Here is a 72089-nt window from a genome sequence, read left to right as displayed (position 1 = left end):
GAAGGAAAAGAAAAATGGTTTTTTCCTTGTTAATGGCCTTTAATCCTTTGTACAAGTCAACAATTAACATTAAAAACGAAGGATTATACAATTAATAAGTAACAATATTCGTGAGTAAAATGTTTCAAACGAAAAAAAAAACAACACTTTAATTCCTTAATTCTATTGATGAGAACCATTTTTATGGTTTTGAATAACAATTTTCTCTTCAGTTATCGTACCATCTGGCTTTATTGTTAAAACTTCTTCAATTACACTGCTGTCATGATTTGTTTTATTTATATCATCTGCTTTCTTTTCCACGTGTTCTGACTCATGTTCCGGAAGTTCTGCTAGACTCAAGTATTCTCCATAGTAGTGATGGACACCTGAGTCTAATGATTTAATTTGCCTTCTTTTAGACATCCTTTTTTTTGACAACCGCTTGTCCATATTAGGGATGATGAAATCAGGTATGGGTTTTTGCTTGGTACCACTAGGACCTTCTGCTGGTATTCTCTCTAAAGTGTTTATCGTCTCTTTTTTTGAGTCTTCAGCTTCAGAGAAACTAGTCGAAGTTGATGGGTTCATCTCTCCTTCTTCTTCTTTTAGAACACTGTATACCGATGAGCTGGCATCAGCAGTTTTGACGAGACCTACTCCAGATACGGAATGGATATTTTCGGGTAGATGTTTGGGCCATCCTTCATTTATAGGATCATCATGCACGTCTATGTATGCGTAAGATATGTTAGAATGAACCCTCTTCTCTGTTTTAGGTTGATTGAGTAATCCATTTCCAGTTGAATCCTGAGCAGTTGAAGAATTGGCGGTAGCTGCAGATTCTATAGGTCCGCTTATCAGAGGCTTTTCATCAGACAAAACAATGTATAAACCTTCGGCAGTTTTGTTTTCGACCTCAATGAGGCCTGGCTCTGAAGTGTCATCAGGAACATACCATTTTGCAGGATTATGTTGGGGCGATATCTCGTTATTTTGTTCTTGCTGTTCTCCTATATTTTTGGAAACTCCTGAGTTACCTGCTATGAATTCCTGAAATGACACCAAACTATCATCGTTGCCAACTTGGGCAGACAAAATGGTTGGAATACTTCTACCTTCTGAGATGGAAACAGGTGCGGGTGATAACTCTCGATTAGAATTGGAGAAAACGATCAGATCATCTTCGAATATTTGCGGTTGTTTTGGTGGTATACATTCGAATCTTTGATCTACAACGCACCCCTCATCAACTGAGTTATTGCTCTGTACCAATGAGCCTGTTTGATGTGTTTGGTTGTTGATATTGGGAGTAGACTCTGGTTGAATATTGCCATCAGAATTGATTGTTGTTGGGGGTGTTTCTTCTTCATTCTTAGTTATTGCCATGTTTTCCACATGTATTTCTTCTCCAAAAACAGGGCCATATGGTGTTCCAAGTACACTCCCCTGGAAATCAACTTTGACACTTACCGGTTCTTGAATAGTCGGTTGGTTTGGTTCAATGACTTCTGCATTTGAATTTCTGACTATATTCCGGTTATTCGGTTGACATGTTTCAGGTTCTTCTGTTTGGATAATATTCTCCAGAAAATTGCCTGATTTAATGATACTCACAGGTTTATTTTCATCAGCATATTCTTGAATTTGTGCATTATCAGAAAATGTTACTCTAGGTGTAGATCCAGTGGAAGTTTTGGGGTTTCCTAGATCTTGTTGTATCGTTTCAATCGTCACCTGGTCTAGACATGACGTTTTGATGATATTACCTACTATGACCTCTGCTTCTTCCTTTTGAAATTTCTCACTGGCACTTCTTTCAGAATTAATCATGTTCTTAATATGAATTTCCTCTGGTAAATTTCTATTATTGGCAACGTCTGCAGATTTATTTGAGGTTTGACTTCCAGATGGAACCACTTCTTGAGTAACTGGTAATGCCTCATTCACACAACTTGCATTATGTTCGACTTGAGAAGTTGATGGATTTTGTATAGTATCTTCATTAAGTGGATTATCATTCTTCTTTATAGATTCCGCGATGTCTTCTTCTAAAGATCTTCTTCTTCCATCTTCCGATACGATTTCAGTATTGTAGACATCCTGAGCTCTCAAATTTTTCATGTCTACGTTTCCGATTTTTTTTTCCGGTAGAGGTGACATTGGAGGAGAGGTTTTGTTATCAGGGCTTTCATCTGCTGAGTAATACTCACTGCCTGCATCTACTTCGTTCTCAATACTTCTGTACAGAGGCTCGTTTTCTGAATTGCCTGCTTGTACTGGCATCTCATTTTTGGTGGCATGCGTTGAGTCGGTATTTTTTGAGAGATTTTTCGAGGATTGCGCTTCTACTAATTTTCCCAACAGACTTACACCTTCCTCACCCGATTCTCCACTGGACTCGTCATTCGGTTGGTGATCAGTCTCATTTTTGTGCGGTTCTTGGTTTTTCAGTATCCCACCAATGGCTTGACCAACTGTTTTGAGAGAATTCTCGTTCAAGTTAGAAGCAGATGTTTTGTCCGATGTAAATTTTTCCGGGGAGTTGGGTGGTGTTTTAGCTCTTCTAGGTGGTTTTTCCATTGGGGATTTAGTCTCGGAAATCACCTCAACAGAATCTGGAGTTTCTGCTGTGAGCACTGCTTGTCGATCTTCGGTTGGTGCTGATCTCTGAAGATTATTAACGACTGTTTTTGTTATGGGCGCTTCGACAACTTCCTCAACAGGTCTTACCTCTGGTGTTATCTCAACTACTACCTCTTCGGGATCTATTCTGTTCGCTCCACCTGGAGTTGAGATGTATTTATCGGCCTCTTTAACTTCTTGAGGTTGTCCTCCTTCGCTGTTGGTGGATCTTCTCCGATCTGGTGTATCCTTGTGAGAAGAATTTGGGGAATAAGAACCACTGGATCTTTTATTTACACGTTTCCGGTATTGCTTGTAGAGGTATGTTATAAAAGTGATGATCAATACAACTCCAACTCCGATTGAAGTGTATTCCAATGGTGTCAAGTTTTCGGATGGAGGAGCTTGAGGAGCTGGTGTGTTTAGACCTCGGTTGGGAGGCCCAGCCGGGTTTTCAGGTGTAGTGACCATTGATGATGGTAAAATAGGTATGAATGGAGCTTTTTTGCCAGTAGGCTTGTCGAAAACTGTGGGAGGTAGTTCGGGGGTGAAGTCTTCCCCAATGTTGTTTTTGGCGTTTGGAACTTTGTAGTAAGGAGGAAGTATCGCAGGTCCGGACTTGGTTGACGTTGACGTCGGTGAATCCTGTGAAAGGTTGAAATAGGTTAAAATTGGGGGGTTTATTCTGATTTATTATAAATGTGTCCTTGATTAATATCATAAAGAAAAATACAAACTGCTCAACTCGATTTATATCGATAAGAAATTAATAACCACATCACAGCAGATATCTGCTGTAATTTTCGAATTTTTAACCGGAAATAATCTCAAACGGTGGGGCTGGACTTATTGATGACGAATCCTTTCTCCAATTTGATTCTGTTCGTAATCAGTTCAGGTGTAAAACCATTTTATGCCAATTTTCTGAACTTATTTTTTTCTGGATTTTGCTACTTTGACTTTTTTTTACTATAGTACAAACATTTTAGAGAGGAGCAAATTCACACTATTTTTGGAGGTAGACTTGAACTAATCGTTTGGTTGATAATATCCAAAGCAGTTTTTTCCTCAAAAGTTTTCTTAATTTTATTAGAGTGGGTGAAATATTTGCTTCAAAGGAAGATTTAATAATAATAATTCATATCAAGAAAAACCGTTCTTAACATTATATGATAATACAGCAATATTCAAATTTCGAAGATTGATACGATTGCTTTATTTTTAATCAGGAATTGATGATTATGTTCAATATTCTCTTTCCTCAAGATTCATCGTCACTACAAATCTAAATGAAGAGATAAGAAATCCTCTATATTTTCTATATTTCTATATTGAAGATACCCAGATAAATTTGCTATGATGTCTGAATATGCCCCTAACTTCATGTCAGTCCATTTCTAAAATTGTTTGTTAATATTTTTACAGAGATTACTCTATTCATCAGTCTATAATCCCACTTGAATATGGTTTCGTTATCTTTCAATTGCCCATAGAATTTCTGTATTCAGACAGAACTGCATAATGTATCAGGAAAAAAGATATGCCTTAAAAAATGTGTACTCACAAGAAGAACTGCTAAAATTCCTCTGAACTACGCTTTGGCACAAACACTTTATATTCATATCCTATCCGATAATTTTCATGTCTTCAATAATTTGCATTTACTTGTTCCATTTTCCTAAACTTCGAGGTATTAGATTTTGATTGGAGAAAATGTGCTTACATCCTGTGATAAACCTTAGTCGAGCGATATCAAACATTATGTATACCCTTTTCCCTATTTCCTTTCCTATCGCTGTTAAAATTAATTTTAACCATTTCAAGTACCTACATATATCTATAGTGAGAGCAATGTAAGGATCGATAGATTTCGTTGAGAGAATGTTCTGTGAGTATGACGATTGGTCAAATTAGGAGGCAGTAGGAAAAATGTAGTCATTCATTTTTTTGTTAACTATTAGATATGTATAATAACTGTTGTTTCCTATTTCAATCCTTTGCGCAATCTTTTTCTGGAGGAACTTTTTATTCTGTTGCCTGTCAATCTATCTCCAACTACTTTCACACTGTTTGTTATGATAGATCTTAATAAATCTTTATATGTAATCGTTTTGCTTTATACTAATGAGAGTTTACTTTTTATTTTATATTATATAAGTGAGTACAAACTAATTCCATTTTTTTATTTTCCACATTTCAAATAAACTTTTTGGCATGAAGCAGATATTATCATTTTCCAATCAAACTTGGCAGAGATATTTAACTAGTTGAAAGTTGAAAAATTTAAATTTCATTTGAAATAATCTAGTAGCCTTGGAAAATTTTACGTTGATTTCGCTATTGCTTTTTGTGCCAATTCTTTTGTTTTTGTGATCTTCTTTACAAATCTCTTTTTTTTTTAATTATATGAGAAACTTGAGGTGGAAGAGATCTTTATTCGTGTTAAGCGCAGTTTCATCAACGATGTCGTAAGCTTTTGAAGATTGGAAGACTATTGTTGAAATGACCCTGAACACACGTGGACCTAAGCTTTTTCTATTTCAACCTTTTGTTGTACTTTTTTCACATCATTATTTGGATAATGAACTAAAATATTTCCGAAAACGATAAGGGCTACATCAAATATCGTGAATATGAAAAATATCCAAGAATTCACACAAAGATTTCTGAAATACAAGAATATAGTGATGAAAAGGAAAACCTTATAGTCAAGAATATAGAATGGTGGACTCACAGTCACCTTGGTATTTCCTTGAGTTACTATTGCAGCAGATGTGGTTGTTTCTTTACCGCTTCCTTGTAAAATAGACTCAATTTTTCTCAATGCCTCCTCGGATTTTATACTTGTCTTCTCTGGCAGCTCTGAAACATCGTCGGTCGAGATTTCGAAACTAGTTGGATTACTTGTAGTTGGATTTACTCCTACTGTCGACAGTTTTTCTGTAATTCCATTTTGATTGAACGGAGGTTGGCCAGGTGAGGTTTTTCCTAGAACAGTGATTTCAGTCCTGTTGATTATAATACAAACTTCTCTCGAGTGCATTCTGCCAAATTCCAACTTACCTAGAGTTTCTTGCATCTTTTTCGTTACTCCTAAAGCCTTAAGAGGTGTGATGAGACCAGATATGCTGGTAGTGGTTTCAAGGGCAGTAGAAGAGGTTTTAGAGGAGTTAGTGTTCATGCCTGAGGTACTAGTGGTCGCACCAGAGAGATTAGTTGTCGCACCAGAGAGATTAGTGGTCACACCAGAGGTCCTAGTGGTCGCACCAGAGGTACTAGTGCTCGCACCAGAGAGCCTCGTGGTCGCACCAAAGGGACTAGTAGCAGCACCAGAGGTACTAGTGATCGTACCTGAGGAACTAGTTATCCTACCTGAGGTGCTAGTGGTCGTACCAGAGGAGCTAGTGGTGGCTCCATGGGAAGTAGTAGTTACTCGAGAATTAGATAGGGTTGTTCCCAAAAGAGGGGTTACATTAGACGGGGTGTTGATTTTTGTTATTCCCACACCTTTATCCATTTTATTTCCACTCACTGAAATAGACGATTGTGTCGATTTCATTTCGTTTGTGCCACCAGTTGATAATCCTAGTGAAGTAGTATTTCTACCGCTGAAAATTTTATTTAACACCTTTCCACCAGTTTTTTCCAGATTGAAACCTATTTTCCCCAGATTGCTATCTATTTTTCCCAGATGACCACCTATTTTTCCAATATCTCCGTTTACTTTTTTCCCGGTATCTGGAAAATTAGGTGGTTTGACACCTCCAAAACCCGTTATAGAAAGATTTGGTGGTTTGACACCTCCAAAATCCGTTATAGAAAAGTTTGGTATCCGCGTAGATGCTGTAGCATAACCATTTTTCTCTTTTCCGAGAAAATAATCGATTGTCTCTTCACCTTTTTTCTCCAAAACATTACCTGCTTCATTAAGATCACTTCCAATTTTATTAAAATTTTTTCCAAAATTGTTCACCTCCTTTCCTACAGCTGGAATACCAGGAAGATTACCACCTCCAAAAGATAAACTAGGTAGGGAGACCTTTGGTTTTGTTCCAGTAGGAAAACCATTCCTTTCCTTTCCAAGAACATAATCTATCGTCTCGTCTGCATTCTTCTCCAAAACATTTCCTGCCTTATTCAGGTCACCACCAATTCCATTTAAATTTGCGTCTAAACTTAGACCACGCCCGTGTTGTTTACCTTTGTCCAATGATATTCCTCCAAAACCAGGAACACCCTAGAGAGTTGAGTGTCAATATTTTATTTTTTTATATTTTAGACAAAATATCTCCCATTTCAAAGAGTCATTTTGGCTATAAAATAAACGAAGAAAGCACTGACTTTACGTCAGGTGCTCGTCATTCATGTGACAATTACGCTCTTGAAGACCACATACTTGTATATGGTTATATGAGGTTTCCAAGGGCATATCGCGTATCCTGACTTCGCGTCAGTTCTTTTCTATTTTTCCCCGATTTTATGCTTTCTGATGGCACTATCCACATGGAATTTCGCATGAAACATAAAGTGGGTTTGCGTCTATTTGAAGAGGCAGAATTTCATTTTGAGTAAATTTTGGGTATGTATTTTCCAATATTCTTCTTCTTCTTCTTCTTCTTCTTGAATTTTCTATGGTGCTGATAAAGTAATCAGATTGGAATTCTGCACGGAGCTTGAAATTGTTATCTCATATATCTTTCAAATTTTAATTCCGTCGGTTTTGTGGTCACTGAATTATTGCGTAATTTTTTGTCGATAGTCTTCTTGAAAGTTATAGAGTTCCAAATTATTATAAAGATCCAGGTAGTAAGCTGTGAGGAATAAATTATCTAAGTTTTGGAATCGATGTCTGTATTTTTTGCATTTTGATTCGCAGTTGGTCTTAAACGATGAGGTTCGAATCAATTATGCCTGCCCCTGAATCTCTGGAATGGGAAAACTTATAAACTTGAAATATCCAGAGTTGGTTCAGATCTCGAATGACGCGGTTAAATTCTTCGATGAGCAAAATCTGATAAATTTGAAATTTTGTTTGTAGATGTCAGGTTTTCAAGCAAAATATGAAAAGAAATACCAATATTTCCGTGAAAACAGATCAGATTTCGTTGAAATTGAGTTTTTATATGTACCCACTTGAATGTTCATGCCAAATTTCAGGAGGATTGTCATCCGAGCTTCAAAATCAATTTCAAATTAACGAGTGTGCAAAAGTGTTTGTTCAGGACATTTTTAATATGTAGTTCATTCTATATACATACGTACTATAGACAGTCCATTATTTTTATTTTTATTTGAATGTCCAAATATCAAATCTTCTGCTTCTTCTCCTGTATTCTTCAATAGATTGGTTGCACGATTAAAACCTTGATTCAATTCTTTCTTTGATTTTCCTAGTGATAAATCTGGTAGACCAAATCCACCACCAAAACCCTTTTGTGTGATAAAGGATCATGAAAATAGAAAAAATCAACTTATTTCAATTTCAGTATCAGACGAATTTATAGTAAACATATCTTCAAAAAAGGTCATATGTCAATATTAGTACGGAATACCTATGTAGCTACTACGAATTTTAATTAATTTATTTTCCAACTAATTCCATGAATTTTTTCTTCTAATAATGTATATTTTACAGACTTACATCCATCCTGATAATTATATATTATAATCTCGAATAAAAACTACGAAATCCGTTTCATTCCAAAATTGTTTTCATAATTTCAATATTCACTTATAGACAGCCCGCGCAATTTTCAACTAATGATAGCTTTCAAGTTTCAAAAAATCCCTATTTTCTTCATCGAATTTTCCTCAAGATATGGGCCGAAGTGCTATAAATAGAGTTGTACCCACAAAAATTCAAGGAAAAGAAGATGAAAAAAATTTTCGCTTCAGTATCAATTTCCTGGTGGTTTATAAACGAGCAGTTCGATAATGTTTAAATGTCTGGGTCAGTTCAAGAAGGAAAATTATTATAAACACTGTCAAATCACTTCATGCTGGAACAGTGTAAAATAGTACAAATTTTCAACGATTGTAAACATCACCTAATTTTGTGGTGAAATGTTGAATTGGGGTAAAACCTACTACTTTCCCAGAATATTTTATCGATTTTTAACCACCAGATTTAACATATATGTATACGGATACGAGAATTTCAGAATTTTCCTTTGAGATTTCATTGGGTCCAATTTGTACTCTATTTTGTATTTGCGAAATTTTCTTTCTAGGTTGCATTAGATCCAAGTTCTCTAGTTTGTATCTTAAAAGGTATTCTCTCTTGGTTCCATTAGTCACACTTCGTACTCTATTTTATACCTATTTTTTCTAGATTTCATTGGCTCCTATTTGTACGCTATTCTGTTCTTGATAAATATTATTCTAGGCTTCATAACTCTAAATTGTACTCTATTTTTTACATTAAAAATTTTCTTTCTGAGTTGTGTTCTAATTTGTACGCAATTTAATATCTGAGAAATATTATTTTCAGGTTTCATTATTATCAATTCGTTCTGTATTTTATACCTATGCTAATGATGCTTTCTTTTTATAGATTTCATTAGCTGCAGTTGGTACTTTATTTTGTACTTGTGAAATATTCTTTCTAGGTTTTAGTTCCAATTTGTTTTATATTATACTTGAGAACTTTTCTTTCTAGATTCCATTACTCTATTTTATACTTGAGAAGTAATGTAAATATTTCTTTGGACAAAATTAATTTTTCAGTATGAGCTAGACAGAATTTTCCATTTCTGTTTCAATATATTTTTATTTCTGTTAGAAGCGAAGAGTTTCTGGATTTGTGGAGATAGTTGAATCTAAATATTCTGTTTGTAGGATAAATTTTATTTAGTTCACAAGATATCAAAGATACTATGAAATTTTGGACACTGAGCATAAAATTGCTTTATCATATCAACACATAGATGATGTTTGCACCTTGAAATTCGTGGATCATCTGTGCCAACATTTGTGGAGTTTTTCGTGTCACAAGTAGATATAGTATCCTACTGAAGTTATACCCAAACTTTAATACACGAAATCACCGTTAATTATACTAAAAAAGTTTTTTCTGAAGATCGTTATCGAGAAGTTCCTTGAACTATTGTCAGGATTCCTTTGATTATGTTAGGGAAAGTATAATTTCAGTTGTGGAGTAAAGTGAAAATGAACAGTCTCTCCCCTCACCTGTTCTATGGGATTAAAATCCGATAATGTGGTGGCTTCGCCAATTCATCATGAACTAAAATCAAACAGTTAAGCTTCTGAACCCCAATTTGTTTCCTGGTGTACATTTCGGGAATACCAAACTGCTTCATTGAATATAACCTTAATTAGAAATATTGGCATTTGGTTAATTTTATCTTTCGTTCTAGCTCCTGGATTTGGCACAGCCTTCTCCTCCACCCCTGCAACCACGGCGAATACAGGCTTTAGCTTTGGTTCAACACCAGCCTTCGGGGCGTCTCAAACGCCCGCATTTGGCGCGACAGCCCAACCAACGCCCGCCTTTGGTGCCACCGCCCAGAATCTCTCGTTTGGCGCAACCGCCCAAACTCCTGGTTTCGGAGCCGCCCAACCTACAGGCTTTGGAGCTGCAGCCCAAACGTCCGCTTTTGGGGCCACCGGCCAAACACCGGCCTTCGGGGCCTCTGCTCAGACGCCCGCTTTCGGGAGTACGTCTCAAACGCCTGCTTTTGGCGCCACTGCTGCTCCGGCTTTTGGAGCAACTTCTCAAACATCTGGGTTCGGTTCCTCGTTCGGAGCTAGTGCAACGCCCGCTTTTGGAAGTACCTTTGGTGCTCCTGCCACTTCAGCCCCCGCTTTTGGGTCCACGTTTGGCGCCACTGCTACGTCCACTCCTTCTTTTGGATTTGGTACCTCGACAAGCACTGCGTCAGGTGGATTGTTTGCTGCCACTGCTAGTAAGCCTAGTTTGTTTGGAGCGCCCGCCTCGTCTGCCCCTAGTTTGTTTTCCACACCTGGAACAGGTAAGTCGCTGAGTAGTGTTCTAATTCACACATTTATACTAATGCCAGCATATAATTAAATCAACAAAATAATATTTGAAAGGATTGAATAACGCGAATTACCTTTTATTTCTTTTATCGAGTGAAAACCCTTTACATGAAGTGGTTTTTGAGTTTTGGAAAGAAAAAAGTCAGCTGGAGTCATGTCAGGGAAATTCGGTATTTGTTCCATAATATTAGTTGCAAATATCCATGATTTCTGTCCACCAATCCTTAGTTCTCTTTTGCTTTTAACCCTACCTATATATTTATACTAACCCAGGGAGGCTGTCGATACTTTCGAAACCGACATCATTAGGAGCATTGGCTAATATTTCGTAATAATCCAGAACTGACTTTGCCATGTTAGTGGACCATAAGGCCATTTAGCCCCATACATTTGCACTCTACGAGTTCGGCTATTTCTACCACCTTTCCACAGAGCGTGCAGCCTGACTTACCCATGCGGTACAAAATATTTGCAACGATAGTGTCTTGTCAGCAGTCCGACAATTATCCGAAGCTCAACTCGTGGTAGCTTCAAGAGGTTCCTGGTATAGGTTGGTGAAAGCACCACAAATTTTTTTCCTGCGCAAGACCCGGATTGTTCCTCCAGGGGGTTTTTCCATTTTTCCACTCCCATTTTCAGATCACTGCCTTATATTGGTCTTTTAAAAGTCTACAGAAGAGCCCACGACCAACATGTCTCAACCTTGATTCCCTTTTTGCATGTTCATCGGCTTTTTTGTTTCCTTCAATATGACATATACTACAATGCCTCGGAACCCATAGTAATAAACGCGCAACCTTTGAGGTTCCTTTTGAGACCCTCTTGGGCGTCTCGTTTTGCAGACATAAGATGATACTATGAATTACAGATTAAAACAAAATTCATTATCAATATAGGTGGAACAGGGCTTTTTGGAACGACAACAACATCCCAAGCTCCCAGCCTCTTCGCAACTTCAACAACTCCAAGCTTGTTTGGAACAACCACAACACCGTCCCTGTTTGGCACGAATTTCAACACAGGTTCCACTGGAACAGGATTGTTTGGAAATACTACCGCGCCATCGTCCAATCTCTTCAGCGGATTCGGTTCAACAGCAAGTAAGTCATCCAATTATTTTTCCTATGAGCATGCGTAAAGAAGTACGGCTCAGCAATCGTTTGAATGCATGAAGCTACACTTTAACGTGTGGTGGGTACATTCTGGGCTCATGTTAGGAATATAACTATCATAGCATTTGGATTTTGTGCAACTCGAGTTTTTCAGCATCGACTGGTTTCACTGGATTTGGAGGTACTACCGGATTCGGCGCAACAAGCACAGCACCATCTCTGTTTGGACCTTCAGTTGGGGCACCTTTTGGAGCAAAACCTCAGGAGCAGCAAAATCAAGGTACAGCATACCACACCATAATCTTAATCATAGTGAAGCTGTAAAAAAAAAGGAAAAAGCCATTGTCAATTCAGGAGCTTTTGAGTGCTCGTTCATTCATGCACCAATTGCATCCTTGGAGACCACACATAAATACAGTTCTAAAGTCTCCGAGGGCGTGATTGGCGCATGAAGGAAAGAATGCTCAAAAGCTTCTGACTTCATTTTTCTTGAATTAAATATGGTTCTGACGACGCTATTAGCACCAAATTCTGTGCGAAGCTTGCTTCGTGCAAAATGGAAACATACTTGAATTACAGGGTAATTTTGTTAGGTTACAAGAATTCACCGATAAGTTGTATACAATTATTAAATAGTGTTGGAAATATTAAATTTCATTATTTGTTTCAAACATTTCTGCTTTCTTAACAGATACCCATCTTCAACAAGTGTTGGCCTCGTTCTATGCAGTCAACATTTTTAACGATGAAAGAGACGATATCATCAAGAAATGGAACATGCTTCAAGCCAGCTGGGGAAATGGAAAGGGCTACTATGGACAGAACCAGAACGTTCAGTATTCAAACGCAAATCCTCTGTTTCGTTTCAAGGCCGTTGGCTACAACATAATTATTGATGCTGATAACTCTGAAGGGATGGTGAAACTGACCTTCAATAAGAAGGAAGCAGAGATAAGGTATTCAAGTCCTATTATCGATATATTGTGTTATATTTTCTCTAGAAATACTTCAGAGACTTCAGCATACATTATCGTCGCTTCGATAATCTTACATTTAAATTTCCATAAGTGTCACTTATGTATAACATGTACTCAAAATATTGAAACTTTGAGTATTTCTTTTGATTTAACTCTACCTGTAAAATAAAACGAATGTATTGATTTTCAGAGCTCAAAAAGATGCCATTGTTAATGGAATAAGTGGAATCCTGGGAAATAAACCCAACTTGACAGTTGTGATAGACGACACAAGAGGTATGAACGAAAATCAAACGGAGGTGAGGATAGTTGTTTCCGAGAAGGGGGTAACTGGAACAAGCAGAAGAATACCTGCAACAGATTTAGCATCGTTTTTGAACCAACCAGCACAGAAGCAACAATTAACCAATGTGGGTGTTACGCATATTTGTGCTTTTGTCACCCCAAGCAAATCAGATTTGGAGGAGTATTTGAGCAAACCACCCCCAGGTAATGTTTCTTGATAGAAGTTAAATATACCATAATTGGACAATATTTTTTTTTTTTTATAATGTCCACCATAACTTATTTGCTCATAATGATGATACAATCAATTATTTTTTCAGGAATCGATAATCAGATGTGGGAAGCTGCTAAAATCGACAATCCAAACCCTAAAAAGTACATGCCTATTGCAATTAATGGATTCACAGACTTGAAAAATAGAATGCACAATCAAGAGTATGAAACTGGCCTACACAAAGCCTTCTTACAGAAAGTAGACAAAGATATTTCAGAATTAAGAAAGAAACATGCTTCATCTATTGCACAGATCACAGATTTGAAACAGAAATTTTTACAGTTGCAGCACAGGATACTCAGGGTAATTTATTCATTAATTTTTCTTCTTCAGTTGGAAGCAAGATTTATCAGTAACAGTAATTTTTCCTTTAGGTTTTGGTGAAACAAGAATGCACTAGAAAAGTTGGTTTCACTATTCAACCGGAAGAAGAGCTATTGAAAGGAAGATTAGAAACACTTAATGCCCACTTGAATACACCAACACAATTCAAGGTAAATATTATTCCTATACTTTTCATTTTAAACATGTTGCATTAGTTGATTTTCATACTGTAACTAAATTAATACTTTTTAATGTTATAGTGAATTCGAAGGAATTATTTCAGCCTTTCCGAATTTCCAATTGTTATTTCGTGTGACATAAAGTCAATTATAAATTTTTAAGTGAACTCTACCTTGAGCACAAATGACATGAAAAATTCCGGAAAATTGAAAAAAACTCAGTGTTGCTATTGTAATAGTTGTAATAGTGTTTCAAATTGTATCTTTCCTATTGAAAAATCTGTTATAAAAGGGGTTTTGGTATTTTCCAGGGTCAATTGATTGAACTGATGTCATGCATCAAAACTGTTGGTAATATTGGACGTCAATACAATGAACACTACAACATAGATCCTCAGGTACAAGAAGACATTAAACAATTTCTGCAGATGGAACAGACTGGGATTTCACATCTGATAAACATCATCAACACTGATTTGCAAGCTTTGAAGATAATATCTGAGGGAATGAATCAGTGTTTGAAGGCGAAAGCCCCTATTCTATAAAATTTATTAATTTTCTGCAAAAAATGCATGAAAAAACAATAAATTGTCCTAATTTTTTATAAGATAAGAAATATGTAAAATCTGATTATTTATGATGTACTTTTTGAGGTTTGAAACAATAAAATGATGTTTTAATTAAAATATTCCAGTATTTATATTCTTCAGTATTTTCTTTTTGGAACGTAAATAGTTCACAATTACCGTTGTGTTATATCGAAAACAATTCAATCTCAAGACTGATATTCATGTCACAGGTAAACAAACACAATTCTCTTGATCTGCTTCATTGGTAATAGACTGCAGTGTACCCTTGTTTCAACGCATTCTTTTTACTAAGCGAATTGTAAATTTGAAGCTACCTGTAATGAATGAGACACTATCCATCGCGCTAAGATCCTAACCTAACAACCTGAATAACCCTCTGACAGTTATGACAGGGATTTTGGGACGGAATTTAAATTTCAGATATAACAATAATAGAAACTGAAACATATACGTTTATTAACATTCTGAAATGGTACTCCTGAATAAATTTCCCATATATTGAAGAATAAAATAGTAATAATTCCGAAAGCAAACATGGAAATTGAAATATAACAGAAAATTGTCTCTCATCATAACATAACCTTCAAGAAGGACTCACAGAACCTATTGCTGTCAATAAAAGGAGCAACTCGTCCAGCAAAGAATACTAACGTAACCAAACTGATACCTATCAGCTATTAGTAACACAGCTACTAACGCTACCGAACTTTCTTTTGAAAGCCCTCATTGTAATGAAATGATAAAGCGTATTTTCAGGGAACGAATATTCGAAAAAAGAATCACTTGCCTCACTCCTGTATTCATCATTTCGAAAAGAAGATCTGATACTTGAATTTTGTATCATAATAACGAAATACTGATAAAAAACTCAACCAATCTTATTTTCGTCTTGAATCAACTTGAGAAATGCAGCTGTGTAAATAACGAGCGTTCATTTTAATTCGTGGTCAAGAGTGCTGTAGAAAAATTAGAGTGGATTTTCTGTGATTACAAGTGGCGCATAACTCTCGTCCTCGTGAGTCGTGTAGTATATCCAAAGTCACTTGGAGGAAACCAGAATATTTCGATTATACAAGGGTTGTCCAAATTTCCAGAGATTTTTTTGGGGCCAGTGAATTTATTGTTTAACAATACTTTCAAGTAAACCCCGGTATTTAGCGGATCGCGGTATCTCATTCAATGGCAAAGCCATTTTATGTACTAGTTCAAGTGACTTTGGATATACTAGACACTTACATTTGTTTACATTTACTTCGAATCTGGGAAGAATATGATACAAGCTAAGCGCAACTTGTAATCACAGAAAATCCATTCTGATTTCTCCACAGCACTCATCTTGACCACGAATTTAAATGAACGCTCGTTAGAATATATCTATAGCTATTAAAGTATGTTTATTTTTTTTCGTGTTATTCTAATTCAACAATTAGTGTAAATTTGATCTCAGATGATGGATACTATTCAAATAGGACATCCTGCATTTAAATAAAGAACGAACTCTCAGTTATCAATTACCAACAAATCATTCCTTACAGTAAAAAAAAAATCTCTCTTCCTGGTCTGTGACATAAGACATGAAATAACAGTATGAAGGAAAAATTTCAACACAAATATTATTTAACTCCAACAACTTTTCACAAGTTTCTCAGCCAGGCTTTTCTTTACAGAACCAACTTTTTTGAGAAATGGTCAATCTTTATTTTGAATTATTCATCAAGGCTCTAAACTTCAAATAAATGAGAACTACAATACAATTTTCATGTTAGACACTACTAAACAACTAAAACTCAATTTAAAAATAATAAAAACACAAAACCTCATCTACTAATCGTTAAGGATGAATATAGGGAGTCTCTTTTGTGTTCGGAGAATAAAATAACAGATCTTTCTCATTGTGAAATATTGATATAATACAACTAACAATTTTAATGATCGTCAATGACAACATCTTAGTAAACAATGCATAAAGGAGCATTTCAGTAGACCAACTAAATATCATAACTGTGCCATCTGAACTGCTTAGAATTATGTTTAGCCGAAACAATTTATCGAATCACGATTCTTTTCTACATTCTCTACACAAACATTTTAAATCTCTCGAACATTCCGTTCGAGAGGCCGGCCGGATTTTGAACTCGAATTCTTTATCAGTACCTACTTCGACCTAATTATTTATTTGGGAGAAAATGATATAGATCTCTGTTCCACTGAAATAAAAGCGCCAAAATATCGATATTCTATTATGTACTTTACAAGTTAAATAAAAGCAGTTATAATTGTTCTCATTACAAGTGTTTATAACATTAACATTAAGAACATTTTCTGGTTCTTCTTCAATCACCACCGTCCCACCTAGAACATTGCATTCACTTGTTTCTGGGTAACATGATGCCCTCTTTTTCATGTGACTGCGTTACCTTGTTTAGGTAGCCTTCCTACTTCCTACGCTTCGTTTATGTTATCTAGGTCTCTATTGAACAATATTTATAGAATACCTATAGTCCTCTTTTCGGGAAACACGTGCAATCAGAGGCGACGCCAGATTTCAAGAATAGAGGGGAAGGGGGCAAGATTTTCAGGCCCATCTAATTTACGTTAAATTGATGGTTGTGTTTTTTGCTCATGCGATATTTCAGGGGTATAGATAAGGGGAGTTCGGGCCTCTCCTAGCGCCGCCACTGTGTCTGATCCTACTCAAAAACATACAAACTAAAAATTAAATATTCATATTGTGTCAATCTTCCAAGAAAAAGCACAGTGCTCCTCTGGCAGATACTAATTTACTACAATTTACTCACCGTACTCATTAAAAGCACTGCAAATTTTATTCTAGGATGTATTATTTCCTCTTAAAATACAAATATATCAAAACATAACGAAAAACAAATATGAGATTATCAAACTAAAAAAAATTCAATGAATAATATATGTTTTAAATTGAACAATTATCTCCTGCGGATTTTCCGACATATAAATTCTCCTTAATTTATTTTCATGATTTTACTCATCAACAGATCGTGCTCTAGAGCTAGGAGGACCAATGAGGTATATCAACCAAACAACCAAATTTCATGCAATTACCTTTTATAGTTTCCAAGAAAAGCTCTGAAAATCGGATGGATTTTTTCATTCCATTTCGAAAAGTAAAGTGTTAAATTTCCATGAATGGTTGAATTTTTTTTCTTGGGCGGTTTCATTGATTCATTATTGAAAATAATAAACCAAAATTAGGTACTTGTCACCTCAATTGATCTGTATTTTCTTATCTTTTAGAAAATGTTTTTGGACCAATTTGATTCCGAAAGTTATCGGATAAAATAATAGGAATATCATAAATATATGCAGTTCAGTGTGACATAGTTCGAGAGTTTAGTAAATCTTTCAGTTTTCAATTATTTCGCTTTAGTTAATTTATTATTCACATTTCAGTTAACGTTTTGGAAATTTGGGTAGGTACCATAATCATATTTTAGTGTAAGTCGCAACTTTTCTTCAATTTAGGTATAACATCAAAATCCTATAAAATTGGATCACAACGAATATGCAATCAAAAGAGGCACATTGCACCTTTAGTATATAATTTCGTATTTTATTTAATTCCAAAGAATACTCATGAGGCATTCGTAGTATTCTTCATCATTATTCTCAGCGAAGGAAATTTTACTAACTTTATTTTTGATTTGAAAATTTAATTAAGAGATTCACATCAAATGAATGTAGTCTTCTGACAATTCACCTTTCTCGATTTCTTGTTCACTTACTTTGAGCATTATCACATAAAACGCACAAAAAAGAAAAACACCTAGTTTGAACATTTTCGAGTTTTTTTTTGTTTTTTGAAAATTTCATTTATTCTTTTGAAGCCTTGGATTATTCGAAGAGAAATTGGAGGGAAGGTAGTTAAAGTACTGAACTATTTCTCAAATTGTTTTGCAATTTGGCTTGTAACTCCTAAATTGAATTTATAAGAGTTTACAACGCAAAATGAATATAAACTGTAGCCTCCAAGTGTGCGAGGGCCGAAGCTCTCAAAAATTTTTTAGTGACTTAGAATGGCCTATTTCATCCTAATTTATCTCATTTTGTAGAAAACGCCAGTAAATATCCTCTGATGTATGAACATCCTGTTGGTGCAGAACCAGGTAAAGAATCTGCACAGTATAGATAGTTCAGAATACGTTTACCGGCTCAAAATTGGAGAATTACAGACATTGTGACGAAATGGTAGGTTCGGAGAACGAGAGCCGAAATGTTACAATTGAAATACTTCAATATTCTCATGAGAAAATATGAAATTATAGTCCTCCAACAATGTTGCATGATTGGTATATGTGCAGAAAGCGATTGAGTCATAACAAATACCGATAAAAAAACGTTTATTATTGAAATTAATATACCCAAATTGTCAAATCAACGTTCAACAATGTTGATATACCTTTAGACATACAATTAGTTACTAGTTGTTTTGATAATTTCATATAATTTTTTTAATAGAGCTCCTTTGAAATTTTACATCAGTCATAAAATGAATTGCGATAATTTTTCATCTTAACAGTTTTTTAAAATATTCAACTGGATAGTTTGAGATGAACTTAGCTTAAGAGATCTTGTTATTTGAATCTGTAAAGGTATGTATGATTTGAATTTTGTTTTTTACGTTTCAAATTTCTCACACAACATGCAGCAGGCTCTGAAGAATATCCTATTTTTTATTACATATATTTTATAACTTTTTTAGTTCGATTCAACTGAATTTTATTTTTTTTATTTTATTTTTATAACAGTTAGTTTTCATAGGTTTCTGAAACAATTCTTCATTGCTGAGATTTTAATCATAACCAGGATATCCTAATTTTTATTACATATATTTATAACTTTTTTAGTTTGATCCTACTGAATTTTATATTTTTTATTTTATTTTTATAACAATTAGATTTTATAGGTTACTGAAACAATTTTTCATTGCTGAGATTTTAATCATGACCAGGATATCCTAATTTTTATTACATATATTTTATAACTTTTTTAGATCGATCCTACTGAATTTTATATTTTTATTTTATTTTTATAATAGTTAGTTCTCATAGATTTCTAAAATAATTCTTCATTGCTGAGATTTTAGGTTTTCCATTATCCATTTCATCATTGTAAAGGGTGTTTTTTTAGAGCTATAGAACTTTAAATTGCAATGAAACAACGATGGATTATTCGATTGACATGAATTTTATTTATCCGCAAGATAATCTTGTGGCATTTTTTGAATATGATTTCTGGCATATGACCGCCACGGCTGGCTCGGATATAGTCCAATCTGGACGTCCAATTTTCGATGACTTTTTCCAACATTTATGGCCGTAAATCGGCAATAACACGGCGAATGTTGTTCCAAATGGTCAAGGGTTATTGGCTTATCCGCATAGACCAATGACTTTACATAGCCCCACAGAATGTAGTCTAGCGGTGTTAAATCACAAGATCTTGGAGGCCAATTCACAGGTGCAAAACGTGAAATTAGGCGGTCACCAAACGTGTCTTTCAATAAATCGATTGTGGCACGAGCTGTGTGACATGTTGCGCCGTCTTGTTGGAACCACAGCTCCTGGACATCATGCTTGTTCAATTCAGGAATGAAAAAGGTAGTAATCATGGCTCTATACCGATCACCATTGACTGTAACGTTCTGGCCATCATCGTTTTTGAAGAAGTACGGACCAATGATTCCACCAGCCCATAAAGCGCACCAAACAGTCAGTTTTTCTGGACGTAACGGTGTTTCGACATACACTTGAGGATCAGCTTCACTCCAAATGCGGCAGTTTTGTTTGTTGACGTAGCCATTCAACCAGAAGTGTGCTTCATCGCTAATGGACGTAGTGCGCGATATGTATTCCGCACAGAACTATTATTTTCGAAATAAAATTGTACTATTTGCAAGCGTTGTTCAGGCGTGAGTCTATTCATGATGAATTGCCGAACAAAACTGAGAATAAATCACTTGACAGCTGTTAAATCGGTCGCCATCTTGAACAGTAATGCCAACTCAAAGTATATACCTCGAAAAAAAAACACCCTATCCATAATCGAAAGGAATATTTTCCAAAACTTGTGACGAAATGAAAGTGCTCTGTACCTACTTCAAAAAAAGGAGATTTTCCAAAAAAAGAGCTCGGTGGTCCTTGAAGATTTTTCCTCTAAGTCTTATAGTTCTCGAGATGCTCTCAATGAGCATCGAATTTGGGAGACTCTGTACCTATTCACAAATGAGCACTGATTTGGATTAAATAATTTAATTAACAATTTCTAAAATTTTTTGAGGTGTATATCTCTCCATGATTAAACGGCATAAGATTGACATAAGAAATATCAGAAAATAATACGTAGTGTTGCCATTATAACTGTTTTAAATTGTATAATTTCTGTTAAAACCCTTTTTATGATATTTCAATATTTAATTCTGCATATATGAAGTTCTAAAATATTATTTGATGTCTGTAGCAGATTCATAGGGGTAAAAGGGGGTAATTAACGCCCTTCCAACCAAGCTATGTAGAAAAAGTCTTAGTTTTAAAGACGAATCAGCTCTCAACCAAGAGTAATTGCTTTAAGTATGCTGCATCCTTGACAAATAAGTATGAACGAATACCAGTGATCAAAAATGTAAAGAAAACACATTTTGCTCCTAGTTTATTCATACTAATCGAACACTATAACGTTTCCTGACTGATTTTTTTACTGACTGTGAATTTTTTTCAGTTGTCTTCACTATTTTGTTTATGATACGTTATTTCACCTTGTATAATACCTTTTGGATATTTTGTTTTTTCTTGGTTTTGCATAATGTTTGTTTGTTTGATTCAACATTGATATGATAATTGAAAAAAAAATAGTTTCTCAATTATTTCCATGTTGGGCAGATATGGTTGACTGAAAATATAATTTTCATCCCTTTTTGGTCACATACCAAACTATGTTATTTGTTTTTATTATTCCGTATCTCTGTTGGAAATATATTCATATTTTATTTTACCCATAAGAGAATTATCTTCCAGTATCACTGTTTTATGTTGATTCTTCTTCCAGATTATTCAAAAATGGCGCTGTCACTTATCATCGTTGAGATATTGGTGGCTCTGTTAGTTGTATCTGCTGCAATGGTTTTCGCACTCTACAAATACAATTTCACCTACTGGAGGCGAAAGAAGGTTCTACATATTCCTCACCCAACGATACCATTCGGAAATATTAACGACTTAGTTAATCAGTCTGAATCCCTTGCAGAGTTAGTAATCAACACTTACAATTTCATAAAATCCCATAATGCAAAACACGGCGGCCTTTACTTCTTTGGTAAACCAATATGGATGCCTGTTGATTTGGATCTACTGAACCACGTAATGATCAAGGACTTCACCCATTTCGTCAACCATGGCTTCTACGTGAATGCAGAACATGATCCCTTATCAGCACACCTTTTCTCGCTGGAAGATGACAACTGGCGAAGAATGAGAGCAGCGTTGACCCACACATTCACTTCAGGAAAGATAAAAATGATGTTTCCGATCATGATTCAAAACGCGCAGAATTTGGAAAAGATAATAAAGAAAGCTGAAGCTGCTGGAGAAGCTGTAAACGTCAAAGACTACATCTCTAGGTTTACCATCGACGTCATAACGTCCACAGCTTTCGGTTTGGAAATAAACTCCATAGAAAACCCCGATGCTGATTTCAGAAAAGCAGGAAATAGGTTTTTTGTAGATAGTGGCTATGAAGCCTTCAGAAACCTACTATCCTTCATCATACCCAGAAAATTTTTGGACGCTATTAAATTCAAGCTGATCAAACCAGACATAACGGAATATTTCGTTAATATAGTCAAAAAAACAATTGAATATCGCGAAAATAACAACATTGAACGTCCAGATTTCATACAGCTCTTGATACAACTGAAGAACTCTGGCAAGGTTATGAATACTGGCGAAGAAACTGTCAAATCGAAATCAGTTGCTGATAAACAGATGGATATGCACCTTTCTGTTGAAGAAATGGCTGCTCAAATTTTCGTTTTCTTCTTGGCCGGTTTTGAAACGTCGGCAACTACGGCAACGTTCGCGCTTTATGAGATAGCGCTGAATGAGGATATCCAAAATAAGCTTAGGGAGGAAATAAGGACCGTTTTGAAGAAGCATAATGGAATGACGTATGAAGCGTTCATGGAGATGAATTATTTAGAACAAGTGATCAAAGGTTTGTATCTCCAAATAAAAGGAATAAAATTAATATGTACACCGACGTGAATTAGGGATTTTTCACGCGCTGGTTCAAATTCGTGAAATTTCGCATAAAATAATTTTTGACTACCAAATGGTAAACTTTTGATTTCATTTTTTTTTTAACTTTGGGGGTCAATAAGATAATAGTACTCTTCACATTATAATTATTGAAGATTGAAAATTCTATAAATCTCCTTCTGGATCAAGCGCGCAAAAAATCTCTGATGCGTTCCATCCCTCTAGCTTGCTTATACATATTTTTATTACTCTACAATTTCACTAACAGTTTCATTCGATGTTTACAGAAACTCTCAGGAAATACCCACCAGTACCTCTTGCACCAAGATTGTGTACCAAAGATTACAAAGTGCCTGGATGCAATACAGTTATCGAAAAAGATACTTTGGTGATGGTACCTATCACTGGTGTTCAGCGGGATGCTGATATCTATCCAGATCCTGAGAAATTTGATCCTGAACGATTTGGAGATGGCTGTTCCATTCCAAGTATGGCCTTCTTGTCGTTCGGGGAAGGTCCAAGACTTTGCATAGGTAAAAAAAAAGTTTTAGATTTATTATACAAATGGCCGTAATTTCATGGTATAAGTAGATAATTTCGATTTACACACTCAGCGTTGTCAAGTTTGTGGAGTTCTTTTAATCTGGTAAAATCAGAAATGAGTCCTGCAAAATAATTCTGTTTATTTTATATAGTAAAGCTTTGTTATTTATTCGTGCTAACATGGAAATCAGATCCGCATTGGTAAATAGGTATTTAATAACGATTTCATCATTGGCAGAGGGTCATGTTTCTTCTATATTCTGCAATAATTTAGGAGTTGCGATTATAAGGTCTGTGTTCTTGGACGTGGCCAAAGAGTTTTATATAGTATGGCTCGAAGGACTGCTATAAAAACTGCTTGTGACCGCTGGTTTTCCACTCTCCATGGTTGAACTTGTATCCTCTTACCTGTATTTTCATCAGTTTTCTGCCTTCAAAGAGAGAACACGTTCAGCTTGACTCCTGCAAGTATGTCTGCTGTTACCATTAGTGTTTACATCATACGTATCTGATATTCCGAAAACCGAGAAAACCTTAATGGCACTTAATGCTGACAATACTGCCATCCTTTCAGTTCGTGTTGTCTCAAAATAGCAAAGAAATACATGTTAAGATCATGGTTTGTTCGATGGAGAATCGAAGTAAACTGAGAATAGCAACGCTATTCTCTTCAGACGAAAGAAGAAAAGGATCGAATGAGAAAACGAGGTAAAGAATCGAGGAGTGATGCTTGACAAAAAGCTCGATTGGTCACATCAGTTGTGCAAAGCAAAAAACCAAAAACGGTAGTTGTCAGCAAAAACTACACATGAAGACCTTCAGGTACTATTCCTAGATGACCATTCAATAGAACCATCTGAGAAGACCGTCAAAAAAGCGAAAAATCACTTCAATCCCCTTATAAGAAGTCTTGCGAATACGATTGAAAAACTCCGAAACAAAACACCGAAGATGGCTCTTCCTTAAAAAATGAGTGTTAAGTCAAATATGGGAAAAATGGCATAGTGTACCTAGTTACACAAATACTTTTTATTGGCATATTGCCACCTGTTAGAGCAGGACCCATTGCTTCATCAGTGGTGATTAACACTGGGATTGAGCAGTAAAAGGCTAACGGCCTAGCTACAGAAGTTCAAAGATCAAAGTATCATCAAAAATAATCCTAATCTTACCACCTATAGAAGTAAAGTATACAAATAACAAGTACTTAACGTCGTTGAATGAGTCTGGTTATTACTATCGTTTATAATTTGAATGACCTCAGAAACGCAGTGGAATATTTCCTAAAACAACAATTGGGTCAAGTAAATTAATTTGTCTATATCTATGACACTTCATATAACACAATAATAATGTAAATTAATACAATCTTATCTAGATTTTTGATGTTCGAACAGGAAAACGATTCGGCACACTTCAGACCAAAGTGGCATTAGCAACCGTCTTGAAGAATTATCAAGTGACAATGAACAGAGAAAAAACTGAAGTACCACTCCAGTTTGCTCCGAAATCTTTGATAACGACACCCAAAGGTGATGTATGGTTGAATGTGAAACGAATTCAATGAATCAGTGAGAAGGAGCATCCTGTATTAATAGTTATGGTAATCAAGTGCAATCAGAATTATTGATTTCATAGCTACATGTTACTTGTGATCCAGTTTTTAATTTATGATAATAATAAAGATATCTTTTTTATATGAATTACTGATGTAACAGAAAAGTTTTATTGACAACAGTACCTCCTGGATGTTAATGAAACAGACGAACTAAAATATACAGAGCGAAAACTTTGTGGATGGTATGCTATGACTTTGTATCGTAGGTTGAGATCCTAGTTTTTACATCTTTTTTTCAGTATTTGGTTCATTATTGAACACTCACCTATTGAATAGTTGGGAATCTCAGAACTTCCTGATAACAACTTTCTTAATATACCTACAAAGATCTCCTACAACTCCTTTTAATTTCAACAACAACGAATCCTAATTGAACTGTCTTCAGAAAGGTTATTAGTTTCACTATCTCGAGGGCGTAGATCTCTTTTTTGTTGGAGGGTTAATCGAAAAAAATTACCTGTACTCATACCTGTAATGTGGGAAAAAGATGTTGATAAGTAAGTTCTTTGATAACTCCAGTATTAAAATTTTGTGACGAGAATTAAAAAAAAACCGAGAACAACAGATAAGTGTAAGCCGATGACGAATGCAAAAATCACAAATGGCAAAACAAAGGACGGCGCCGACAAAGCGGATAGATAAAGGAATAATAAAACTCGGAGATAGACGTGCTCGTAGTGCAATAAAAGTAAACATCTTGAAAGCGATAATAAATTCTTGAACCGTAAAAGGGTCCGATTTTAAACTGCCGTGTTGATTTCAAAGGAAAATAAGATGATTCTTGGTTCATTTTTTGGAAAAAAAATTCGTTCTTCGTCCTTGCGAGAATTCTGAATTTTATATTTTGGAAATCTTAGGGGGAAAGTAATTACCACCTGTACCCCCCATTTCTACGCCCTCGACTATATACAAAACACGAAATTTTTTTTCTATCGATATAGAGGCACAATTGAAATGCATTTTCAATTATTCCTTTATATAGACTAGAAAAATTCAATTCACTTGTTAAGAATTTGGAAATAATTAATTATCTTCTGGTTGGTGATATATTGAATGCATGAATTTGAATGCATCTTATATTAGCTTGAAGCAATAGAATATTTTTTTGATTTCCCCGAACTTAATGAGACCTTTCAGTGAAGTATACTATCGAATAGAACTACAGATATTTTTATTTGATAGGTTATACCTAGCTGTTAGCATCCGAATAATTTGAGTGGAATTCTGTAAGAAAAATGCACATTACTATGATAAGAATTTGGAAATAATTGAATAATTAATTATCTTGTGGTTGATGATTTATTGAATTGGATATTATCTTGAAGTGTGGCAATTTTTTTGATTTACCGGAACATTCTGAGAACTTTCAGTGTCGAATAGAGCTGCAGATATTTTTATTTGATATTATACCTATATGTATCCTTGAGTGGTTAGCATCCGAATAATTTTAGTGAAATTCTGTAAGTTGCAGAAGAAGAGGTAATTATTGAGAAAATATGGATTTAAATATGTCTCTGTTCAAATTGATAAATTTAAAATGATGTGAATAGAAATATTACTAAATTATCCATTCTCATCATTGAATTATATGAAATACTTAGTATAAGTAAGGTAGTAAGGGATTATTTGATATTTATGATAATTATTATTATCCTTCTTAATCGCAGCTGACGAAATTCTGCTTTCAATTCTGAAAAAATTCGAACCCCAAAGCTCTTCAATTCGGACACTAGAAATTTGGCACAACTCTGGATTATTGTGGTTTATGGAAGGTTTTTGAGATTACCTTCGATTCTTCCGTCGGTCCGGTCGTCCGAAAATACAATTATTCTTGAAAGATCTAGAAATTTCCAGGTAAGTTTGAATCTTGAATGACGCCGTTAAGTTCTTTAATGGGTAAAATTCGACTAGTAGTCTGAAAATATCTTTGCTCGAAATTTTGTTTTTTTATAATTTCAAAACTGCGAATTGATACTAAGAATAACAATTTTAATTTCAATGAGAATTTACAGCGTTATCAGAAAATTCAAGAAGAATATAGTACATAAAATTCAATATTTTTATCCAGAAACATAAAAAATTCGATCTGAATATGGTTAAAAAAGACTGTGAAGGTAAATAAAGAAATTAACATCGGTAGTTACCATAAATGTATCAGAAACAAAAACCGATGAAAAGCGCTTTTTCAGAAAACTAAAATAAATAAATTAATAGTTCAAAGCAGAATGCATTGATAGAACAGAAAGAAAGCTTCTTTAGATGGATAGATGAATACGTTATACTAAACAGTTTCTTGAGGAACAATATTTGGCAAAATCCCATTTAAAAATATACAGGTCATTGTCTACGTCGAACGCCAGTATATGAACGCTGAAACTTATGGTTAGAGGAAACTGTTGAAGGATAAGAAGAAGTTTCTAAAATGCTTGGAGGTTTACCTTTTGAGTCTGAGTTTTTTCATTAAAAAGTGTATAACCAGACAATAAAACATAAATACATGTTTACTGCAGGCAATCTAAAATTTATGGTATGCTTTTTAGAATAGCCAATTTCACATTAATTCGAAAAAAAAAATTAATACACTATTAATTTGTTATGAATTTGCAAATGAAACTTATTGCATAGATAAAAAAATTGTTTTTGTTTTTTCATGCCCAGAGGCCATAAAGTATTTAGATATTGGACGCAAGGGCATAATGTACCAAATAAAGACATTTTTACTAAGAAATAAAAACAAAATAACAAAGTGGTATGAAATAAATAACTGTACACTGAAAAGAAAGCGAAAAAGTATAAAGATAGCGTAATAAGCGTAACAAGTGGTAAAAAACTTTAGTATCACTGGTTGAATAAGATATAATTGTAATAGTTTTTACTCTATTCTTTTCAACGCGCAATTATTTCTGTTGTAGAGAAAAATTTTGTTGTCACATTTGTGCGGAGATTTTTCTAAAATCATTCTATTTGAGAAGAAAATACTCACTGTTATCAAAAGTTTGTTTCTCATCTCAAATGTAATTTGAAAGATTTTTTTTCAGATAACCCGTACTTGATCTTTCCATGGATAATTCTTTCAGTCCAATTCAACACGCAATAGTTCCAGTTGTAATCTGTATATTGATATCCATATTAATTTTTTTCAAATGGAGTTTCTGCTACTGGAGTAGACAGGGCATACCATGTGTGCCAAACCCTATTATACCTTTCGGAAACCTGATAACTGTGGTCCAACAAAAAGAAACGTTATTCGAATTGACCAAAAAGATCTACTTAGATGCGAAAAAAATTAAATTGAAACATTTAGGAATGTACATTTTTGCAAAACCAATTTGGATTCCTGTGGATAGCGAGTTGATCCGAAACGTTTTGATCAAGGATTCCTCCCATTTTATGAATCATGGAATGTATATTAACGAGAGAGATGATCCATTGACAGGAAATATTTTCTTATTGGAAGATGAAAAATGGAAGCATACAAGAGCGGTAACAACCAAACTGTTCTCGCCAGCTAAGATGAAAACAATATTAGAATTCATGTTGAAGAGTGTTCAAGATATCGAGGAAGTTCTGAACAAGGCAGTCGAAGAAAACAAGTCTATTGATATGAAGGATTACGCTCAGAGATTCTTTATGGACATAACAGCAGCCTATGCTTTCGGCTTACAAATCAATACTTTCAAGGACCCTGATTGTGAATTTAGAAAGTTTGGGAAGAAAGCGATAGAACTAGATACATACACATCCGTTAAATTCTTATTGTCACTGGTTGTGCCTAGGAAATGGCTTAGGGCTGTTAGATTTACACTGAATCAAGCAGACATCAGCGAGTTCTTCCTAAATCAAGTAGCCGAAACAATCAACTATAGATCTAAGCACAACATAGAAGGAGATGATTTTCTTCAATTTTACATGGATTTAACAGATAAAGGAAAGCAAGAGATTTGTGAAAATGGTCAGATGAACTTCAAATTATCCCTCAATGAGGTTGCTGCAAGTGTATTCACAATATTCGCGGCTGGATTCGAAAGTTCATCTTCAACTACAAATTATGCTTTGTTAGAGCTGGCATTGAACCAGGACATACAAGAAAAGGCCAGGAATGAAGTGAAGGAAGTTATGAAACAAAATAATGAAACGCTAAGTTTCAAAGCGATTTCAGAGATGCAGTATTTGGAGCAAGTTATAAAAGGTTGGTAGTGTTATATCGTTATTCGAAGCAATATGAAAAAATCATGTTCTATTTCAATTCGTTTTATGAATGAGTAGTTTTTTCATGTTCGTAGTGTGAGATATGCATCTTCTTTCATTGTCCATTGAGGAATTTATCTTTAAAGCGAAGTAAAACTAACAAATTTTGTAGAAACCCTGCGGAAATATCCACCAGGGGCGACTCTTCCACGCATCTGCACAAAAGATTACCAGATTCCTGGTACTGAACAAGTAATTAAGAAAGATACATTTGTCTTTGTTCCGGTTCTGGGTGTACATTACGACCCTGAGCTTTATCCTAATCCAGACAAGTTCGACCCTGATAGATTCAGCCCAAAAAATAAGCATTTGCTACCTAATGGCTTGTTCCTATCTTTCGGTGAAGGAGCAAGAATGTGCCTGGGTGAGTCAAATAAGTAATGGTGATAGGAACTGAAATTTAAGTTCGTAAAAATTATTTCATACATGATTTCTACCTATTATTGATAGCAACAAATATATGTGTATCTATACGTTATACACTGTGTCCGTAAAGTATGTAACGAATTCATTTTTAGCTGAACAGTCATTCTTAAGAAATAATCCTGGAACACGTCGATCGTTGATTTTAATTTACCGTATTTTAAAATAATAATCTAATATACAGGGTGAATTACTTTCGAGTAATGATGTCACCGTAATTTTTTTAAATGGAACACCCCCATTTTGCCTCAATTTTCCGATTACTCTAGCTGAGCTGATTCCAAAAATGTACCACATGTTGATTCCAATTGGTTCAGGGTGGACAAAAATACAATAGTTTTGTGTGTGCTCATAAAGTAACGCGTAACATTCTTTATTAGTTAAATCAACAATATTATAAAAAATACTTATTGTCTAGCGGCAATTGATTTGTATATAACACCCTGTAGTTAAATTAATAAAAATGTATAAAACTAAGAAATAATTTCTTTCATATTCTGTCTGCTGGAACACATGTACCAAACATGTTTGGAAACAGCTCATTTTTATTTATTTAAAAATGGTACAAACTACAGGGTTTTACATTCAAACCCATTGCCGTCATCACTCGAAAGTAATTCAGCCTGTATATTAGATTATTATTTTAATATACGGTAAATTAAAGACTTAAAATGGTCTATTTAGCTAAAAATGAATTTTTTCCATACTTTTCGGACACAGTGTATAAGGCAACTGAGTCTCACGCTGTATAATACAAGAGTATAAAATCTAAGAGATCTTATTTCAAGAATTATGAATAAGACAGAAAATCATATCAATAGAGTTCTTTGGTATAACAATTTTATTGTAGATTTGGTAAATTTGAAGCTGCTTTGTCATTAATCTGGTAGAGAATTTACTGAATAATTTCATAAAGATTTTACTGTTTTCCTTTTTCAAAACTACTTCAACAACTGAAAATATATTATATTTGTAATTAATAATAATTTTTCAATTATAGGAATGAGAGTTGGAATCACTCAAGTGAAAGTAATTTTATCCACAATTCTCAAAAGTCACAGAGTGACATTCGACAGGCAAAAAACTCCATACCCTTTGCAATATTCAAGGAAATCTATGATAGCAACACCACAAGGAAATATTTGGTTTCATATTGAAAAAGCTTGATGGCAAATAATAATGTACTAATTTACTTAATATCCTCTTGTGTAACACTACGGTTCTTTGTGGTAGGTACTAAAACGGTATAGGTACCTGATATAGAGGTTCTGGAAGAAATTATATTCGAAAATGTTCCGAAAAAATATAATCAAATAATAAATTTGGTAAGAATTAGCAAAAGACAAATATTTCTTTCAAATTATTGGTTATGATTGTATTTATAAACTTATAAACACTTTATTGATAATGGTATTCGATATAGAATTTGATTTATTTGGAAATTAAAAAAGTAACCCCTTATTCTCTCCAGCTTTGAATCACCGAAAAGCTATAACAAATGTGAAGTGCAGTGAAAACTTTTCTTAGGAGAGAAAAAGAAGAAGAGAAGTGCCACACCCATTAGTAGATTATTTTAAGGTTATGTGTACCTTCAAAATATTGAACTACATACGTGCTGCCACGCCAGTGGCTGGGGATATTCTACGTCCCACGTGTCGGTAGCTTATAAGGGTGCATATTCTTCAACAGAAATATCATAACCAGTGGCGGGTTTATTAATACACAACTTTCTGAGTACGTTAGCTTCAGTGATAACATCGTAAAAGGGAGGATGTTTTTTATACAGATTATTTGTCATAAGTTTTTATTTTCTTTGTTTTCACAACAAATAAAATTGGATAATTTTAAGATTGAACTGGGTAACCTTGCAGTTTCTAACTCATTTCTATTTCATCAGACACTGAAGGTTCTGCAAATGGTTCAGAATATTTTTATTAATTCAGGTCGGAAAAAGGCGATGAGAAAAACCAAAAATTATTCTACTTTGGTAGAGATGTAGAAAACATTTTCAAGGTCAAGAGGTTAGAGGTTCCTACAAACATCTTTTAATAGATATGTCGAAGTAATAATCACCAAATGGTTTTATAACAAAGCTGGCTTTAATTTTTTTCTTCTCAAGTTCGAAATATAAACAGACGTACACAAAAGGTGAAACTAAAGAGAACAAAAAGTAACATCACAGAAGTTATGATGGTTTATAACGATCACATGGGAGAAATCAACATGATAGATTCTCTGAAATATAGGATTCTTATTTCACCGAAAATCATCTTAAATTTTTGTATTTTATTGAATTTTTTAAAATTTTTTTTGATCACAAAATCCGCAATATTTTTCTAAAGGGTCAATGGACCCCCCGAATTTTTTTCTAGCTACGGCCTTGATTGGATACAGAAAAAAGCTATGCAACTGGGTGTTTTGCAGAAAATAGATCGGTAGTACTGGTCAGAATAAGTAAGCTATTAATAATGAGAAGAGGTCAATCAAGTAGTTGAAGTTAATTACTATCTCCAGGCCCTTCGAAAAGAGCTGATGTTCTCCGTGTCAGACAATGTTGGACATCTTTCTTTAGTAACAAAACATCTTTCATCAGGTGCGAAAAACTTTGATTTATCTGCTACTAGTTACTTCTGATCACAGTGTCCGTATTTGTGAACATGTCATTAAACCTTGTGAGGTGAAAAATAAATGTGTAAAAAAAAACATTTTTATTTTTGCATAAGTCAAATGTTGTTAAAATGATACATCAAAAAGTCGTCACTGAAATGGTTAAGGTGGAACATTGAAAAGTCCTGTAAAAAGTGTTTGCATAACTACAGAAACCTGACGTTACGCCACTGATTCCAGATGTTACTGAAACACTCTTTGGTTCACACCCATAGACGCGCGCACCCAATTTTGCTCTTCTTCAGTGGGGAAACTAATCAATACAAAACATCTAGCTCATCTCATCCCTCGTCTCGTCGTTTCATTGACCATTTTTCATTCTTCGTAGACTAACGCTCAAAAATGTAGCTCCCAATCCGGCATTCCACACGGCAATGCCGGATTAACAAAATTCGATTAAACCATCACTCACGTGATGGGAAACGTGCATTTACGTCAAAGCCTCGTTATTCTACACAAGTGACATCATAAAACGCATTAAATTAAAGCGGAGTATTCAACTATTGACTTCGCTCAGTGTTGAAGCGACTTCCATAGTTTTTGGTAGTCGATATGGTCGTATAAGTTGCCCGAATTTTCGATGGACCTGTTGGAGACCCTGATTGTTCTGTCAGAGAAAGCTGCTAGAATTGCCAGATTGATCAGGAAGGATGAACATCTGTTTGGGTTATTGGTCGAGCAGAAAGATCAGGATCACGCCAATCCTAGATTCTTCCAAGATTTCAAGACGTTGGCTGATGTTTTGATACAGCAGATGATCAAGCACTTTCTCGAACTGAAGGTAAGTGTTTTTCTTAGCATTTGAATGTTCCATTGGCTCCATTCACCAATTTAATTCATTTATTTTTCATGCAGTTTAATTTTTTGCTCTCCTTTATATTTCACTGGGTATATTTAACCATTTTCTGTAAAATTAAAATTCTCGAACGGTTCTTATCACCAAGGTATTATTTCATGATAGATTATTAAGTGCAAATTAACATTTATTCACTTGTGAACAATTAAAATTGAAGGTTTGTTTTGAAGTTTTCAGTCTTGATCCATAAATGTTATTTCACTATTAGATCTATTCTTCTTCTTCATAGTGCTTATCTAGCATCGTACATGTTGGCTTTCATAACAGTGTATTAGAACTTGATTATATATAGTTACTCCAATTCGAAACTAAACTGTTGTTATTGTTGCTGAGAACCAATCTCTGAGATATTTTATAGCCTTGAAGTGAAATCTCGAAAATTTTTGACAATTGGGCAATGTTCGTACAAAATTTTAAGGTATGTTCAATGATAAATCTTTGGTAGCATACAAAGAAATATTTTTTAACATCCCGAACATAACAAAATTATATGAAAGAATAGAAAATTCGAGATATAATGGATGGGCGCCCTCTGGAATTTTTTTGGGAAAATATGAGAGCCTTTCGAAAAAAATTGCCTGAATCAAACTATTGAAATTACCTAATGGAAATAGTGAAATCTGAATTCCAATTCGATCTCCACATGTTTCTGGTATTTTTATAATGTATTTTCTTCATTTCAACTTCAAATCTCGAAGCGCTGAAAATACATATAATCCTTCGATTTCTCATCAGGTTAACGCAAATGATGATTTTCTGGCCGAATAATTCCTGTGATATGGCTCCGGCCATTTTTTTTCTCATTTCTCAATCAATAGCATAAATGCCATGAGCTGAGGGATAGCAAGAAATATTGTCTAGGTACATCTGTGATACTCGTTTGTTTTCAGGTACCAAATAACTCATTATTTGGAAGGGACATTCCTAGAAAACTATAATGCAATTTTGTGTAGATATATTGTGCTTTATTGACCGTCCCAACATTTTTGACATAGTGGTAAACTCAGGTAGTTTTCGACTTGTGCAAACTAAAATAGTTGCCTGAAATATTTGGTTTCCAGCTTACTACAAATATCAATTTCCAATGTCGAGAGTAAAACATAAAACTTTTTATAACAAAGTAAAATTCAGTTTAATGTACGATTTATGAAAACTTTTTCGGGTGGATTGGTTAATTATCACGATAAACTAGATAAAAATTACAGGACGAGGATGTCATTTCCGATATTTTCATTCGGAAATATCCAGTGTTTTCCTCCATTAAAATTATTGAAATAGGAATTATATTCTCTAGAATAGAATCAATTTTTGATTTATGAATTTTTTTCATAACAAACTCCTAGGAGTTTGTATATTGAGATATATTATATGTATGTTCTCAATTCCATGAACATTGGTCGTCAATTACGAGAACAGCTTTGGAAGATTTTTTTCATTCGATTCTTGGAAAGTGCAACTTCCTAAACTTAACATTTCAGTAGTGATTGAATTTTTCTTTCCTCAAGGATTTCTGAAGAAAGTAATAAACCGAAATTGAAAAAATTTATTCTCTGGGTTAGAGCATAATTATTATTACAGGTTTTAATATGGCCATATGCATTTTCTGCAATGGTTAACATGATACAAAATTGATATATTTCGTTTATTACTCGCAAGAATTCTTTCCTATACACTGATATCTATTTATTTATGCTTATCAACATATCAAAACTGATTTACACAACAGGCTATTTGACAGTATAAAATTATTGTCCATCTCGAAAATTAAATTTACCGAAAAATAATGTTATTATATGGAGAGATGCCTCTAAAAACTAGAGAATTTCACACCTTTTATCATGTCATTAAAAATGAACTGGATTTACGATTATACCAACTTCTGGAACACTTCAATTTTGTGTTATTTGCATTTCCGTTTATTTGTGTTAAAATTGTTATTTCGAATTTTGACATTTTCTACAATGAAATATGCTGATTATGAGAATTTGAACATTTTTATATTCCCTATAAAAAGTACATTGATAAACGTCAAATGAACAATTTTAGAAGATTTGAATAAACTATCAAATAGCCTATGCTTACAAACCTGCACCTGAATTAATACACAGCTTTCACTTTTTTCACCATCTAGTTAATTTATTCATGGATCATCCTTTCACCGCACCCGCTTCAGCTTTTCATTCTGTTGGTTTTATCGAAAATTCAAGAGGCAAATTTTCGGAAACTTCAGTTTCCAGGTATTGCAGACAGGGTTCGAGGTGAAGAGAATAACACCTTTTGTAATACACTAGGCGACAAAATAACTGTAGATATAAAGAAGACTTCCGAAGAAACTGCCGATTTATTAGAGAATGTTCTTAATGGAGACAAGAAAGCTTCACTTCTTCTGGCGGAAGAGGTCCATAGATCGATCGATATGAAAGATGTTAATACGAAGAGTTTTGATGATGACACTTTGGAATTGGATGTCAATCAGATCGGTATATGGATCGATCCAATTGGTGAGTAGATAATTAATTCAAAGTTGAACAAAAATCAATGGAACCATATCCAAATATCATCGAGTATTTGTCATTTGAAAAAAAATTTGGTGTACTTTTAATTCTTTCAATTAGAGGCTGAAAATTATCGTCCAATTTCACCTCAAATAATATGGGTAATTGTTTATCTGATATGTAAAATAATGAGGAAACCATTTCCTTCATGATTAAGATTATTTATTAATTAATTTCACATTTTCCGCAACAACCCATTCCTAGATTATTCATTTTATGCTGTTTTTTCATAAAATAAGATCCAGGCCTCACTTTTTTGTCCCGTTAATACCAAGCTTCAAAAGATGCGTATCAAAATTTCGAAATATACAGTTGAGTCTGGATTAAGATATTGAAGGTTAAGTGAAGCTTCATTTGGAAATTGGGTGCCGTACAAGTTGAAGCCGAAAGATGTTGATTTGCGTTTATTTGCTTGTGAACAGCTGCTTGCAAGGCAAAGACAGGAGGGATTTCTGCATATACATATAACCATTTTTTTACAATAAAGCCTCAAATTCCGAAAAAAAACTGCGGAAGCAAAGTTGTACCCTTTGTATATAAAATGCCTAATACTGCCGTAACAAGTACCTACAGACTTGGTTGAATATAATATCCATTTAGTGAAATAATAACAAATGCAGAAGATAAAATAAGAAATTTCAGTGTCATTATGATACTGATGAAATTCTAATAATAGTTAAGGGAGTTCTCAAAAATTAAATATAATTTAGTTTATTTTAGTCAAATATATTTTGAGAACCAGCATTCAATCTATTTTCTAGACTCAACGGCAGAATACATAAACGCATCCAGTGATAATTCAGGAGAAAGACAGTCTGGGCTGAATTGTGTGACAATTCTGATTGGAGTTTACAGCATAGAATCAGAAGAATCTATCATGGGTGTCATCAATCAACCATTTTCTAACTTCGAAGAAAATTGGTAAGAAATTTTCTAAATATCGTTAAATTTAGAATTGCTGAAATACTTGCTATCTAACCTCAACGACGGTGTTGTTATATTTTGAAATCACAAAATATATGCGTATCTCTCCATATCTGAATGAATGGAGGAAATCAATTTCCTTCCGACAAGTTTTTCATTAACGGAAAAGATAGGGAAGTGAATTCTAATAGCTTTATTTTGGTGTACGTTGGTTGACGGAAATTTCATATTTGATTATCGACCCATCTGTGACGAATCGTGAAAAATAGAATACGAATCTGGATTCACCATTAGGCTATGGCCAACCACTTATGTAACATCCTGTATATCATCCATATCTATATTGATATGATAGAATCCAATGTGCAATTTTTGGTGAAAAAATATCCTCGATAAAGTTCGACACAAAGCGATAATGGTATATTCTAAAACAAGTTGCTCCTATTACAACAAGTATTAGACGATATTTTCTCTATTTCAGTCAAGTTTTGTGAAATATTATCGAAATTCAATGAAAAATTCAGATTATACATCCTAGTGACATTTGTATTGTATCTTGGCAGTTGGTGTGACTGTTACGAAAATTGGCAGATTACGGAATATGAATTTGAATCAAACGTTTCGAATTTTGAAATATTTTATAATTACGCATTAAATTCGTGAATCATTTCTGCCGAAATCGATTTAACACCAACATAATTAAGAGAAATTGCGAATAATGTCGCAAATTATTTCATTTGATCCAAATTATATCATATTGACAATTGATGTGTGTCGAATTTTGACAGGATTGGAAGTCTGTGTGTAGACAACCACAAAACGAAAAATATAACTGAAAACAATGCTGTAATAAGTTCATTACAGCACTGTTTTTAGAACTGTAATGACTAATGAGCTCATTACGATACTGAAATAGAGAAAATCATTTCCTTTACTCTTTTTGTATCTTGAATCATTGTTTGAAGTTGATTCTTTCGTAAAATAAAAACCTACACATGAAGATCGAAATATATTATAAATATAATAAATAATTAAGCATTATATCAGCATATTTAAGACGAAATTGAACAAAGATGAAATAGAGATGTGGGCTCTAATAGGTAAAAAAAAACGAATAACCGGATATGTGAGCGGATACGGTGATAAACTGGATTATTGATATCAAAGAAAATTATTTCATTTCAGTTCAACCAAAAGCGATAAACCGACTATATAATAATATAATAGATATAATAATAATAATAATAATAATAAAGTTTATTTCATAAATAAATAGACTATTTTATATGGTTCTGATTATGTTATCCGCTTGAAGCTTTCCATGGAGCTCGAAATTTTTATTTCATATAATCACCCAAAATAACAACTGTATCGGTTTTGTGGTCACGGAAATATTGAATATTTCATTTTCGGAATCCTTCTTGAATTATCTTTGTTTCTGGTAATGTGATCAACATAAAATTTGCAAGAAAATTATTTCTACCTCCAAATGCGAATTTTCATCTCGATCGACCCTGCAAAATTGAACTTGAAAAAAAAATTGGATGAGCATCTTTACTGATCCCCTGGCCCGATTTTGGCCATTAATGAATTTCAGCGAGGCATTCGAGACTCGATTCTACCGTGAAAATGTCGAATTTTTAGGTTCTTCTCTTCGCAATTTCGAGCAAAGCTTTCCCATGGACTAATGTTCACACAAAATAGTGAATATACTCAGGGCCGGTGAGAGTAATTTTGGCGCTTGAAGCCAAGAATTTTTCGGCATTCCTGATGAAAAAATATGAACAAGAACATGACCACCCCCATAATCAAACAAAAAAAATAATAAAATAGCACCTGCTCCGTTGATAACACAGAACTTTCTTCTTCCAATGATGAATCTTGCAATTGTATATAAAAAAAATTAAATTCTTGTGAATGAAGAATATTCAAGTGTTTCCATGGGTTTTGAATAGAATAAAACAGCAAAACAGAACAAATGTATATACATAAGTCAAAAATATCGAAATATACATAATATATCGTAAACATAAGAAAACATGACACTACGTACGATCGAAGAATGATACATAATGATTTTATTCCTCTTTCAATAATGAACATAGGGAATTCTGTTCATTTTGATTGGGCTGCTATGCATTATTTATTTTACAGGCGGCTTAGTAAAGGAGATTGAGAGATTTTGTTTGCAGGAAATGTCGGGCGATGTTAAGTGACGCTATATTTATTGTTGTTTGTTTCATGTATTCATAAAATACTATTTTTTTAGAAAGAATGTAAAAGAAAGCAATGGCTTGATAAGTGTTAATGAGACTCTTCTCCAACGCACGGTTAAAAGATGATATGCTGACATTAACTCCACATATGTTACGGAATTTTGACACGCATCTTGAAGTTTGGTAATAACGAAAAAAAAGTAGTATGACGCTGGCGATACCTTCTATGCGCTAGGCCCATGACTTATTGAGTGACGTGAATCGTGTTATCATATGAATTGAGTTTTCTTTATTCTCGAAAATATTAATCAAACAAATCAATAATTATTTTTTTTTATTAAGCTGGACCGGTGAATGCATATGGGGTGTTTGTTTCAACTCTACCAGCCTAAGTTCTCTAAACATACCAGCGACCAGAACACATGTTGCATATTTGAGCAGTTCTGAAGATGAAGACGTGAAGTTACAGCTGCGCAATATGGGTTACACCATCAAAGAAGCTGCGGGAGCAGGTAACAAAATTCTTAAGGTAATCAAGAATCAAGGCGATTGTTACATATTATCCAAAAGCACCACTTTCAAATGGGACACATGTGGTCCCCAAGCGATTTTAAGGTCTTTGGGTGGTGATATCGTGACCTATACAGAGGCAGTCTGCAATCGTGTAATTAGTGTGAAGTATCCTCATGATGTTGGATGTGAGAAAGATGCTAGCAACTTCGGTGGATTGCTGGCTTTTAGAATAACGGATGTTTTGGACGACTTCGTTCGATGACGAAATATCGTGTAAATAAATTTTTGTATCATAAAAACAAAGTCTGAAGGTAAACCTTTTACTATTTTTAAGGATTGTTCATTTTTGTACTATTGTAACTATTATTAGATATAATCTTCAAGGAATGCGTTAGGTACTTCCATAATTGAAATATAAAAAATTGATTGATGATAAAAATATTAATATTTGGTCAAATTTTTCCATAGATCTAAAATAGTTTTTGATGTTTGTTTTCAACTTGAATGAAAGTAATCCCGCTATTCGGAATCTTAGATATTATAAGGCAAGTTTAATTTTTTGAAGATTCAAAAGGATCAGGAAACTAAAATTTCAAATTGACGCAACTTAGAATGTTGCGAAAAATTTAGATGTCTTGGAATAAAGGTGTGCTCATTGATTTTATTATCATGCGATGCGAACTAATGTTTGGCCAAATTCCTCTTTTATCTATAGGTGGCGCTATATGAAGTTTTGCGAATCTCCTTTATCCATTTATTTCTAGACTTCTTAGCAGAACTTCGGTATCTCCATTATCTTTCATAATTATTCTAGAAACTAAAATATGAAATAATTTCTCCGTGGAAACGTAAAAAATAGGCTGAGATATCAAATTGATAATTATTATTAATGGGCAAATTATTTGTAAACTCAACCAAAATAACAAATTGAAACTAAGTTTATTCCTCGAATATATCTCGAAGTAGCTTCTATCTGCTGCTTGCAGAGATCATCTTAAAATTAGGTACAACAAAAACTATTATAGATCAAAATGAATATTATAATTAATCGTTCGAGAATATATTTATATAAAATTAATGCGTAAAATTATAGACTTTGCAAATAATTATTAATTATAGATCTTAAGAAAAGGAGGTGTAGAAACAAGGAGTCACAATGATTATTATAATTGATCGTTGATCAAAAATTAATACTTATCTAATGAATTGGGATAAGTAAAATTATAGATTATAGACTTACCAAATAATTATTAATTTGTCGCTAAATAGGTGAATAGATATTTGAAATTATTGATTTCCGTATCTATATAATGTATTATGTATATAAACGAGTGAATAATTTATTATTTTTTAGTATTAGCAATTTTTTTTTTTTATTCAATTTTGTCAACGGATTGTATCATAATTATATGATACTTTCGTGAGTTGAAGAGAATGCAAACCAGTTAGCAATTTATATAAAAATATAAATATATGGTCTAAAACTATATATTATGTGAAATTTAGGAATTATCTACAAAATTTTTTAGGGTGGATATCAATTGAGCAACAAGAAATTAATGACTTATATAGTAGCTAAGAATCGCAATGATAAATTAATTTGATCGCTTATAAATTCTAAAAATGAAATTTATTGTATTTTAAACCTTAAAATTTTTAATGATTCGATAGATTTGTGTGATTACTCTTATATTATCGATTCGATACGGTTATAAAAGGAAATATGAAATCATCCATTCACGTGTGGATTATGTATATAACGTGGAATATTTGAAGTGTTCATATAAAGTTAAATCATTCCGAAAAGGAATTATTTTATCTAGTGTAGGCAGGATGCATATGATTAATATGGATTATTTTTTGATACTATGAAATTACTGTTTTTTTTTGTGATCTTCTGCACCTGGAACTAGGTCATATGCAGATGGTACATCTTTCTTCGATTTAGGAATTTTATCTTATTTATTTATATTATAATTATCTGATAGTACCCCCGTAACCCATATATTTTTTTATTAATTTGTCGTGAAAGATATGAATATTTATCTTTGCATGGAAACGACAGATAAATTATTGAGTTGGCAGAGTTCTCTTAATATATATTTATATTCTTCTTGAAGTAGCTTGCATTTTTCGTAGGTAGTTTTTTGTTTTGTAATTTATGACTGTATATAAAATTTAGAATTCTAACTTGCTTCAGGTACTCAAGCCCAGGAATCATAATGTTATATGTTTGATCGTTCACAAGTTTGAAAATTAAAATTTATTGGATTTGAAAATTATTATTGGAAATTATAAGGATGTCAGTATATCTTGATTAACGTGTAAGAAAATTTGGAAAACTAAACCGAGTGTTCAAAATCGTGAAAAATCATTTTGGAAATGAATTATTTCGTCGATTGTATATAATAAGTATTGATTACTTTTTAATATTAGAAAAAAAAAATGGTTGTACAGGTACGTCGAGAATGAATTTTGGAGAGCATTATTTTGGAAATTAATATTTTCATTGAGTGTATATAATAAGTATTGGTTACTTTTTACGGTCATGGTGTTACGGGTAATTCGAAATTTGGTACATAATAAATTTAGGCCAATCTTTTGAAATTTAAAATTTTATTAATGCTCCGCATGAGCCGACTGCGATTTTGATTGATATTTGGTTTTTTTCGTAAATAATATGTTTATTCTAATTTAATTATTCTGTTGTAAATTAGCATTTTTTGAATGTATTGAAGAGATTTTGTTACAGAACTCAAGATATTAAATCGTACTTTTTATTTTCGAAAATATATTCCTATTATTTAGATTTTCATTCAACATGTTTTGTTCAAAATAATTTTTACAGATATTTGAGATACGTTAGTATAGATAATAATGAATATATTTCACGTCAACTGCTTCGTATGCAATCTGATGGAATATTTCTATCATTATTTATACCGTGTCATCTTCATTCTTTTAGGTTGAAATCATTATTTTTAAAATATCAACTTTTCTTTACCTAATTTACAAAAATTTAGGCGCTATAGTGTCATCGTGAAATTATTACATAATATTATTAAGCTGTACATATATAAAAAATTGGGAAGAAGAACAACATTAGGCTAGAATTCATAGATCAGAGTGAAGATATGTGATATCTGCTCTGAAATGTCCACATCAAAATGAAGACTTATTATTACTTGATTACTTGAATTGATATCTACAAATTTGTTATTGTAACATACGTTTTAATCCGCTCATTCTGAAACATTTTTGTATATACGCAATTTTTCTGGATACTGAATACATTATTGACATTGTATTAATAAGAATTCCATTCCTGGTCTTGGGTATTTTTTTTACGTTTTGGAAAAATTTGACCATTCATATAAACTTACGTTAGAATATTCTCATTATTTTTGTTTTTTGATTTTTCTTTTAGTGGAAAACGATTTGATTAAAATAAAAAATAATTTACTTTTTTTCCATAAAATTATTATATGACAATGAAACTGCAATTGTTTTTCTCCATTGGTGATTTTTACATTTTAATTGATATCAAAATAGAAATTTTGATTAGGCTTATATGGTTTCGTAATAAAATAGTAGGTACAAAGTGAAAATTATGATATAGATCAATAAAATGAGAAATGGGGATATGCCGCTATTACTTACTAAAATATTCAGTTTACATCTGTTTGATCAATAAAAAAATATTTCGGGAATTATATCTATTTATTTCAAGGGATTATTATGAGGAAGACTTAATTCTTTCGAATGTTTTTCATATGTAGAATACAATGATTTGAAATGTGAACACCACAAAACAGTGCAAATCAATTGTCATATAAGTATAATTAATTAATATTCGTATTATAATTTTGAGGAAATAACTAAGTTAAATATTTTTTATTTAAAATAAATTTCCATGATCTGGAATCTCATCCATAATTCAATTTTTAGTAAAACGAGATGTTCCATATATTACCATATATTTACCCTTAGTTTAGATGGAAGCTTTGAGACTATTATTTTTGTTATAAGAATTCTATCAAAACTGGAATGTATATAATTAGGTTAAATATAATAAATAAAATTATTTGTTATGATCATAACTACAGATTTATTATTGTTACAATAATGAATCCATAGATATCATCACAATAAATAATAATGAATAATTACGAAATTCTATTATGAATTTTCATTCTGAATCATTTATCGCTTTCATCCGGTACATGTGAATGAATAAAACATTCTAGAATTGAGTAATTATCATTTTATCACTGAAGTGTTTAGCATAGTGTTACTTATGATTGATAATTATTTTTTTGAGTATTTTCTCAACACTCCACATTCAAATCGAATATGGCGAATATGGGACTATGGGTTCGAAAAAGATAAATAGAGGTGATATGTTACAACTTGTAACTATTGTAAGTATTGCCTCATTGTACAGTAGTTGATTATCATCATATATTATCATATATATTATGAAGAAAAAATTGCAAATGTTCATGTCAATATGTATCTTACGAGCATTTATATTGGAATAATCTTATCAAAACATTTAAATATTTTTAGTCTATACGTACCTATTCTTACAACATTTCTTGTTTTCTGCTGTATAATTCTTTTTTGGCGGAAAACAAGTAGGTTTATACATTATAATGGTATTTGATTTATTTTAGACGAAATTTATTCCTGTAATCGGAAGATACCTATTGTGTTTTTATTTTTCTGAGAATACTCTCAGAAGGGCTTGTCCACAAACGCTGGTTCCGTATGAGGTGTTACATAAAAAGTAGCTTGTCGCTAAATGTTGCCTCATTGTATAGTAGTTGATAAGGACTTTCATTATTATTGTGTGAATAATTTTTCATTTGTGTATTATATTGACATTTGGTTGATTTTAGCCTAAATTAATAATTTACTTTTCTGAGAATCCTCTCAGAAGCCATAACAAAAAGATAGGGGTAGTATGAGGTGGTACATAAAAATAGCTTGTATTAAATGTTGCCTCATTACTTGTATATAGTAGTTGATAACGACTTTTATTATTATTATCCTATGAATCAGATTTCGAAATTATAATATTCCTGCTCATGATGTCAAGGAAAAATCTTGATATTATAACTTAAGACATTCATTATATTACTACATTTGTCATGTTTTTTTTGGTGTAAAATTTTGACGGTGAACGTGCTGTCCATTTCTGGGCATAGACGCCGGGTCCTCGCATAGACCAGTTAATAGTAGTTAATAACGATTGTTATTATTGAATAAATGATACTTCGAAATGTCCAAATTTGTCGATTGAAGGGTCTCAAATATTCATTGTATTTCTTCATGTTTCTCATGTTTCTTACTGTAAAATACTTTTTTGACGGAAAACAGTTGTTTTCCGTATTAAAATCAAGCTAAAATGACAACTCAGTATTGTTTGCTTCTTTTGAAAATTCTCTCAAAGGTAGTCTGAATTTCTGAATTAATATAAGATGTTTAGAATAACTCTATATTTGTCGCACGACATTGATTCTATTTGTCACGAATATTTGTCTGAAAAAATTTTTAATGAACATTAATTATTTTTAGATGATGTATCTAGAGGAATTTGCGTAATCCCAATTAAAATTTGTACTATATTTATCACTATTATTAAATCTTTATTCTTTCAAGAATTCTCTCGAAATTCATAATGTGTATCCTCTCTATTAATTGTATTGAATTGTATGGATGTAATAGTGAAATTAAAAAACAATATTTCTATACCTTCTTTTCGTTTTAATATTTCTCGTTTCTCATATAGATGTAACACTGGGATCATTATGCCAAAATCCTCCTCATTGATTTGAAAAAGACACCAAGAATATCACTGAAACCAAATGTGAAAATGTTGCCGTATCTTCTGTTATTTTCGGATCTTGAAATTATGTATTGGATCCAGTTATAATGATACTTGGTTGAGGTGAAACAGTTTGCAGATTGCACACAATGGTGCTTTTTTCCAAATGAAATGACTCCAAATAATTGACCGTTGCATATGAGTGGTCCTCCGGAGTCACCCTTGAAAAATAAATAGATTTTTATGAGAGTAAAAGAAAAATTTGGTGTACCCTTTGTTTCGTACCACGATTAGTTTATCGCGGTCTAATCTTTGGGATTAAACCTGTTATGACCAAATGGTATGGCCACAACCCAAATATAGTCGATGTTCTGTAAAAACACCGATTCTGTATTCATCTACACTGAGATAATCGTAGTGCAGAGGGATAGGTCTAGGCTAACACTAAAACTATTTCTTGCACTGAGTTTATTTTCTTGTTATCCAACTTGATAACAAAAACTTGTTACGAGTTCATACACTGTTAAGTATACAAAAAGTATAAATGAGCTTCTACGTTTGAAGGGATTACCCTCTTTAACTAGAAGTACTAACACTAACTAGTGAACAGATATAATAGGTGTATAAGTGGTTACAACATATTTAGACACTTTCAAAATAACATTAAATCTTCCCTCAATTTGGAAAGTAGGAGATATATTGGCTACTCATATTTTACACTAAAAAGTGGAGGATTTAGGGATGAGGCTATGTGGGTGGAAGAAAAAAGCGGAGTCAAAACCATTACATAGAGTACCATACGAAGTATAAAGGGTGGCCACTTTTTCAATGGGATTGTATTGGTAACTTTTGAACCATAAGGGTTAGAAGGTCGGTCAAATGGAGAAAAAGTTGCATGCATAGAAGCATTATCAAGCAGTTCAAATAAATCGAGATTATCAGGGCCGGTTATTGAGATATCATAAGAAAAGTAAATTCTGTCATTTTGATTCTTCTTTTTTTCCCACTTTATTTCAAATATTATCAAGAAATGTTACAGGAATTTTTTATTCGACAGTAAATTGTTCTCAATTGGACGTAATCAGATTTCGTATCCAACGTTTCGTGTTAAACGAATTATCATTTAATGACAGAAAATCGAATGATTATTCGAAAGTAAATGAAAATGAATGAAGTAAGTTTTCGAAATGTCCACCATTCTGTAAAATGCACTCAAAGGTTCTGGAACCCATACTTCTTATGCATTTTCTTATTTCGTCTTCTTGAATACCTTCCAATACATTCTCAATCTTCTCGCGAGAAATCACTATTGTTGGATTTGTCATTTCTTCCGTTGAAACAAATTACAGAATCGAAATTTCTTTTGATATCATTACGATATAAGTTTTGTAAGGCTTGGTATTCAAATTTAAAATCATTGTATTCGCGTCTCTTGACTATTTTATTAACAGCAGTTTTTGATAAATTGTATTCACTACAGATCCGACCCAAAGAAAATTGGATAAGGGTCAAAATCACCTGAAAATCAACTTTTAATGACATTGTATGATATTATATCGTTGAATTCAGCGTTAAAAGTTATTTCGAAAAGTGTCATAAAATATACAGGTCCGTATTGAAAAAAATGAGGTTGAGGGTGGCCCAGAGAACACGAAACGTTGGATACGAAATCTGATTACGTCAAATTGAGAACAATTTACTGTCGAATAAAAAATTGCTGTAACATTTTTTGATAATATTTGAAATAAAGTGGGAAAAAAAGAAGAATCAAAATGACAGAATTTACTTTTCTTATGATATCTCAATAACCGGCCCTGATAATCTCGATTTATTTGAACTGCTTGATAATGCTGCTATGCATGCAACTTTTCCTCCATTTGACCGACCTTCCAACCCTTATGGTTTAAAAGTTACCAATACAATCCCATTGAAAAAGTGGCCACCCTGTATACATAGTAAATAGCCAATTTCAACATGTGCGAACAAATTCCACTTAAACCAATATTTTTAAGTACCTGTGACGAAAGGGGATCCGATAGATCGGCTAAAGTGACCCTGACCATTCATAGACCCAGGGTGTTTTCGTTTAAATGACTCAAATAAAGAACTTACATTCCTTCACGTACAGAAACTAAAACATATTGGTCTTTTTGGGTTCAGATTTATGACTAGGAGAGAGGTATGCGGATTTCATGTGAATTCTTCGTCTTAATTTCCAACAGATAGGAAACATGAATTGATTTCTAAAACGTATCTTGTCGTAAGAACCAAAAAATGGGAATATAGACCAATTGTCTATTTATTACTTTCACATGGGACCCAACACCTACGTAATTTGGCTCGTAAATTCTAGCGAAACTTTTTATGATTTTATACTGTATTTACGTTTCATACTTTACCAATTTCGGACATCCCTGCGCGCTATAACCACATATCTTGGAATTATCGTAGGAAAACCAAGAAAAAAATCGATAACAATCCTCTGAAGGCAATATTGAAACTTGAATTTCCATTAAATATGGGGTGGCGACAAGTGGTGTTTCTTTCTTTTCCTGCAATGAAGAACTTGAGGTAGGTACACAATTTTTTGCATTTTTCCGTAAACCTTACATTTGTAAGCCCCCATCCAGATATTTTGCATATTGTTCCATAAGGTGGCATAGATTCTGAAATGCTAATAGATTTGACAAAGGGGCTCTCTTCAAGTGGTTTTGAAAGCTGAGAATGAGTAGAAGCTTTAATTGAATATTTTTTGGAATTTCGACATTTCCTTTTACCTCATTTTTTTTCCTTACAAAGTTTGAAGAATAGTAGGGATAATAAAATTTTTCAGTTAACATTTCGCGGAGTTATCAGAATTTGAAACTCCAATAAAAACTATTTAATAAAGAAGTGGTGGTGAGTCAGATTGTTTAAAAATCCAGAAATCTTTTGGATTATGCAGATTTTGAAGAATTTGAACTTCTTGTTCAAATTGTCATATTTTTTATTTCACTCTATTCATTATATAACAGAAGTCAAACTAAAATTGTATTTTTAAACGTGCATAGTTATGGATCATTGCTGCCTTGAAACATTTTTAAAAGTAATTAAGAAAAACGTTCTCAAATGCAAAAACAAATGTCTAGACAATATTCATTGTCACGAATCGATGAGAACCTTGGTTCAATTGGACAAAGTGCACAACAAACTGCTTGACCAGCCACCATATTCTTCAGATCTATCCCCAAGTGGTTACTGGCTATATGCAAATCATGGAAGAATACTCCAGGAAAAAAAATTGGCTCAAATGAAGGCAAAGACATTAGGTGTACAACTTTGCTTCCGCCATTTCACAATAGATGGCTGTAGCGGTAAGTGGTAGTCGAAATAAATAGATCGTAGATGTCATACAATAACGCCATCTAAATATTAGTCGATTTGTGTCGCTTCATAAAGTTATTCTCGATTAAAGCTTACGAGTCAAATTCTCGTTATTTGCGAGAGGTTTCAATTTTCTGCTTTAATATCAAAAAATCTGCGGCTGAGGTTCATCGAATGCTCTCAAACACCTATCTTCGCTTCAAGATCGGTGATTTTGACGTCGAAGACCAGCATGGCGTTGGAAGAAAGTAGGTTTTCGAAGATGCAGAATTGGAGGCATTACTTGTTCAAGACTCGTGTCAAACGCAACGTAGAATTATTGGGAGTGACGCAACTAGCTATTCAAAACGCCTGAAAGTAATGGGAATGATTCAGAAACGAGAAAATTGGGTGCCCTATTAGTTAAAGCCGAGAGATGTTGAACGGCGTTCGTTTGCTTGTAAATAGCTGCTCACAAGGCAAAGACGGAAGGGATTTTTGCATCGCATTGTGACTGAGGACGAAACGAAAAACGGATTCATTACGATAATCCTAAGCGCAGAAAATCATGGGGATATCCCGGCCATGCTTCCACCGGCCAAACCGAATATTCACGATTCCAAGGTCATGCTCAATATTTGGTGGGACCAGCTCGGGGTAGTGTATTATGAGTTGTTAAAACCGATTGAAACAATTACAGACGATCGTTAGCATTAAATCATAAATGTATAACTAGTTTTTCACAATGAAGCCTCAAATTTCAATAAAAAACGGTGGAAGTAAAGTTGTAATATAAAAAAATTTATTAAGAAAAGTGTGGGTACCTAAAATTTGTTTCTATCACGATTTTATTTTTGTGAAATACTCACCTCTAATAATGCGATATCATTCTGTATCAAAGTCGAGAAATATCTAGGATGTTGGTGTCTTTTCCAGACGTCCCTGTAGATAGTTGAATTACTCCATTCGTAAACAGACAAGTCACCAACAATTATCGTGAACTCTTGAATATTCAATACTTTTTCCTGATTGTAGGCACAATGAGCAGCTGTTAATATGAACCGAGGATGGATTATAGTACCACCGCAAACATGTTCTGTTCTGTATCTCACAGATACCTATAATGAGTGGAGTATTGATAATTTTCGAATTCGAGTGTGGGTATAATGTATATAGCGTAGGTGAGCCGCCCTAGGCACTGTAGTCCGATATTTTAAAGGGCGATTCTCCAGTTAAATAACTGTACTTATATACTATGTACTTATATACTTATGTACTAATGTAATTTACCTTTATACTTATGTACTAATATATGTAGGTATATGTACTTTTCACCTTATAAATATAAGGTGAAAAGTATATGTACTTTTCACCTTATAAATATAAGGTGAAAAGTACATATAAGCATGCGTCCGCAAGGCCTTCATTTTCGAGATAGAGGGTATGAAAAATTTTATTTTGGTAAAGTTTGCCATTTTCTAACAAATAATCACAATAATAATTACAATAACTATGCATAAAGATATTATCTTTGACATGAGAGCACAAAAAAAAAAAATTGAAATAACTCTACTTGACACTTTTATCTTCTAAGAAATCGCATCGATCAATTCAAATCAAAATATCTCGAAAACGTCTGCTTGTTGCGACTTTTGATAATCATACCTTTTTCACGTAAAAATGATAAAAAAACCGATATTTCCTCTAGAAAATGTGATACATACATACACGACAAAGTTGTGAATCCCCAAAAGAGACAAAGACCTGTAGGTGACGCCCCCTACAATTAAGGGCCAAACTAAGATCAAATTTGAATTTACCATATTGAGATATACCCAAATACCAATTTTCGTCCAAATATCGACATTACTTTGAAAATTATTTACGAAAAACCAAAATGAAAGTAAATTTTTAACACCCTCTATCACAAAAATGAAGGCCTTGCGGACCCATGCTTATGTGAACTTTTCACCTTATAAATAACTGAGGAATCATTCTGTGAAATTCGGACACTTATTACATGACATCCTGTATACACTGGACCCCAAAATTAACCGGATGAAAAAATTCGCCTAAATTCAATCTTGTATAACTTTTTTACCAATTCCGATAATTTTTTGAAAGTTCGCTGATATTTTCACCTCCATCATATACTGATATCGATTTCACCATGATGGAAGTATGCGTTGGCAGGGTAGCACCAAGAGTTGCATTTTACGTTCAATTTTTCAATATGCAATTGTAAGGGATTTTCCTCATTTGTAGCAATATCTTCTGTGTAACAAGCTTTGGTAACGAGTAAATTGGCGGTAAACAGTTCAGTGGGAAATCCTTGCCAGGCGGAATAAGTATCTTATATTGAGGATGTTCAGAGGATGTTTCTCAAATTAGGTTTTCTGGGAAAACATGGCTTTTATCCCGATAGAGGATATAGTTACAACTCTCTCTGGATGAGTTCAATTTTATTTCGCTTAGAAAGGTCCGCAAAATTAATTAAATGATCGATTCGATAATTCTTCTTTCATCGATATATTTAAATTTTCCTCCTGTCACATCCTGATCACATGTGACTTTTTATATTGATGTACCTAAAATACTGAGCATAATTTTTATTGTCCACTTACGTCAATGTGCAGGAGTTAGAACAATCTTCAGAGTGTGAATATATTTGTTTTTTTCACCAATATAGGCACTCATGGTCCAGTGCACTAAGGAATTGAATTTTTTTTTAATCTTTTTATTGTAGGCGTATAATCTTTATATTTTATAAGATAGTATCATTATATACACCTGTAATTCGACTTTATGTCCTGTTGGTTGTATTATTTTCAAAATGGAATAAATAAAAATAAAATAAAACATCATGTTGAATACCTGAACCTCGATCTAACAATATTTTTTAGTACGACATTTTCAAGCCATACTTCACTGAATGTTGTACATATTTGTATTATTATTCATACCAATATTCACTCTTAAAGGGACGTTTGACTTTCGGTATATTTTATGCATTCCTTTCTAACACATTGATATTATATTTCAAGACACTATTACTTTATGTTTTATGGTAAATATACTGTGCTTTTGTTCATGACTCAGATCTTCCGGGTAGAAACTCTTTGAACAAACAAGAAATATCCTCACCATTTTTGGAAAACCGGTTAACACTGTTTCGAAAAGGTTGAATACAGTACAATTTTTTTTTCTAATTTTCATTAGCTTTGGCACTGAACATCTGAACTTCAAGCCAAAGGAATATAACAATTATCTCTAGTACGCACCTGAAATGGATATAACAATCTAGATTCCACCTTAGTACCTCCTACAATTCTTGGATTTCGTTTTCTAGATTCTTGCAAATCAGATATTTCTGCAACAAATAAAATTCCAAGTAGTGTCAGTAATGACATATTTCACTATACATCATCAGTATTGAAATGTCTGAATAAAGTAATAAAGTTGGTTATTAAATCCCTCTCTTCTGCAAATTCGAAAAATTCACTGTGATACAGAATTTAGTGCCTACCTACTTTTCATTTCGAATTCTCAACCACGGTATTAGCGAACATTGGAAAATGGCATATAAGTAGCTTATATCAATATCGAAGTCTGTTTTTAATGGAACAGTTTTACCAACCTAAATATATCTATGGCATAATTTCAGAGACATTATCTATTGAGCCGCATCAAGTTATGAAGATTAAAATTAGAAATCGAATGAAATATGGAAACGAGCTCTTTTGAGGGATTTTCCTTGAACAGATTTTTTGATATCATTTTTACATTATTCGAAGTTCGGTTCCCTAGATCTTGCATCAAAAAAATTTATCCATCGTAGCAGAGGGTACAAAAGGTTATTAACATGGAAGTGTCCAGTCATATGAAAAACGAAAAATGTACCAATGAAAATCATTCTGACTTTAATTTCAGCTCTAATGAAGAAGTTATTGCCGAGGTTGATGCATTTTTTGAAAGCACAGATGAATTTTCAACAGAAAAGGAATCAAGGTACAGAAAGTTAGAGAAGCGTTAAAGTACATAGATTACTGCAGTTTTGTTGGGGTAAGCAGAATTATATAGAAAAAAAATGAAAAAATAACTAATATTTTAATATTATTGCAAGTGAAATACTGCTCTTTTTTTCAGGGATATCGGTTTTTCATCTCGGGAACACTCATATCATCAGTAGAGAATTGCTTTGTACACCTTCTATGTCCATAGCGGTGCATAATGTCGTAAAACTGTTTGGTTTATATGGTATGAGGAAAAAAAATGAAACAAAATGAAACTTTAAAAACCTGTATAGCGAAAACAAAGCGTTACGGGTCCTTATTTTTGTGTTTTTTTTTTCTTTAAATTACTTGAGGAACCTATTATTTCCGTTTGTACTTTCAATTTAGAAACATCCTGTGTAACGAATATATTCCTCTTTATCCAAACAAAATCCTTCCCATCTTTCCCTTCACCAACGGTTGAAGACTTTATAACTAAATCTGAAAACAAAAAAGAAAAGAACCTAAAAGGAGTAATGAATGTTAGTTTCCATTATATTCATTTGAAGTTAGCGACCCATTTTGAAAAAAAATCTGAAACTGGAAACCAACATAAAATTTATAAATTGCACAAGTATTCACCAAGTGGTCATTGGTTTCTTCTACACCACACTCACATAGTGGACTTTCAATAGAATGCTATATGAAGAGCATACTATTGCAAAGACCATGACCAGTCCTAAATAGATTTGAAATACACAAAATTTTCCTAGGGAGGTTGAAACCTAGAACTTTCTCTGAAGGATCAACCATTGGACTTTTGTTGAAGACATTACAAGAACTCCATTCCGAACGCCAAATTTCCTTGTTACTCTCATTAGATGAAAGAAATGTATTAATTTATAAAGGTTTGAGTGACTTTAATCTGGCAGTTATAGTATCTGGGAGGTGAGACACAATTGGAAATAGTTCGGGTAAAAATTAAAGTTTTTCCGAAGATTTCTTGACTGAAACCTGTCTACGAATATGAGGCAGAAATATACATATGTGATAGCACTGGTAACCAATGTAAAGGTGTAGATCTAATAGTTCCACTGATATTTTCATAGAAACGTTAAGCTGTGCATCAATTTCATGAACATGAGCACCATTTAACCAAACAGAACAGTATTTAGCAGCAGAAAGAACCAAGGCCAAAGCAGTCGTACGAAGAGTGCTGGCGTCAGCACCCCATGAAGAACCAGCTAATTCTTGAAGGATATTATTCCTCTACTTCAATTTCAAACGTAAATTTTCCAAGTGGCCTTGAAATTCGAAGAAGAATCAAGTTCAACTCCAAGATACTTTCAATTCTCTTCATTTCTATTGATTTGAAAAATTTCTGTTTTATTTGGATTAGGGCATAATTTTTCATAATTTTTAAATCTTTATTTGAAGTATTTTCAATGATGGACTAGTTTAGTGATGTTGATATAATACTATATTTGAAACGATAGAATTAAAATATAGAGCACAACTGATAAATCAGTGAAAAAATTTTGAAAATCCATCAATAAATGACTGAGAAATAGATTATTTAAATTTACGTAATTTAGCGCAGAACGTCTTTGGTCTGCGACGTCACGGCACTTGCCTGTGATCGCTACACCATAAATTACGTTTAAATACTTAGCCGCGCCAAGGCTCTCGCGCCGTTCGTAGTGACAAAGTGACAATTTGCCTAAAATAGATATATTCGCTGTGATGGAGTTTTTTTCTTCAAATCCATCTTATGTCAGTGCTGAAATAAAAGGAGTTAAACTTTTCAAGTAAGTATCTACTTTTGAGTTTGCTTCATCATGGTTCAACTTATAACGATGATTTATTTGAAAAACGTTTCATAAACAGTTTGTAGTTGAGTACTGGTTGTTGAAGTCTATCAATGGCAAAACATATTTATGTGAGGAGTAAAAAATAAAAAGAGAAAAAGGTAATTTATATATATGTATATAGTAAGTTATTTCGGCCATCGTGTAACGAACAAAACACGACACGAACGGCACAAGTGATTGTACACCAACGAACTCGTAAGCACTCTGCGAATACCAGTCGTCTAGTGTATGACGTCACGCCACTTACACGTACTATGAAATTATTCTTTCAAGCGCATCTTCAAAGTCCCATAACTTTTTCATTTCTAGAGATATTTCAATGATTCTTCCACATTTTTGTTTCATTTTACCTAAATTTTTAGAATTAATCCTTAACAAAAAATGAAAACTAGTCCATTCCGAAATCAGTATGACGAAACATCGGCATAGATGAATTTCTCAGATAAGGTAACAGGGATGTCACACAAGTATAAATTGAAAAATATGGGACACAAAACCGATCCCTGCGGAAGCCCATTATTCAGTTTTGAAACTACTACTTTTTTTTATCAACAAAACACGAAGTCTCCTGTTCCCAATCAACCAATAACACTTGTTGCATTTTCGACCCAACCCTTACTCCAGCCCATAGTGTAGGAACTCTTTCCACTAAAGGAAATAGTACATTCCCTCACAAAACATTCGTTTCACATGTAGAGGAAGCTCATCCAGATTACTTTCCGCCCTTCAGACACCAAAGCTTCCATAATCGGAAAGTGAGAACCGTAAATAAGTTTGTGTAGATGGTTTCTCCCATTGTTTCTGGATAGCCGAAAAGCTTCCGGAAATGGGAAATACTCATTTGTACCGAACAATTATTACAGTGAACACGTTACTGGAACGTGCCAACGTTGGCTTGATTTATAAACGGTTTCCTTCTCCGTTCTAGCCAGGAAGTTCAAGTTGTTCCTGGCCGTTGATGAATTCTATTACAACTTACAGACCTAGGACAGGAGACCCTTTATGTTAATTGTATAAAGCAGTGACGGCTCGTGAGAAGTGGTAGTGTTGATGCAGTCGATCCTAAAACAGGAAATCAAGAGTAAAAGTAATTAAGTGAACTTCTACTACTAAATGGATTAATATACTAACTGACGAAGAAACTGCAACACACAGAAGGAGCTGTTTAAATTTTTTATTTTTTTGTAGATAGTATAGCAAGGAGTAAATGATTAAATTTGGTGAAAACAAATGTGAAGGTTTTTTTTATGTTAACCTTGACTCAAATATTGTAGTCGTTTTTTGCAAGTTTTTCAAATTTTACAAAAAATCAGCTGTTCGAGGAGATCCAAAGTCGATGTTTAGTTGTTGTTAAAATGCCTAGGGCAGGTGTACGCATAATTTATCGTCAGCTATGTGAATTTGAAAGAGATCGAATTATTGGTCAACGGGAGGCGAGTCTGTAGTTTCGAAAAATCGCTAACCGTACGAACAGAAATCCAACTACTATTATGAGATGTTATCAAGTTTGATAATGCACAAAATCGAAGAAGAGTATGCAATGGACATCGAAGGGGCACAAATGAAGTTCAAGATCGACGTCTAAAACTTATGGCCATTAGAGACCGATTTGCGACTACTCGATCTTTGGCTGATGAGTGGTTAGGAGAACGAGGCCATCCTGTAACTATCCGAACGGTTTACCGCCGGATAAGGTATTTTGGACTGCAGCATTATCGACCCCATCTTGTGTTACCTCTGACGGTTGAGCATCGTCGGCAACGATTACAGTGGTGAAGAGAACGTTAACATTGGAATGGCATCAGGTCGTCTTTTCTGATGAATCTCGATTCTCCTTGGTGCACATAATGGCCGAAGAAGGGTTAGACGACGTCGGGGAGAAAGACGTGAACCTCAGTTTGATGTACACGGATAGTAGGCGTTATGGTATGGGGTGCTATTGCACATGCAAGTAGGTCACCTTTATAGTCTTTATTCGAGCGCTGCGTTACCTTCAAGAAATAGTGAAGCCGTATGTTCTCCCTTACCTTAATCGACTCGAGAATCAGATATTTCAGCAAGATAATGCCCGACTTTATGTTGCCCGAGTTAGTTCAAACTTTTTCGACCCATGTGAATCTTTTGTCATGGCCGCCCAGATCCCCCAATCTTTCTCCCATATAGAGCATGTTTGAGACATCATGGGTAGAAGGCTTGGAAATTTCTCCCAGCCCCCACGGACTTTGGCGTCGCTGAGACATGAAGTACAGGTAGTTCCGGATAGTATCTCTCAAGAAGAAATATACCACCTTATTGCATCAATGCCGAGACGTGTTGGGGAGTGTATAGATAATCGCGGTGGACAATCACATTATTAACAAATTTATTAAAAAAATTGTAAACAGTCTGTTCTTTCTGCAAATTTCAATCATTTACTCCTTGCTATACTTTCTATGTGTCACCAAAAAAAATTTAAAATATGAACAGCTCCTTCTGGGTGTTGCAGTTTCTTTGTCACTTAGTATATATTCAAACCACCTAATACTCTTTGGCCTAGAAATTTCGAAATGAATCTCTCATTTTTCCGATTCTACCCAATTAATTGTGGTGATTTCAATTGTCATCATTTAATGAGGTATATGATAGAAACTATAACATATATTATTCCTTTTTGAATTTTCCTTTTTTTTCTGATTTAATTATGATATATGCGAAGTCAACTTTTGATGAAAAGGAAAGAACAAGAAGCCCTTCAATATAAATTATGTCAGTTTATTCTGTAAAGAAATACTTCCAAACTGCACCCATATGGGGAGGCAGAATTTTTCCTGAGGTGCTTATCTGTACTCTTGTATCATACAAGTTCCGTTCACATTTCCTCTGCTGATACTGAAATAAAATTTATCTACACATGTTCTATTTTTGAAATTTTTTGCATTGCTATTCTCAAGAATTACCAAATCTTATTGATACGTATATGTATGTCATCTGCATTGGGTAGAATTAAGTATGAAAGTTATTTGAATCAAGATTGTACTTAAAATTTTCGACCATCATTATGAGATATGCAAAAACACCCAAACCCGCGACGCAAAACTCCCGAGCCGTCACTGGAATCACAACCTATGCGGTGTCCTGATTGCGGCAGGGTCAGATGGCTTGTTGAGCGTTGAGTAAGGATTTGGACGGTCTCGAAGCTCCTTGGGCAGGCTAACTCGTGGAATAAAGCGATTTGCTGACCCGGGTGTCTTTGCCACGTAACGTTCGAACCAATTATGCCCGATAGTTTGCCTGGATTTGAGTGCGATATCTGGAATACAATACTCTGGTGGCGAATCGTGTATTTCGAGTTTGATTATTCACGGTTTGAGGTTGTTTCTCGGAGCCATTGCCGGATTAACATTGGGGTATTCACAGTTGATCCTTCCTGTGGGAATGGAGCTGTCGGTTGGGCTTGTCGTCGCATAGGAATTAATCGAAGAGATGAACAAAAATGGGTTCCATTTGTTTCTTGACGATACTGGTTCAAGTTTGACGTAGTTATCCTGCAAAATTAATCGAAACAAATTTATTGCTCACAAATTTTTTAATATTAACAATTATTGTTTTACCAATATCGTGGCTTTTTTGGAGTAATTTTATATTTAGATTGAAAAAGCCTTATTGTTGGCGAAACGAGGACTAATCTATCAATATCCCATAGAACACAATTGTATTATCTTCAGCGTAATTCACTCATTAATAATCCTTACGATGATCAAAAGTGACTGATGTCCTGGGAAAGTTTTTCAGTTGGTCCAAACAGAAAGAACGACTGATGTTCTTCGGACTTTTTAGTGAGGGTTCAAGAATAAAGAACCTAAACAAAAAGGTTCAAAGAATATCAATACTCTTTGAACATCGCAAGGATAATTCTAATTTCGAAACAGGGACTTTTTCCCCAGAATTAGTAAATCTAGAAACTTAACCTAGAACCAAAAGACCGAGAATTTTAAATCTTTGCAGTTTTACTGACTATGAAAGAATGATTTTTGTCTGGAAATAATTAAGGCAATATACAGGGGGATTGACCGCGATGGCCTATTAGACGTTTATGGAAAACTTATCATAATTTTGTGCTTCAAATTCGCATGTTGGGTTTCGAGACAAAGATCTTTCTTCTTAAATTATTTTCAGATCTTTACAACTTCCTATTATATTGGAAAAAGTGTTGAAGGGATGATTTTGTTTTCAAACATGAATACCATACAAGAAATCATTCGGATATACTCGACACAGACTGACTTTGTATGAAAAGAGTCCAAAATATATGAGCATAAAACTCTACAATGGGCTTTCTATGGAGTTGGAAAATATGCAGCGAACAGGCAAATTGAAAATATTCAATGTTTAAAGAACTGTATAGTTTGAAAGAATATTTTGGTTATCGTTAATGTCTTTGTATAATGACTTAATTTTTTTTTTGACTTAAAATTGAAATTGAGGAAAATCACTCAGACCCTTCAATTTTTGATTCGACGGGGAACAACTTTTTCGCTTTTTTCATCCTCGTAACTACAACCCCCTAACGGAAGTGAGTACAACCCTTTGATTTTGAAAAGGGGTGAGGGGTGTTGCGATAACTAATTTTCCACTTTTTTAGCTGTCTTCTCGTTATCGATGGGAATTTCGAAGTGAAGTTTCAGGATCAGATAGTTCTTGATAAGATCTTCGAAATGAGGTATCGCAACACCCCTCATCCCTATTCGAAATCAAGGGGTTTTACTCACCTCTTTGCAGTTACGGGGATGTGAAGAGCGAAAAAGTTGAAATTGACGAGGGATTTTCCACATTTCTATTTTGAAGCCGGAAAATTGAGGTGCTAAGTTTTCGTTGGACCACATTGCAAAGTGCTCGTGAGAAAGAGTTGATTTTGGTTTTTCTATTGTCCTTTATATTTTGTAATACCATGTATTGACACCACTTCCACATAATTTGTGTCATTTTTATGAATACTGTATTTGGAAATGAAGATTGTTATTATTATTATTATGGGAAAAACTCTTGTATATGTTGTATATTTATAATATATTAGTGAATATTTGAATGAATTATACAGGGTATCTGAATAACACTGAAAAAATCTGAGGGGTAATTCTGTGACATAAATTAGGTGGGCATTTGGTTTATAATTTTTAGAAAAACTTCCCCCATCTTAAGATTAACAGAACAAAAATTGTTCCTATTTTTTTTACCTTGTTTATTGAGCTGGAAGCATGAAACTTGGTAAATATTGTTTGTCAATAAAACTACATATTTTGATATTTTTTCAAACCTGAAGTAGGCTTGAAAGCGGTTGGAATAATCACTCCTAAAATAATTTGTTTTTGATGAAATTTCCGTTTCAAATAACATGGCTCAAAACCCCAATTTATTCACATTTTATCTCTCAAGCAAGCTCATCTTAAATAACATTTCATTGAACAAGAGCCAATCAAATTATGATTCTACAAGTCTAAGACTAAACAATAACAAAAATAACTAAAACAATAGTGTACAAATAATGAACAAAAACCTGTCGATTATCGACAATAAATTATAATATTTGTTGAATTTTTTTTTTGTTAATTTTCGGAGGGGTGTAACTTTCTACTGAATACCCACCTCAATTTTAATCACAGAATAACGCCATTAATTTTTTCGGTGTTATTCAGATACACCCTGTATAATTAGGCGAACGGGTGTGGTCACAGAATTGACGCGTCGACTGGGGCTAGAAAGCCAATCGACGCGACGATCGGGTCTAGCCAGCGTTGCGTCGCGTCGACTGTATAATGTTTCTGCCTTAATGTGTAGGCAAGTGTCATGACTGGTACCTGAAGTTGATGCTAATTTGAAGACTACATTAGTCTCTGTATGAAGGGTGTTATCTTCTTCCGAGTCGGTAGCTTGTTTCAAGCATCGTGATTTCGTGAAATCTTCTGTACTGTCCACCTCCATTCATCTCGATCCTCAGCCATCCTTATTGACTGTGGCAAAGTATTGCCAGTGAGTTGGGTGATCAGGTCAGTGTAACTTGTTGGCGATCTTCCGCGGCTCCTCTTTCCTTGTACCATGCCCTCTATCGTAAGTTTTTCGAGCCCATCTCTTCTCACCACATGACCAAAGAATCTGGCGATGTTTTCTGAAATTATGGTGCGTAGCCTTTTCTTTACATTAACCTGTTGGAGGATTGAGAGATTAGTTCTTCTTTCTATCCAGGAGACCTTCAACATTCGACGCCAACAAAACATCTCAAATGCGTCTATCCTCTTCTTGTCTGATTCCAACACTCAGCTCCGTACTGGAACACAGAAAATACCAGGCTCCTAACCAGTCTTATTTTAGGGGGTTATACTAATTCATATTCCTTCATCTACATCTACCCAACTTCCGAACAAAACGAAAAATAGCCAGGGTTCAACAGGACTGTATCGTCGATGGAAGGTACCCGTCCGAAAAACCACAATTTATGCCCTCTGTATTTCACGTCTCGCTTCCAAAAGACTGGGAATAAACTATATCCGCTCGATTCGGATGATGACATATATCGTGGGTGGTGGGGCAGCTCGTTATCCCCAGTCTTGCGAATCCGGATGCGGAGCTCGGAATGACCAATAATGATATTTGCAGTTGACCTTTCGGGACGTCGGTCTTGCGATATCGGCCGTTCCATCAGCATCCAGAAACGTCAGCTCGGATTCCGGGGCAATCGCTGTTTCGGAAGTGGGAAATCTGACGTTGGACGCGATTTCGGGCCGTAAAATGCAAATTTTTACGACGTCTTTGCAGAAGGCGAGATAAAATTGCCGGTTGTCGCGCGTTTTCTGTTTTATCGGCAACGTTTGATTCTGCGGGTGGGACGGTTGGTCATTTAAAGGGAGGAGGGGCGGTGATTGAAAGTGGAAATGGGAAATGTCGAATGAAAATTATCGAACGATTTGATTACTCAAATTCAGAGAGGACCTGAATCAGAATAATTTCAGAAATATATCGTTGATTTGTTCGACCTTTAAAATTTTTACTGAGATCATAGCAAATATAATAAGAGATAAAGTACCAACCTTCGGAAAACAACAAGAATTCAGGTCTAGTAGATCAACGGTGGACGCAATATTCATAGTAGGTACGTCAAATGGTAGAGAAATCGATTGAGTACAATATATCCATGTTAATATTTTTTGTTGACTTCACCAGAGCATTTGATAGGATAAGGCTGAAAGCCTCAAGAGTTTTGAGGATAACAACATGGACTATAGATATCAAAGAATTATATACCGGAAACCACACAAGAAATGAAACTACGAAAGGATTATCTTGAAATCTTGAAATTGATGGTTCCTCTGAGGATGGTGGTATACGACGAGACAGTCTCAGCCCAACTCTATTTAATATCATTATAGATGAATTCAAGGAAGTCAATGGGCTACAGGGTGGGTAATCAATCTTTGAAGATACTGTGTATGCCAACGATGGTGTCGTTGTAGCAGAAAATGAAGATGACCTACAACGTCTACTGTATGAGATGAAAACAGTTGCCAAGAAATTAAATGTGAGCATATCAATTAAAGAGACACAATCAATGGTCATATCCTTCCATTAGCTGTAAACTGAAGTGTCAAGACTTAATTACTTGAAAAAATAGTGTCAAGTGAAAGAAACCTGATAGAGGAGACACGAATAGTACAAGCGATGGAAGATCGCGGATATCTGAGAAATATTGTTTGGAAAATCAAAATGTTGAGCTCACAAAAAAAAGATCATAATCAATAAAACTTGTGTAAATCTGATATTGGATAACAACTCGCCTCTTCCAAATTTTTTCTGTGAATCATTTATTGAAATTCCCAGAATCCTTTGTTGATAATGCACCGACTGTCTGATCAGGAGATGGCGTTATGGGTGTCGCGCCAAACTTTACTTTTACGGATTTATAGGGGTCGACGTTTTGCAGCAGAGTCATCTCTCCACGATGGTGAGAGAGGGTGTGTCTTAGGTAGAGATCGCTGGATTGCCTAGCTAAAGAGTCCACCATCGATCTCGAGATGAAATACCAAACCACTGGGAGAGTTCGCACCTCGTAATTTGGCTCGAGAACATCTCGCCAAAGTTTTGACCACGACGTAGGGCGGAAAGCTGCAAACACGTTGGAGCGCTGAGGCGATTCACTGCCCCGCTCAACATCACGGCTCCCAGCGTGTTGATCGAATACAAGCCGATGGCACGCTGAGCCTGAAGTTCGACCTTCACTGCTCGTTGTAAGGTCGTCTGTACTGATGGGGAAGTGTGTAGAGACAATGAATGCTGAAGGGATGGCGTTATGAGAGTCGCGCCACTCTTTACTTTGCACCCGGCAGATTCATGAGGGTCGCCGCGTAATTTATATATTAGCAGTAGCAGTAGCAACAGTATCACCTCTCCACGATGGTATGTGTTAGAGATCACTGGATAGCCTAACTGATGAGTCCACCAGCGATCTCTGGACGAAACAGGGTAATTTCCTGGAGAGGGCGCACCTACATAGACTTGGCTTGAGAATGTCTCGTCAAAATAATATGTAGGGACCTACCTCATATTCATCAATATGTTATGTGTAATAGTTTCAATGGCGCAGCTAAGATTTTGTTTTGGAGGGTGGCTGGTAATGGAACAAAATAGGCGATAAGGGAAGGGGATTGGTTTGTTGTCTCTAGGTTGTCTGCCGTATAATAAAATCAAATATGAAAAATTCATTCTATTGATTCTATATTTCGGAGATTGAACTGAAGGTCGAAATAAATACTAAAGATAATACAAATGAATAATTTGAAATATTCAGTTTTCTTTCAAATGTTCTCAGGATACCTAATACATTCTCAATATCGAATTCTAAATCATAATAGATACTCAACATAGCGAGTCCAGTCAATCTCTACAATTGGTCCTCTAAATGAGTTATTATTCTCTTGAAGGACATAACTGCACATCAAATATGATATGCAGTTCTGTCGGTACCTTTTAAATATAAAAACTACCGATTCTGAATCAGGAATTCTCGATTAGTTCCTTCCTCCACATCTTGAATTCTCATTCAAGGGTTATTTCGGTGGCTGTTTCCGAATCCATTCAATAAAATTTAGTCAATTTTTTCAATCAGTCTAAGAGTCATTACCCTGATTAACCAAACACGTGAATGAGTATAGCACAGATTATTGGTGGAGCGATCGGTTATTCAATCGGAAATTGTGATGCCAGATGTTTCAAATGATTCGGAACCTTTTCCGAATAGCATTATTGCATTTTTTTTATGACCGAGCAATCCCAGCATCCGGAGGAAACTACGCCAGATTTAGTATTTTAGTAGGACATATATATTTACCCATAATACTTGAAACAAAGAAGTAATAATTCATCCATTGATAAAGTTTCTCTGAAGTGTTACATTATGAATATAGAAATAAAAAATTCTATCTCCAAGTTAGAGTTTCTCTAGAAGAGAACATGTGAAGAGATTCTACTGCTGCTATACTTGAAAGCACCCAATCAACTAAAAACAAGCAGCGTTCAGCCAACCAGCACCAAACAACTCCCCAATCACGAATCACGAAATCAACCATTTGTACAACACAAGCCATAAGTACTGCATAAACCTCCAATAAAGATGCCAACACGTTTCCACACTTTAAACCGATCGATCGGCTTCCTAGAATAAATTTTCATAAATTTTCCGACCGAAAAAATATCAACTTGGCACCAAACCAACTGACGGGAATTCACTTTCCCTTCCTAGGGGATGAGGTCAGTGGAAAAGGCCGTGGGGTTCAATCGCTCTGTTAGGAATATGGACGTTGGACAAAGTGAGACTTTTCGCACTAAGAAATGTGGAAATTGAGTTTTCTGATATGGAAGTGTGGCTATCAGCTTTCGGAGATTGGTTTTCAGTTACCCCTACAGGTTGGGGAAATATGGGATGGATTTTATGACCTCATCGAAGCACTGTTGTTGAATTATAGAACGGCTTTTGATATGAATGGATGAATGAAAGAATACTTGTATGAAAATATCAACGTATTTTTTCATATAGATATGTACAACCACTACCCTGAAATTTTTGTTCTTCAGATTTTATTTTGAGTGGAATTCGACATGACATTTCACTAGAAAATTAGTCTGAATGTATAATGTATTCAAGAAAAAACTCTGGAGAAAACGAAGTTAATTTTTTTAATCATATCAGTTAATTAATTTTTTTTTAATCAATTACTTTCAATTATTGAAGTATCCCAAATTCGATGCTCACTGAAATAATCTCGAGCATTAAACTTAGAAAAAAAAATCTTCAAGAACCCACGATCTCTTTTTTTCATATAATAAAATACCAGAAAGCATATCATAGATATTTGAAGTCAACATTTTAAATTTTGTGAAATATAAGTTGGATATTTTTTGGTATTCCCAAAATTTCATTTTCTGTAACAGTATGCAATTTACTTGATGGTTTTATTCAATTTTTGGACATTCTAATTATAAAGTCTTCTTCTTCTTTAGGTGCCATCTCCTCTCAGAAGGTTGGCTATCAAAATGGCTACCTTCATCTTTGACACTGCAGCCCAAAAACAACTCAACAGAACTGCACTTGTACCATTGTCTCAAGTTGTTTAACCAGGAGATTCTCCTCTCCGATGTTCCTTCTTCCCTGTATATTTCCCTGTATAATAAGGTATATTTCTCCCCTTTCAGCACATGACCCAGATACTGCAACTTTCCAATCTTACCTTGTTCAGTATTTCCCTCTCTTTATCCATTTTTTTGAGCACTTCTGTATTTGGTACTCTGTCTATCCACCTTATCTTGAGTATTCTCCTGTATGTCCACATTTCGAAGACCTCCAGGCGCTAACTAATATTGAGTGTCATCTGTTCAGGAGTATACACGTTAGTTTTGTGCTCCGTAATTATTGATTGAGTAAAGTGACAAACTTGGAGAGAGAATTCATAACCTAGCAGTGTAGTTCACAAAATTCGGCTTATCAACATCATATAATTTGAGTTTTTCTTATTAAGGTATTTACAATTGTTATTTTTCGTTTGAATTGAATTGTTAGTTTAGGATTTCCATTACTTTCGTTTTTCTATTGATTCGTGCCTGACGCTCAGCATATGTTCTTTGCGATTGTTGAAAATTCAATATTATTCTAAAGGCGCCCATACCTATGGTGATTTATCCTGCTGAACGAGAAGTATCCTCACCTGTGTTCTTGAACCTTTGTTTTTCTTTTACCCTGAATTCATCCTAGGCCTACCTTGTTAGTATAATTAAGTCTCACCGATCGGCCTCGGTTGAGTGAAGTGTGTGTCCCTCGTCTTTAATCATCCATATTGTGAGTCTAAAGTACTCGAATTGTTCTGTTACTTTGTCAAAATAATTATGACCAGCCAGCAGAGAAATAATCCCCGACCACCTCGTGGCAACTCGGATGGTTCGATTAGTCAATCTGATGGATCACATGACCAGTTAGATTTAATATTGTCCAGATTATCTATTCTTGATAGAATAGCTGAAGATATTGCAGGAATAAGGAAGACGCAGAAGGACTTTTCGGATAGGCTGACCAGCTGCTTAAGGAAGGTGGAGGCTCATGACAAAATTTTAAAAAAGCATGCATCATCATTGCAGGAATGTAGTGAGGAGCTGCGTGTTCTCAAGGTATCCCATACATCTCTAGAGGGAGTTGTTTCTGACCTAGGAAATCAGTTGGTATCTATGGATGTTGTTGGGTTGGAGAAGAATCAAAATTTATTGAGAAAAGAAGTATCGAATTTGAAGGATATCGTTAAACCCTCCAACTTGGCGAAAGTATTTCAGACCTGCAACATTGAACCTTCATCGACATCGTACATTGATCCAAATGAGATATTTGATCGGATTAAGAGAGCCAATAATTTGGTAATGCGCAACGTTCCTGAAAATGAGAACGAGTCATCAGATCGGTCCATAATTCTTGACATCATCTCAAGGATTAGCGAGGGTTCAGCAAGCCATGTTTTGTCAGTTAGACGACTTGGTCAAGTACGACAGGGGGCATTAAGACCAATAAAGATAGAATTTTCGAATTTGGCTGCGCCCAGCAATATTTTACGTCATAAACGGATTCTCTCTACAGTAGAAATTTATAAAAAGGTTTCCATAGATAGTGATAAAACACCGCTACAGATTAAACACCTACGGGATCTTCGTAGGGAACTTCACACAAGACGTTCTTCTGGGGAATCTGATCTAACTATTAGATACAAGAAAGGAATTCCTTCGATAACTACGTTGTCATCCTCAGATAAGTAGAATCCAGGCTTTTGAGTGGCTACTTGTTTGTATGACCAGGTTTTACTTACAATATATCGATGTGACAGTGTGACTCCTGGTCATGTTGGTGGCCTTTTTTTTTTTTTTCGTTTTTTTTGTCATATCTTAAGGAATCTTATTTTTTGTAATCATGATTACTGTTTCTTATATTGTTTTTAATGAATTTTTGTATTTGTTTTCACTCAATCAAGCTTTTTTTTTTGTTTTTACTAATTTTTCAAGAGTTTTATAGTTTATACTCAACTCTGTATTTATAGTAATAATAATAATAATAATAATATCCTGTTTCGAATCGAGTCCTGCCCACCGCAGATTCCAGGAGCTCTCTGACCCGGGAAGCTGAAACCTGTCGAAGGGTCCCTGTCCAGGGTAACGGACGAAGCCGTGTGGAAAGCAGCTCAAGAATTCTCCCACCGTAGCTCTGCGGATCGTAAAAAGCGATCAAAGGCCGTCTCCCCCACGACACGGAGGAACCCATGAATGATGGTGAATTAAAGGATATCCTGTTTTATTGTTCAAGCTTCCATTCCATAGAGGAGCACAGGGTATACGTAACATTTTAACAACCTGATGTTGAGCTATAAGCTGAGATCTTTTCCACAAAATACCTTTCTCATCTTATTTAATACATTTCGGCTTGGCCAATTCGTACTCGAATTCCCTCCGTACACTCATTACTCTCATTGACAATGATTCCCAGGTATTTATACTTCCTCACCTTTATAATTATGAAGTAGGATACTTCAAAAAGATAACTGATCAAGAAGGAATTGTTTACGTTGTGGTATGTCAAGTTATACTTATTGAGTATTTATAATAATGAAGGTATCCAATTGCATTGAGATGGACATGATAATAATTTCTATAAAGGAACAATTTGGCGCTGCGGAAGCTGAGCCTGAAAACACGAGTAATATATTTTTTTGTATTGCATTAAAATTATACTGTGAAATAGGTATTTGCATTGTTAAGATATTAAATGTAGCCCAAAACGTGCAACAGAGAAAATTTTCCAACTAGAACGATTATATAATTGAAAAAATAAGCTGAAACGGAAAAATTCAACCGTCTGAAATCCGTGTCAAATATTTGCATTCCAGAATTTCCTTCACGTTTCGCCTGAAAAACAAAAAGCCTATAATAGCCTGAAACTACTGGGATAGAATGCCGTTGTTTTGGCACACCCAAAACAATAAAAGTTCGGGCTTCACGTATTAACGAACTCCCTGTTATTGAGCCGTTAAAGTTTGCGACCTTTCAGAAATGCGAAAAGAGCCAAGTTCCAAATGCAATAACGGTATTAGCGGATGGTGACTGAACAGTGAATCGGTTATGAACAAGGCTTCTAGTTCCACTATGATATTTCCAATCCCAATGGGCACAGGTACGTTAATATAATGTTTGGGTAACCGACCGTCTATTATCAGTAAAAATGTGGTGGGATATAACGTTTATTTGCTCGAAGTATCATATCAATATTCAACTTTGATTTTAAACATAAACACATGCGGTTTCATTACGATATCAAGAATAACGTTGATCGAACACTTAAATATAAAAACAATTGTTTATATATTCCGACTCAAGCTAATTTTCACAGGAAATTGCATTGTTTCATCCTGAGATCACTGACAGAATCATCAATTTGGCGCTCAGTGATCTCTACCAAATACACCCCACATTTCTAAAGCGGAAAACTTTTCCTGAAGAAAATAAACTTGAAGCTTATAGCAAGCAGTGTTCCCACCCAACTCTTGAACGCGTTTGGTGCTGCTTGGCTTAAGTATTCTAACTAACTATTTTTTAACTAACTAACAATTTCAGCATTGGTGACTTTGCTGAACTAGCAGCGAGTCACTTTATATGTAATAGTAATTAACCGCTTAAGTAAATGTGTGAATGTTGGAACGTGATATATACAGGTGACCCACGGGTGCTTAAATGGTCCATAACTTCGTTTCCATTCAAGGATTCTAGCCATCGACTTGATTGTCTTTTCCAAACGATAGGTGGCACAATCCGCACTTCCTGAAAAAATTTTTATCCACTGTAGAATGTCTGAAAATTAAATACATACATTTTGTTTTTTTAATTGGCAACCCGCCATTTTTCATACATCTTTGGATCTGCCACTTGATTGTCGATAAAACGTAGCCATGTTTCATTGACTTATCTGCTTTATTTTTTGACCAATATCAATTTATGTGTCGAGATAGCGTCGTGCGTAGACGCACAGAAAAAGTTATAACTTCGGAACCGTTCAATATAATTCAATCATCTTTTTTCCAATCGATTCCTGAATATTATGCGTATCTTTTGAAAGGGTAATTAATTTGATGTATGTGTTCTATTGCCTACTTAATCGGTTTTCAAATGACAAATTGCAAATTGAATATACTCGCATTTTATTGCACCATTGTATGACATTTTGTAGGCGCTTTTCAAAGATATGAGGTTTGTGGAGTCTTTTTCGTGAGAATAATTTCAAAATAAGAAATGTGGATGGACCATTTACGCACCCCTATAGGTCACCTTTTAGTAACATGATTAGATCGTAGTTTCATCATCGATTAAAAAGGTATATTTAATTATCACTATCAACCATTTCAATTAAATGCCATTTGAAAACGTTATAATACACTACGCCAATTTTTGTACCTTCATTAATCACTAATGGGAAGATTTGAAAAATTAATTTTTGTAGATTTATGTGGATAGTATTTGCTTCGTACTCAATTATCTCGAAAATGGTACATTCTAGGAAAAATTCCAAGATACCTTTTTTGAATGATGCACTGTAGATTTCAGAAATGAAACAATTCCTTCGAAAATAAGAACCGTGGTGGAGATTTGCACCATTTCATTTTGTGAATAGTATTTGTTTTGTACTCGATTATTTCGAAAACAAAAGAGACCTTTTCTTAATGAAACTCTGTTGATTTCAGAAATGAAACAATTTTTAAGAAAAAAGACTGGTGTACATTTTCAATAAGAAAAAGGTTCATCGCACCCCTTTATCTACACCACTGTACAATTTTGGCAGGAGACACTTACCTGATTCAAAACATCACATTATTTAGACTTCAATACATAAAAATTAAAACAATGAATGTAATAATACTAGAGTTATAAGAAAAAAAATTGCTAATCGCCAACTTTATTGAAATCGAATAGGCGCTCTCAACTAGTCATCAGACCTCTAGTGAATCAGTGAGTTTCCACAATTATTTTGCTTATACAAATCTAAAATAGTTCAACAAAATCCGATGAATAGGTATTGCTGCGCATAAAACAAGGCAGCGAAATTTTAATTTGCCGGTGCACCAAAAAGTCTGGTGGCGGCCCTGCATATTAACAATTGTATATTCGAAAGTGAAGGTTTCACACAAAAGACCCAAACCTAGGGCTGGGAATCATGAATGAATGATTTGAATATTCGAATAATCATTGAATAATTATTCGAATAATTGCATTTTGCATTATTCGAATAATCATGAATATTCACTGAATAGTTGAATAATCAATGACTACTTTTCTATTCATGAATAATCAGTGAATAGTCGAGTATTCACTGAATAGTTGAATAATCAATGACTACTTTTCTATCCATGAATAATCAGTGAATAGTTGAGTATTCACTGATTATTCAGTGAATAATTTTCTATTCAGTGAGTAGTTGGATATTTATGAAGTTACGAATGAAAGTTTGAATGATCACTTGACTCACTATTCAGGAATGATTAAAACAAGGTTTTGTGATTCACTTCGGACAAATCGTTTTATTAATATTAAAATTACTGGAAATTACATAATATTGAAATTGATAGATACAATTGAACTGAAATTATAAATAAACTCCTGTCAGTGTTCGAAATCCAAACAAACAAATTGTCATTCAAATTAGTACGTTGTCGTTCAAGAATTTGGCTTATTTTGATAAATAAGATTATTTGAGGAACGATTTTACTATTAATTTATAGACAGAAAGAACGAGATTAATGCCGTACCTAAGTTCGAACTTGACGTTCAACTAATAAACACGGCTTTTTACAAAATCTGGGGAATGATACAGGATTCAAAGTTACTGGTATTAACCTCGTTCCTTCTGTCTATCAATTAATACTGAAATCTTTCCTCAAATACTCTTATTTATAAAAATAAGCCAATTCCTTCAACGAGACCGTACTAATTTGAATGACAATTTATTTTTTTGGATTCCGAACACTGACAGGAGAACCAAAAATGGCGATGTGTGACGTCACACTAATAGAGCGTATATGGCGAGAGGCAAAACACAGAAACGATTATACCTCGTTGCAAAAGGTATATTCACTCATCAAAACGCTCGGATTTTCTTGGTTCATTAAAACATGAGTTTAATCACTGAATATTCACTGAATATTCATTGAATAATCACTGAATAATCATTGAATAATCACTGAATAATCATTGAATAATCATTGAATAATCACTGAATAATCATTGAATAATCACTGAATAATCATTGAATAATAAACGAATAGTTGAATATTCATGACTACTCATGAATAATCAAACATGAATATTTGTTTGAATGAATTATTCGAATAATCGAATAAATTTATGGATGAATATTCGAACACAAAAAGGCGAAAAAGTCCCAGTCCTACCCAAACCACTGTGCACAACCTCAGTCAACGTTGTATCCGCAAAATTCATAAAAATACGGCTCTCTCTCGCAGTCCCACCAACGGCCCTGTTTATTTCAATTTATGAGCCTCTGGTGTGAATTTGAAATTCAAATAGATCGCCACAAGTACTTCACAGGAAATTTCAATTCAGTGTTACCCAGATTAAAGCGCAAACTTTGTTACGTCGCGTTGATACATATTTAAATTTTCTCTTTTCGGCTCCATATATGAGCAATTTATTTTCGGGGAAAATTTGCATTAACGGACGGTTAGAATGACGTACTAATGAAAACAATACATGCGACATATTTTTTGTTTTGTTCCTGTGAAAAAATTATTCGGATTTGGACTCGGACAATGCATTTGAGTGTGTGCGCTCTCTCAATAAATCTAATGTTTTGAAATTTTCAGTGTTGGCACGGTTCGTTTAACTGGATTCTAGTGTTTTATGGTTTTCATTTTATTTACATTTTCATTAACAATCGTTCCTAGTTTTTACACCTATTCACAGTAATTTTCTAATGGCATTCATAGATTCGTTTATTTTGAATATATTTTTTTCTGAACGAGTATATTTTCTCGGAGCAAATTCAGATCAGAAGATACGCTAATCTAGTATTCTGATCCGTCGCTATGCAACGAAAAGGTCCAAAAAATATTCTTTTCTGGTCAAGACCGCCTAAATTTATCCCTACTGGTTTTTATATAGGTACACTTTGTGTGAGTAGGTAATTTCACGCTAAAAATCAATTCATATAATTGAATATTTCATGTTCGAAAATGATAACTTTTGTTTGTACGTTTGTTTTATGCTTGTTGTCAGGTGGCTAAAT

General features: G+C 34.1%; 4 protein-coding genes across 7 annotated transcripts; 3 read left to right on the top strand and 1 right to left on the bottom strand.

The window, feature by feature from the left end:
* The first annotated feature begins 4470 nt into the window (after positions 1-4470).
* LOC123685293 (nucleoporin p54-like) lies at positions 4471-14462 on the top strand. 2 transcript variants are annotated; one of them, XM_045624956.1, is made up of 9 exons: positions 4471-4492; positions 9981-10595; positions 11520-11723; positions 11890-12015; positions 12427-12691; positions 12903-13201; positions 13318-13574; positions 13646-13765; positions 14086-14462. In XM_045624956.1, the coding sequence occupies exons 1-9, from the start codon at positions 4486-4488 to the stop codon at positions 14317-14319; spliced, it is 2127 nt and encodes a 708-aa protein (XP_045480912.1). In that variant the 5' UTR covers positions 4471-4485; the 3' UTR covers positions 14320-14462. The 2 variants fall into 2 exon arrangements, with proteins under 2 accessions (XP_045480912.1, XP_045480908.1); XM_045624952.1 differs by lacking the exon at positions 4471-4492 and adding an exon at positions 8653-8680.
* Positions 14463-18466: 4004 nt separating this feature from the next.
* LOC123671014 lies at positions 18467-31250 on the top strand. Its single transcript, XM_045604648.1, has 7 exons — positions 18467-18992; positions 21445-22608; positions 22940-23185; positions 24593-24759; positions 27862-29002; positions 29174-29425; positions 30485-31250. The coding sequence occupies exons 2-7, from the start codon at positions 21456-21458 to the stop codon at positions 30649-30651; spliced, it is 3126 nt and encodes a 1041-aa protein (XP_045460604.1). The 5' UTR covers positions 18467-18992; positions 21445-21455; the 3' UTR covers positions 30652-31250.
* Positions 31251-32184: 934 nt separating this feature from the next.
* Positions 32185-44971, top strand: LOC123685312 (inositol polyphosphate 1-phosphatase). Of its 2 annotated transcripts, none has more exons than XM_045624971.1 (4): positions 32185-32932; positions 35139-35508; positions 36324-36483; positions 39045-44971. In XM_045624971.1, the coding sequence occupies exons 1-4, from the start codon at positions 32732-32734 to the stop codon at positions 39475-39477; spliced, it is 1164 nt and encodes a 387-aa protein (XP_045480927.1). In that variant the 5' UTR covers positions 32185-32731; the 3' UTR covers positions 39478-44971. The 2 variants fall into 2 exon arrangements, with proteins under 2 accessions (XP_045480927.1, XP_045480929.1); XM_045624973.1 differs by having other exon boundaries at positions 32187-32932; positions 35238-35508.
* Positions 43849-51821, bottom strand: LOC123685319 (trypsin-2-like). 2 transcript variants are annotated; one of them, XM_045624978.1, is made up of 5 exons: positions 51669-51820; positions 49257-49505; positions 47656-47763; positions 47445-47597; positions 43849-45266 (listed from the first exon to the last, which is right to left on the bottom strand). In XM_045624978.1, the coding sequence occupies exons 1-5, from the start codon at positions 51795-51797 to the stop codon at positions 45027-45029; spliced, it is 879 nt and encodes a 292-aa protein (XP_045480934.1). In that variant the 5' UTR covers positions 51798-51820; the 3' UTR covers positions 43849-45026. The 2 variants fall into 2 exon arrangements, with proteins under 2 accessions (XP_045480934.1, XP_045480938.1); XM_045624982.1 differs by having other exon boundaries at positions 44964-45266; positions 47440-47597; positions 51669-51821.
* Between the last annotated feature and the right edge of the window lie 20268 nt (positions 51822-72089).

The sequence above is a fragment of the Harmonia axyridis genome, chromosome 1 (genome assembly GCF_914767665.1).
Source record: "Harmonia axyridis chromosome 1, icHarAxyr1.1, whole genome shotgun sequence".
Taxonomy (NCBI): domain Eukaryota; kingdom Metazoa; phylum Arthropoda; class Insecta; order Coleoptera; family Coccinellidae; genus Harmonia; species Harmonia axyridis.
This window is presented reverse-complemented; position numbering and strand designations above follow the sequence as displayed.

Excerpts from the sequence above, each read along its gene's own strand:
- LOC123671014 (XM_045604648.1), top strand. The coding sequence starts at position 21,456 with ATGGCGCTGTCACTTATCATCGTTGAGATATTGGTGGCTCTGTTAGTT. Across the intron at positions 22,609-22,939 it reads TTTAGAACAAGTGATCAAAG|AAACTCTCAGGAAATACCCA; the intron begins GTTTGTATCTCC and ends CGATGTTTACAG. Across the intron at positions 24,760-27,861 it reads TGAATGTGAAACGAATTCAA|CTTGATCTTTCCATGGATAA; the intron begins TGAATCAGTGAG and ends AGATAACCCGTA.
- LOC123685312 (XM_045624971.1), top strand. The coding sequence starts at position 32,732 with ATGGACCTGTTGGAGACCCTGATTGTTCTGTCAGAGAAAGCTGCTAGA. Across the intron at positions 32,933-35,138 it reads AGCACTTTCTCGAACTGAAG|TTAATTTATTCATGGATCAT; the intron begins GTAAGTGTTTTT and ends TTCACCATCTAG. Across the intron at positions 35,509-36,323 it reads TATATGGATCGATCCAATTG|ACTCAACGGCAGAATACATA; the intron begins GTGAGTAGATAA and ends TCTATTTTCTAG.
- LOC123685293 (XM_045624952.1), top strand. Across the intron at positions 11,724-11,889 it reads CGGATTCGGTTCAACAGCAA|CATCGACTGGTTTCACTGGA; the intron begins GTAAGTCATCCA and ends CGAGTTTTTCAG. Across the intron at positions 13,202-13,317 it reads TTTGAGCAAACCACCCCCAG|GAATCGATAATCAGATGTGG; the intron begins GTAATGTTTCTT and ends TTATTTTTTCAG.
- LOC123685319 (XM_045624978.1), bottom strand. The coding sequence starts at position 51,797 with ATGTCATTACTGACACTACTTGGAATTTTATTTGTTGCAGAAATATCT. Across the intron at positions 47,764-49,256 it reads ATGATATCGCATTATTAGAG|CTTTCAAAACCACTTGAAGA; the intron begins GTGAGTATTTCA and ends ACTCATTCTCAG. Across the intron at positions 45,267-47,444 it reads CGCAGGGATGTCCGAAATTG|GGTGACTCCGGAGGACCACT; the intron begins GTAAAGTATGAA and ends TTATTTTTCAAG.